This window comes from Borostomias antarcticus, assembly GCF_949987555.1.
Source record: "Borostomias antarcticus genome assembly, chromosome: 2".
Lineage (NCBI taxonomy): Eukaryota > Metazoa > Chordata > Actinopteri > Stomiiformes > Stomiidae > Borostomias > Borostomias antarcticus.
Window position 1 is genome coordinate 7,431,569 of NC_140235.1, and position 72,089 is coordinate 7,503,657.

A 72,089-nucleotide genomic window follows, 5' to 3' on the forward strand; every position below is an offset into this window, starting at 1 on the left:
ATAAAGATGGGTCTTGTCACCTGGACACATCAGTTCCAATGCTTCCAATGCTAATCCAGCACAATGAGAGCGGGATAACCAGTTAACTCATGGGCTCACAACAACTACCAGCAGCTTCCATAACATTAATGGTAGCGGTCAGTGGCTAAAGCAGTTACACTGATGATAACATAAAGTTATCCCCACCGGGAACCCCGGTCTCCTGGGTGGGAGTCCAATGCTCTCACCACTATTTTACTTGTGCAGTGGAGATCGGCGGGTGGGCTTTGGTGTCCTCCTTCCAGTCCCTAGTGTGGGTTCGGGTTAGAATATGAGTTGGGTTTGGGACAGGATCTGATCTATAAGGTAAGGGGTAAAGGTTGGAGTGAAAGGATGAACATGTGGAAGTTTGGGGTATAGTCCCATAAAGTCATCCCCACCTGGGCCCTGTACTACGAAACAGGATTACGGGGTTAGCATGATAACTTCAGGTTCAAGCCTGGTTTATACATACTAAGAAGGTGGTTCACTTTTCACCGTGATATATCGCCGTGGTAGCTTATGCAGCCGAGCTAACCTGCTCCGGGGCAGGTTAAGTTCCAGATTATGGATCAAAATGTATGAAGCACTGCCCGCTGACCGATCAATTCACTTGGAAAAAGGCATATGGACGTTAAGATTCTATATGGAACTTCAGTGTGTGAATAAAACAATAATCTGCTGTGCGCGAACAGCGAGAGGTTCTTAAGACTATTTTGCCTTGTGCATTTACAGTCGTAAACTGTAGGCTATGCACTGGCTTGCGTTTTATTAGTCTACCTTCAGTTTCGTGTAGGCTGTGGGTGATGCAGAGAACCATTTTTTATTCAATTGTCAAGTCTTTAATGTTGATTTAGCCTCCCGTTCCTAGGAACAAAGATAAGTAGGCTACATTTTAATTGAATTGTGATAGCACCAATGCCTGACAATCAATGACGTTATACGATATGACAATGAAATAGGCTACTTTTTCCCCGTAGGCTAGAGCCTACTTCTCCACCTCGAGCTTCACTTTTTACATTTTAATAGCCTGTTATCTCTAGTTCCTCTTGTATAGAGACTTCACATTGTCTACTACAACCTGAAACTATTAAAAACTATAGCTATTTGCTTTATTTAAGCGTCCCCTGCCAGTCTAGGGGTTGCAGCTGAAATAATAAGATGTATTGATATAGGCTACAATTGCTTTACATGCCATAAGAATAGCCATAGCCCAATGATCTAGCCTACTCATGTTCATGTGGAGGATAATGATAGGCAGTATTTTCCAGCTTTCCTTCCTGCCTTTGGCAGTAGCGACTGTGTTGCGCATATAGTTCATATTTCTATATTATTGCTCCTCTTGTGTAAAATAGGGTGGACGGAACTTGGTTATGCTTATTATTTGCCTTGTCCATGGCTGTGTCCGAATACCCATACTAAGGTATGCGATTGGTCATTTCGAGCAAATACCTCCCCTTTTACCGTGAACATGCTCATTGCTAGATTGGACCAGCTGGGTCGACTTAACGAGTTGATAGCCACCGTCGTGGTACCGTTTATCCGTGATTGCTGTTGTCCGGTTTACTCGAGCGAGCTAGCGAAAAGTTATCCTGGATATGTTGAACGAGCTTCGTAGTACGGGGCCTTGGTCTTCAACCCCAGTCTCCAGGGTGGGAGTCCAATGATTTTGGTGTGCTGGGACTACTGCCTCTTGTGGTGCCAACAGAGAAATGCAGGCCAACATTGTCCGCAGTAACGGAGGGAGGGAGGGAGTGATAACCGGACGAATATACTACGCTATACTAGGCGCGCTGGCTTTCAGCCACGCACAAAAAAGCATCAATACATTAAAGTCATTCCTCCATCACCACCTAAAGCTGTGCCAGTCAACAGTCAGTCTAATCGCCGAAAATATACCACATGTAGGCAAATAGCGATTGGTGCATCACATCCCATACAAAAATGAATTACTATAGGATTTGAAGTGTCCTACTCCTATTGTAATGAGGACTGTCTGTCTATAATGCAGTAGCGTACCGTGGGGTCTTGCACAGGGTCTTCTCCGACATTGTTATTACTCCCAATGCACAGCACTCAATAGCCTACTCCCCTACTTCACTAATCATTGTTTAGGCTACTAGCCTACTAGGCTACTAGGCGTATTAGCCCACTGCTCCAGAGCCCTGTACTACGAAGCTGGATTATGGGGTAAGCGCGATAACTTCAGGTTCAAGACTGGTTCATCCATATCACGAAGGTGGATCTCTTTTCACCGCGTTATATCGCCATGGTAACTTATGCTGGCGAGCTAACCTGCTCGGTGGCAGGTTAAGTTCCAGATTACGGCTCGACACTATAAAAACACCGGTAGTCAACCAGTCAATACATGCGGAAAATGGCTTGTCCTTTCTTAGAGGATCCCGTGGAGCTCGGTGTGCGAATAGTTAGAGGGTCTCTAAGGAAGGCAAGAGTATTTAAGGACCGACAAAACCCATTAGAGTTTTCGGATGACTATTTATATGAAAGATACCGATTTTCGGCAGAAGGGATCATTTATATCTGTCAGCTAATTTTTGTATTAAACATTACAACCATGTAGGCTGTTTATTGGAGAAATTCAAGTAGGCCTATGCCTAGGCTACCGGTTTGGATTATGTTTTTATGTTTGTTCTTCACTTGCTCCCATGCACGTTTTCCATTGCCAGGGTTTGCACTGAAGGTATATATAAGAATAGTCCTAACGTTACATCTATGCAACTTATTCATGTTAAGGCATGCAAACGTCACATCTAGGCCAGCATAGTGCGTTCATCATGGGGCATGTAGCAAGTTATATGGCTATTGACCAAACAGCTATATTAATTAAATTTAATATTGATAAGCCTATTAACTTACGCATTCAAACAGTCAGCAATTTTTTGCCAGCTGTCCTTCCTCGCTTTAGTTGCAGCAACCGTGTTACTCTTGGCCAGAATAATATGTTTGTAGTCTTCATATTTCAGAATGAGCGTCTGCTCTTCTTGTGTGAAGTAGGCGGCTCTAGATCGCTCCATGTTTGCGATTGGCCATACCGGCAAACACCGCCTCTTTATATGTGCACGCGCTCATAGCTAGATTAGATCAGCTGGGTCGAGTTAACGAGTTGATAACCACCTTCGTGGTACCGTTTATCCGTGATTGCGGTTGTCTCGTTTACTCGAGCGAGCTAGCGAGAAGTTTAACTGGATGTGTTGAACTACGTTCGTAGTACAGGCCTCAGGTCTTGATTTCGTCTTGATTTGGTTTGGTCTTGGCTTCCGTAAGCTAGAATCATTTTACCTGGCCTACAATGTTAAGTGAATAACAAGCTAGTAAGACCGGTGTCAACGGACCGTAACATGGACTGGATTTTCATGAGGACTGTGGGGGGCGACGGAGCACTACCAAAATGCTAAACACGGATGAAAATGATGCGATATGGTAGAATACAAAACGCATTTAAGTCAAAAACAGTCTGAAAGTTGATTTTCGTGCCTTCTTTCACTGAAAGAAGGCGCAAAAATCAAGTTTTATTTGGATTTTTATGGGTAAGCCAGGCTTACCCTGGCTTATAGGAGCAATCGCCACTGGTAGGGGTACCAATAATTTGCAACACTTGGGACAATTTAATTGTTCCTACCAAAACGTAAACAACTATAATTCCACACCAAAACGAAGTCCATCACAGGAGTACGACAACTCGTGCTCAAACACCACAACGCCTTTTATCAAACTGAAAATAGCCCTGCCAGTGCTAACCATCTGTGGGCTACTGTATAACATTGCAATCATAAGCCATTGTTCTGACACCATAATAAGGGGAAGCTTTTGTCAACGACATGCAACAACAGGTCCTTATCTCTCACATAGCAGCAAATTCACACACATTGCCTGCTTGTGTCAAGATTCATGATTTCTTTATGGTGACATCCTTTACTCAAGTATAAGGGAAAGGAATGCTTGGTTTCTGGCTCCTCAGCCAACAACAGAATAATAATACAAAATGACAATAATAAAAAAAAGAACAGTGCAATACAATAGAACAGCGCTAACATATACAATCTAACAAAAAGTATGTGTAAAGTATAGATGCGAAAAAGTGCGAAGGTGCATTGTTTGCATGTTAGTGTTTGTGTGTGCACAGTCTGAGTCTATACAGTTGTTGCATGTTGTTGGCTGCAGCCCTGTTGTCCAGCTGCTGGGCTTCCATGGCCATGGCTGCTGGGCTTCCATCGTTGCGTCGCTGTGGATGTTGTTTAAGGGGATGTCCAATATTTCCATGGTAGGGATGAGAAAATCGCAGGGGTTGATTCCCTTATGTCCCATAAGTTATGTCCCATAACCTTCCATGGGAATTAACGGGAATAAACTAGGAATTTAGGGGTTATTTATACCAACTTTATTTACCTTGTCATATAGAGACATAAATCTAAACAATTTGTTTTGTCATAAGCAGACATGCAGGCAAACATTTCTAATAAAAAATAAAAATAAAATACATTTTTGGCTTAATCTATTTGTGACAGTGGCTGGTGATTTGGTCCGCAACTCGGCAAACCCCGAAATGCGCTAGAGGGCAAAATAGCTAAAAAAACTTTTTTTTTCGTTTTTTGTTTTTTTGCGTATTACCAAAGTTGAAGTTGTGAAGAACCTACTTACTATAACAGACAACAGTTTTAGGTTCACGAAATACGTTTAATTAGTCTGCAAACTAAGCTCGTTTTTAGCTGATTTCGAGCCGGGCTTGGGGGCGGGCAGATCGATTAGCATGATTTGGTTTCATTGGCTGTTGCTTTCGGGTTCTCCGCCCCCCACCCTTCCCCAACAACACGCCAGCTTTGTTTACATTCAGTTCCAAGTTTAACCATGGATGCTACAGCTTTTGCTAAAGAGAAGACGGGGATGGCATCCAGGACATGGAAAGAGTTTTAAGAGCAGCTAAAACTCCAGCAGAGCGGGACTCGTTCGTACACGGAGTTTTATTCTTGATGACCTGTGATGCAGAGATGACTGTATCAGCAAAGCATGTTGCTACCAAGCGAACGCGAACGAGGTACCAGATTCACACCACCGCCAAGCATTCTGCTTTGCTTTGGGGTAAGCTGATCTTTATACTATCTGTGCTGTTTACATTACATTAACGTTAGTCGTTTAGCAGTAGCTCCTTTCTAAACAAGTGACTAAGTCTAGCTAGCATAACAAACTAACAAAGGCTAGCTAGCTAACGTTAGCTAACATGCTAGTTAGCTGAGCTAGCCCTTTGTTCCTAAACTAGCCAGCGTGGCAGCTAATATCGAGCTAGGTAGCTATATTATAGAGAGAAACAGAATGAGAGAGCATGAGAGCTATGGTAGTCTGACACCTTTGTTTTTTGTTTTGGTTACAGGATGAGCAAAAAGGTGAGGATTTGCAGCTCTCCCTGGGCCCCTCCATACCAGCCAGCAAGAAGATCACTATGCACTACAGCTTTGATTTTGCACAACAGGTGAGAATACGTTCATCCTATCATGCATTAGCTAGTCTATTTAATCAACACATTCTGGTACTATTTTATCTATATGGAGTGCCAGTACTGTGGGCAATAGTTTAATGTACTTTCTTCCTTCTATTCTATTGCAGTTTTGATACTGAGAGACCTGGCATGGTTGTGGCCAGAGAACACCGTGATGCACCGGCAGTCGAGTTTCAGCTGCTGCGCAAGCCTGATGTCCTGCCCCCCAGAGAAGGTCTTCTTGTGCAAGTCCCACCCGGACTGGACATGGCCAGACAGACGTATCTCTTTGACAAGATCAGAGAGTTCTGTTCTGATGAGGGACGAGACGTCACATGTCCCCCGCCAAACTCCACAGCAGCTCAGAACAAGACTGTCCGCTTGTAGATTCACTGCAGATCATCAGGACGGACAGCACTGCAGGAGAAAGGCCACAGCCTTTCCTGTTTTCCTGTTTGTATACTGAAGCGTTGCTTGTTCTCTTGCACAGACTTGCCCACACTTGCACAGACTGCATTGTTAGAATATTGAATACTGAGCTGAGTACTGTTGTTATTACCTTGAGTATTGAGCTGGGGACTGTTATTACTTTGTTGTACACCTGATCACAATGAACACTATGCACCTTGTCTATAAAACAGACAACTGACTGTACACTTTAACACTTAGACAGTTGCCTTTTTTTGTACACTTAACTACTTATGCTTGTACTTTATATCATGTATGTGACAATAAAGAACGTTAAATTTGAACTTCATCTTATATTGTTCTTAACTGCATTCACAACACAAGATTAATACTGACTCAGAGTGTGGGGTCATCAGTGAGAGAGCACCTCACTTGGCAGCCACTCTCAGGTAATACCCCAAGTTGACAGCCACTCTGACAGATAATGACAGATCGTCCAGTGGCTGGGGGAGGGGTTACCAGGCCATTGTTCACGCCCATTACCTGGCAGTCAGAGGTGTGAAAATGTTGGAGAACTTTGGAGGGAGATTTCTCAGCTAAGTTGATTTGGCAGTACTAGCATTCAAATAAGCATATCTTCTTCAAATATGTTCAGATTTCAATGTATGAGACCTCATTTGAAAGCTTACAATCTGCACTTTCATAATCTGTAAAAAACTGAAAAATGAAAATGCCTAGTTGAGGACCAAATTACCAGCGGCGGTCACATTTGTGAGTAGAACTTTTATGGATTCTACAGCCCTCTTACCCTTTGGCCGTCAAAAATCAAAAAATAAACCTCGGCAACTCTTTCACGTCGGACGCAGGCACCGAACGCAACGCAACAGCTGCAGTGGAGACGCTGTCATTAAATACAATGGATTAAAGCTACATGAAATAACTCGGTACTTTGGCGGCCCCACTGGTCATGATGAAATCGGCACTGCATTTTAAGAACCACACTTCCCACAGTCCCCCACTCACTCGCTGTAATGTTGGGGGAAAAAATATGATAACAAACATACATGGAGCAGACTGGATTGGAAGATTGTAGCTACGTCAATGGACTTTCTGGAAGGATGGCTTCAATGCAGGTAAGTACCGGTCTTCTATCTTTTATGTGCATGTAGATTTCGTTTTGCGGGGCGAAATGTTTGTTGCATTCCTGATATTGTGACACGCAGGTGCCCACCGGGGACCGGTGGTCTCACCAGGCCCGAGTATGGACAGATCCCAGAGGAAGGGAACTATTGGGCCACCGCTCCCCGAGGGTGGTTAGTTTAATCTCGGCTTGAGGCTTCGTCACACAACAACAACCCGTTTCCGGAAATTTTACCTGAAATTTTCCACCCCTTTGCAACCCTATTTATAAGTTCCTCTCTGGTGAAGGAACTGCCGGGTTTATCGCAAAACACCCTCCCTTTCTTTCTGTCTGACAGTGTCTGCCCTTCTTTTGCACACAGTTCAACACAGATGTCTAAACTAGGCAATGAGGTTAACTGTCATTTGTTTTTAGAAACATTTAAATGTCTACAATGTAGGTAGTGAAGTTGCACTGAAGGCATTGGCTGACCATTACAGAATCATTTTCTCAGATATACATTTAATATTGAAGCGAAAAAGATGAATGCTTTCCAAAGAATAAAGGTTAAATAAAAAATATAAAAATAAAATAATGGGTCAGAACTTGTTCTTGTGTATCATATGGAGAGAGGGAGACCAGTCCTGGTCTGATTTACATTAGTAGAGTGACCTTTGTGATTTTAGTTGTACAATGAAACAAACAAACAAAAAAAGTATTTTTTATAATAAATTTTTATTTGAACAGTAGTAATGTCCTGAGTCATACTGGTACAATAATGGTTATTCATTTGAATGTTGCTACTCAGATATTTAATTTTGTCTATAGCTTTCAGGTCTATGTTGTCTTATGCAACATGTGCACTTTTATATACGTTCATGAAATTGAGACATTGGTAAGAACATTTTTGTGGAGTTGGCAGTCGTGAACTTGTTGATCCTGTTTCTTGGCAAATATCCAAGAGCTTTGTATGGTACATTGCCTTCCAGAGAACATCTTATCCCCCTCACCACAAACCCTTTTACCAATTTACTTATATCACATGTGAACTTGTTAGTTATCATCTAAAGTGTTTGGACTGCACAATTTGACACTTTAGGTATGTGTTTACTCTGATAATGCTTTAGAAAATGTGTGTTTTCCCTCTATAAAACCAGACCGTGATCTACTACTGTACATGCTTATACTGTAAATGCAATGCATTACCAAGTGTGTGTAACCACTCATGTGGTTTGGTTAGGGTCACAGTTAGGTATTACACTTGTTTGGCTAGAGTTAGGACTAGGGTTAGCGTTGGGCTACTCACTACAATGAAATGGGCTGCACATTGTTGGGATGGAGTTCAGGACTCTTTAGTTAAAAGCACAGTTTTTCTACATCCTATTGACCACTGACCTACTATTGACTGACCATGTTTTAACTGTGTTTCTCGCAACACCTAAAGGTAACTTCTACAACTTAATAAGGCTGCTTCTACAACTTAATAAGGTTGTCGTCACACAAACATAGTTTGTAAGTCATCCCTCCTTGACCTTTGTGGACTGTGTGGTCTGTCCTTCGGTTGTGGTGGGCACATGAGAGCCATTGAGAGGGTGGACAAATTATTATTATTATTATATTATATATTATGAGTAATTAATTTATTGACACCAGCCATTTCAATATGTTGGATGGGTAACTAACTGATTGAAAATGAGGGCTCCTTTGCTAACATAACATTTATGAATCTCAGATAGTCGTCCTTATAGATGTTTTCATATGGCTAATGTTAGATTTCAAAGCCTGAATGTATTTGTATTTTACTCCAATACACTAAGATTCAGTTGGTAGTACACTACTTCAAGCAGTTTGAGACCACTTCTGTTTGTAGTAGATTACAGTGCCATGAGTTGGGCAGGATACAGCCCACGTTCCTGTCTCTGACAAAAAGGTTATATCCACCACACTAGTGTATGGCAGCCAGCCAAATCATGAAGACCTACTAGTGCAAGTGGGACTGTGCACATTCTGCAGAAGACAGGTTGACAGATCCGAAACACAAGGTGTGTCCATGAGCCGCCCAAACATGCCTGGGCCGGCCAATCACCTCCATTTATTTTTTGGACAAATTATTTTGGAATTGAAACGGCCATATCTCAACATGGGGAGGTCACAGAGACACATGGTTTGGACTGGGATAAAGTTCACAACCTATTGAATGCAGCGATACCAAACATGTCCTGCTCGGACGCACATACGCTGAGAACCCATTAAAGATGGGTTTTGTGAATTTTGAAGCCTTTAGTTGGTTCTGAGGTTGATGTTGCTAGTGCTATGCTAAATATTTTTGAAACTGGTCTAGATTAATCAAATGGTAAATGGACTGCATTTATATAGCGCTTTTCCACCTTAGCGGCACTCAAAGTGCTTTACAATGTCCTCTCATTCACCCATTCACCCACACATTCACACGCCAATGGCGGCAGCTGCCATGCAAGGCGCTAACCTGCTCATTGGGAACAATTTGGGGTTAGGTGTCTTGCTCAAGGACACTTCGACATGTGGACAGTCGGAGCTGGGATTCGAACCACTGACCCTTCAATCATTGAACGACCCGCTCTACCAACTGAGCTTCAGCCGCCCCCAAACGCTCCCTCAACAAAAGAGCACAGCAGAGGATGTACATCCTGAGACAGCTGAAGAAATTCAACATGTCAAAGGCAATGATGGTACTCTTCTACACCTCCATCATTGAGTCCATCTTCACCTCCTCCATCACCACCTGGTTCTCTGCCACAACAAAGACAAGGACAGACTGCAGTGCAGACTGCATCCGCTCCGCTGAGAGAGTGATCGGCTGTAGACTGCAATGCCTACAGGACCTACATGCCTCCTGGACCTCCCGGACCAGAGGCTCCAAGGTCAGAGCGATTGTGGCCAACCCCTCCCATCCCTGTCATGGTCTCTTTGAAACACTCCCCTCTGGCAGGAGACTGTGGTCCATCGGGACCAGGTCCATGCGCCGCAAACAACAGCTTCTTTCCCACTTCCATCACACTTATTAACAAGGCTCGTGTCCCCCCACTACGTCCTACGGATCTTGAATCTTGAAAAAAAAAAAACTTGACCTTAAAGGACAGGTTTGGAATTCAGCATTATAAGCCATGTTAAATAGGTTATTTACGATCATATACAACAGCCGATATCAAAGTTTCGTCAAATGGTGCACTCGTTAGATATACAGTAGCCTGTCGACTCTAACACACTCAATGGATATATAGGTACATAGACAAAATCCCTCAAAAACACCATAAACTCTTGTTTTCAAAGACAGGAAACTCACCGAGTGGTCACTGGTGTCTGTTGATGTTGTGGCAAAAAAAATCGCCACAAAGTATCGCTTGGAAGAGGCTTTTGAAAGGACTGTCAGGAGGCTGGATGGAGAGCGAGGTGTCTCCCAGTGGAGATCGGATGTAGGGGATTCACAGCCCATTCTCTAGCCAGAGCCTTCAATCAGTTGGGCATTGAGGGAGAAAGTAAGAGGAGAGCCATCTGCAGTACCACCGTTGCGGCAGAGCGCGAGCTTCAAGTTGGCTGTGGCTCTAGAGAGGAAAACAATGGAGTCAGGGTAGAGCTATCTGGACACAAGCTAGGGTCTGTTCAGCCCCGGCCGGGTCACCTGGATGAGGTTGTATGATGTTGAAAGACCCGAAACACCCAATGATTCCAGGAACATCACTGAAGATGTATCCAGTATGCCAGTTCGGGCACGGCAAAATTAGATGGGTTTTAAATTGGCCCATGCTACACTCCTCCTAAAAATGAGTGGAGGTGAATAGGTGGCTGTATTTGGCTGGCTCTGTGGTGCCCCCTCGGGTGACAGTCAGTGGCGGGCAGTGCGGTGCACTCCGGGCTCTCCCCCCCGAGTCCAAACCCTGTGTCTCTAGCACCCTCACACAAGTAGCTGGCTTCGTTTTAAGTTTTGTTTTCATTTGTGGATCCGGCCCATGATTCTGATCTGCTCCAAAATTTAATGGGTTCTAAGATGGCCCATGATACACCCCTCCACCAAGTTTCATAAAAATCGGTTTGATAGTTTTTGTGTAATCATAGTCCAAAAAAAGAATGGAAGTGAGTGGCCAGTTTGGCTGTATTTGGACGGCCTGTGGACCCAATCTGTGATTCGGATCCACTCCAAAATTGAAGAGGTTGTAAGTTGGCCCATTCTACACCCCTCCACAGTGTTTCATGAAAATCAGTCAAGTAGTATTTGTGTTAGTTAAGAAATGTTCATTTTGTCAAAAGTCATTTTGCATAGTTAACTAGCAATGTACTATATATTGATTGAATGGGCATGTCTTTTTTTGTTTTGTTTTGTTACAATGTTACAAAACCCTTCCAGTCAAGAGATAAGAAAGCCATAGACTGTCCAAAGTCATCTGTTTGATATTTGGTTACTTCTAAAAATGGCACAATATTCTGGTCAGGGTAGTTTTGAATAATCTGTGACATCTAATATTTTCATACACAATAGATCTCTTTTGGAGACATATGCTTTCAGTTGGATGTCCTGGCTTGAATTTATACTTTGATGAAAAAACGTCAACCGCAGAAAATGTGGTACAAAACCAGTCCTTCTGAGCAAAATGGACAGTAAAAAAAACAAAAACCTTGACAGTTAGCATGTTTCAAGCATCTGAGTCAAGCCTAAAACATCTTGTGTTTTTCTTTCACATTAAAGAAAGAAGCCATTGAATCTTGCCTGCATGCGCAGACAGCTATATATGGTACACACAGAGGGGCGCTTGTGATTTCTAAGTGGCCGAGAAAAAGTCCACATACCTGGGGTTGCTCATACAAAGCACCCCTCTTCTTGGTATGTGAAATGAACTCCTCAGTACTGCTTATATCCCCGCACACTAACCACCTCCCATCTCCTTTCACCCCTCTCAGTCCATTCAAAAATGTTACAATATGTTTACAGATGCTGGTGTTGTTACGGTGCAGCTGTTATAATTTTGGAATCCAAGAAGTACCAAAGGGCTGATTCTGGTGAAACAATTTTGACTATGCATGCCTAGCATGATATGGAGCAGACGTTGACCCACCAGTGTGATAGTTTAGCGGCTGGGGAAAGAGACGTGTGATTAGCTGCTTTAGGTCTATAGAAAAATAAAAAGCAATACTACAGTATGTACTGTAGGATAACAGGGTATTGGCTGCTCCCTATATGTGGATAAACCACATAATATTTTTAGAGGTATATTTTTTGGACATATTCAGTCTCATACTCTGAGTGAACGTTGTGCATCTAAATGTTTTAGTTACTCTGTAGTTCAGGAAAGAGCAACTGGGCCTTTGGAAAACACACAGTAGCACTGCCTCACCCACATCTCAACACTATGACTATTATGACTAAGGATTACGGTTTGAGACTGTACTGTGATACTCTATTCTTTCAGCACCATCCCAAGGCTTTTAGACTCATTATCAGCTTTCACAAACAACAGAATGTAAAAACAGTCTGTTCACCAACCTAAAATCTCAGGTGTCTGACCAGTAGCAATCCCTCCCATGTGCCTTTTAAACTAACTAGGTTACACATGTGTGTAATGGGAGAATCTGTATGAATACCTGGAAATCTATACAGGTAAATTGATATTCAAAACCTACAATGGTTTTCCCTGCGGAAAAGTAGAATAATAGAATTACCCTCAAGAGAGCAATAGGTACTCCAAAGCACAAGCTTTATATATATTATACCTATACCTATACTATACTATTTATTATAACTTTGTATTATAATTGTAAATAATTACATTGTATTATTTTTAAATATTCCTTGTTGGGTTTTTGTGTTTTGGCTACACTGTAATGAGTCATGGTCTCTGACCCATGTTGGTATCCTTATATTTGGTGGGTGAAAGGACACACACAGACTTCACTGTCCCTTTGTCTGTGAATCCTTATTCCCTTGTGTCTGTAACATTGCCTTGGGTACCATCTTTGATACCTTATTTTTCTAACGAAACCTACTGTAATCTGAATGCTCAGTTTCAGTGCCAAAACTCACTGGCACTATTGGACTTTCAGCAAACTATATCCCTGTACATCCCAGTCATCGTCAATAAAGACTAAAGTGCTACAAAGAGGTTTTTTGTACACATAATCATGATGTTGGGGGTGTTGGGCGGAGGCATTGGCCCAGTGGCCCAGTGGAAACAAACCAAAGGGTAAGAGACATGGTGAGGTTGGGCAGGGGGATGGCCCAGTTTAGGGTAAGGGATGTGGTTTTCATACACACATAGGCTACTGCTACACATGTACCAACAGTTGAAGTAGGATCAAGTACGTATCAGTAAGAGACCGTATAGGCGGGATAGTAAATTAGATTTAAAGAGGGGCCACTTAATTAAAATATCAACATGTGGCGGGGGACGGCTTTGATAGGAACAGAGTCTGGTCCTCACTCGTAAATTGTCATAGTCTATAACTGATATTACTTTGCAAATATTAGCTAATAGGGAGCAAGATATTGAGTGGTCTATTAACCAGTAAAAGGTAGGTATGTGAGCCTTTCATAAAAGAAATATGACCGTCTCACATGACAATCTTGTGTTCTGTCCTGTATCTTTGGGTGTTCTCATGAACTAACTCACTTGTAGGCTTGCATCACTTGCCAACACTCTCCTCTGTCCTGCAACTCTGAACGAAAAAAAAGGTCTTTCCCCATTGTCTCTTGTTTGTGATTCTGTTCTTACACATTGCAATTTGAAACATTCAGCAATGTGGGAAAAACTCAAGGAGGAACACGTTTAGCTAGTAAATGTCATGAACTCTAGTCTATCATGTTGAAAAGTTCGATCAGTGGCATATATGAACCCCACCTGCCTGGCAGCTTGCTTTTCTTTCTTTTGGACATTTTGTCAGGAAACTCTCTAACCTATTTAGCAAGATAATGCTCCACGAACAGAACTAAGATATCTAGCTAAGCTAACCTAATTCCCACATCATCTGGCCCGTGGGCTGCCTATCTCCCATCACTAACGTAGGGGATAGTTATGCAGTGGAGAGGTCAGTGGAAGAGTCTCTTCCAAAAGATGGGTAGATTTGAGACTCTGCCGTCCAGACAGTAGAGGGGCACAACTGAGGCATTTAAACAAGGATGATGTTCCAATTTTGACCAAGTAAAACAAATCTTGTAAAAGAGATTTTAATCTCAATGAGTTTCTATCTGGTTAAATAAAGGTTAAATTGAAATCTTCACCATCTCATTGTTTATGTGATACTTCTCAGTTGGCCTGTGGGTTATTGTGACTGAGCGGGCGGGGAATTCCACACACACTGTGATGTCATTCACCAGCTACTGTGAGGTAACATGCAATCCATCCATCCAGGGTCAGCTAGAACAACAGCAGCTCCGGCACCCCGGCCCTCACACCAGCAGGGGCTCAGACCCCTCCCACAGCTGCCCTCCCCACTGCGACACACTGAGTGGTTATACTGAGTAGTTATACTCATTTGCAGTGTCGCCGAGTACTATAATTGCATACCATTAATCAACATCAAGAAAAAAACAAAAAATATGACAAGACAAAACAAGAATAAACAAAATGACAAACAAGAATTCATTAACAATTCAAAAACAAATTTAAAACGGTTTCAGATTATTTATTTATTTATTTAAAAAAAAAAAAAAAAGGAAGAACAAGAGCAACTGTAATACACTTTAACCAATTAAAACAATTAAAACAAAGAAATTACAATTATTAAAAACAACTACAGATTGTGACAGAATTATTGGTGATCAAAGATCTCAACTGACCAATGGACACCGTGTGTTGAGTTTCAGGGTGGATTGTAGGATGCTCCATGTGTTGAGTTTCAGGGTGGATTGTAGGATGCTCTATGTGTTGAGTTTCAGGGTGGATTGTAGGATGCTCCATATGTTGAGTTTCAGGGTGGATTGTAGGATGCTCCATGTGTTGAGTTTCAGGGTGGATTGTAGGATGCTCCATGTGTTGAGTTTCAGGGTGGATTGTAGGATGCTCCATGTGTTGAGTTTCAGGGTGGATTGTAGGATGCCTCATGTGTTGAGTTTCAGGGTGAATTGTAGGATGCTCCATGTGTTGAGTTTCAGGGTGGATTGTAGGATGCTGCCTTGTTGAGGGCAGAGAACCTGAAAGCAGACTTCTCAATTTCACTGTGAATTCTAGGGACCTGAAGTACAAGCCAGTCACTGGAACGAGTGTGGTAAGATCCAAAGGACCAATTCAATAGTGAGGAGATATAAAATGGTTGATCACCAATAATGGCCTTGTATATGAACAGATGTCAGTGCAGATTATATCTCTCCACCAAGGAGGAGCACCCAGCCTTGTTGTAAAGGTGGTGAGAGCCGTAGCTTTCTCCAGTAATAAACCTGAGGGTGGAGTGGTATATATAATCTAAGGATTTAAGAACAGAAGAAGTAGTGTGCCTGTAGATTACATCTCTGTTATCCAAGACAGATAGAAAAACTGCTTCAATAACCCTATTTCTACTACCATTGGGAAGTTGGCTCTGTTCCTATACAAGAAACCAATTTTCTGCCACAACTTAATGACAAGGTTACTAAGGTTACTACAATAGCCTGTTGTTTTAGCCTTCATCATGAGTGGAATTGCATCAGCATGGGGTGGAGATATAATTTGTCTGTTGCCATCAATACCAAGATTACACTAAAATGACTCACAGCAGCTGTCTGTAAAACATTAGACTGTGGGTTAGTTTATCTCACTGGATAGTCCTTTTTGTATAGCCTAATATTTGTTATATATGATTAATTAATAAATTAATAATTATATAACCAACCCATGTGTAACCCATGATAACTTGAGTAACATCTACCCAAACGCGCAATGGGGTAAAAACTTCTTATAAAGGATCTATAGCATCAGAGCACTTCACAGACCCCCAACTTTCTTTTTATGAATAACAAAACATAATTTGCTAACATGAACCTCATACATGTGATTTGTAATCTCATAATAAAATATTATTATCTAATAATATTAATATATTATTATAATAAATCTCGTAATAAAAATTAGACTGCAGTCATTTTTGCTTTAGTGCACAGGCAGGCAAATCTGTGTTTAGATAAGTTTGGACAGTGCGGTCTTTTAGTGGAAGATAGATGGTGGCACTTTGAAGCATACTGAAGCATACCGGGGCTCGCTGGGGCCCCGGCGTCAGCCATTGAACCTCTGGAACTTGTCCAGAAAGCTACTGCTCGCCTGGTGTTCAACCACCTCAAGTTCTCCCACACAACTTCCCTTCTCCGTTCCCTACACTGGCTCCCTGTAGCGGCTCACATCCAGTTTAAAACTCTGGTGCTAACCTACAGGGCAATGAAAGGAACAGCCCCCTCTTACCTCCAGGCCATGGTCAAACCCTACACCCCCTCCCGACCGCTACGCTCTGCTACCTCGGGGCAACTGGTTGCCCCGTCACTCCGAGGCCCCTGCGGTCGATCGACACGGTCACAGCTCTTCTCCCTGGCCCCGCAGTGGTGGAATGAACTGCCCACTGATGTCAGGACAGCAGAGTCGCTGCCCATCTTTCGCCGCAGGCTCAATTCTCTTCTCTTCAAGAAATACTACAACAATCCTCCCTCCTAAGCACTTATTATATTGTATTGTATTGTATTGTATTGTATTGTATTGTATTGTATTGTATTGTATTGTATTGTATTGTACTTTAGATTGCTATTCTTGCACTTTGCCTTCAGCACTAGATTATGCTCTTAGTCACTTGTTTTAGAAAGAAGATGCACTTGTGAGTTCTGGCAAGTAGTAGTACATTGGCTTTTCCTACGTTAAATGCAATTATTGTTAGTCGCTTTGGATAAAAGCGTCTGCTAAATGACTGTAATGTAATGTAATGTACTTACAATGTACGTGAGTTGGCCAGTTCCAAGTATGCTTGGAAGCTCCCTCCTCAGATAAAATAAGAATGATAACCTTTTGCAAAACATGTGCTTGAAGTAATTATTACATAAATTGTTCTCTGGAATGATGTTAAGTTTTATACCTCTCAAAATGGACTGATTGCCTGAATAATGAAATCAACTAACATTTTGTGTATGTTTGATGCTGTGAGTGTGTGTGTGTGTGTGTGGGTGTGTGTGTGTGTGTGTGTGTGTGTGTGTGTGTGTGTGTGTGTGTGTGCGTGTATGTGTTCCACACTCGGTTGTGTAGCCATGAACATTTCCGAGTCCTTTCTAACTCAACCTTCAAGGTTTGTTGTCCTTCTTCCAGTCCTTTTTTAAACTTCATGTTGTGACGTCCGAGCCCCCCACTGCACATTCAGACCCTGAGCTCTCATAGTTCTGCACTTCTCATCCACACCCAAATCAGCTCTGTCAGTTGCAATGACATAATTTCCTGTCCCGCCTGTGCTGCAGAAACATTCAAAGTATTCCGAGCGAGGTTCTCTCCCAGCTCTCCCTGTAGGGACCAGCACGGACTGACCCTCACAGCTGCTTCCCTCCCTGCTGCCCACCCACATCACCTCTATGTCTGTTCTTATCATCACTGATGCTTGGACGTCTACCCCCCCACCTCTTCACTTAGCTTAGTCTCCTCTCTCACATCCATCTCCACAACCTTCACCAGTCCTGATCTTAAATCACACATAAGCCACACCCCTCTGAGATTCAGCCAAACACTTCCACATTTGCTGGACTCAGACTCTGATTTTATTATAGTCATCTATAGTGTTAGTCTACTTCCACTTTTAATTATTTTTTTGTACCTTTATTTAGACAGGCAAGTCATTAAGAACAAATTCTTATTTACAATAGCGACCTGGGAAAAGACATTTAGATGCAAGACCACATACAAATGTGTTGCAGGCTTCTTGGATGGATTCAAATAAATGTGACATGGTTGATGTAGCCTCCTTACACATAGTGTTCAATAGTCGAGTGGTCTACTTCCACTTACAAATCACAAGTAGCCATTATAAAAGGTACTGAGCATCCCACAGCTGTTTACACAGGGACGTAGTGGAAATAAGAGGAATTAGTCGATGAATGAATGCAAAAAAGTTGGCTATTTCAGAAGCAGAATCAGATTTATTTTAGCCAGGTAGGTTTTCACACTGTTGTTGCATGACACTAAATAGACAACAATAGACAAAGTGCAAGAACAAGACAGGATAGCGCAAATGACAGCACAGTTATGAGACTATCGCCGAACACTGATTAAAATGACAGAACAACACAAAACAGAACAAACCAACTTGCCGAGGCTGCCATCAGCGGCGCCATCTGATTCTGATTCTTGGACTGAAATTGATATTGTGAATGGCTACGTCTCTCACATCTCCCTCTGCCCATGATAATATGACCAGTTTAACATAGCCTATCAGGTGCCATTGCAAAGAGAAACACCTGAGCTAGAAGTTCCCTCGTGTTTAGACAGTATCCACCCTTGAGAAACGTGCTCTGCTGCTATAAGCCCTTAGGCTAAAGGTTAATTCCTCTGGTGCCAAAATACCAGACCCTCCCTCTGCAAATGCACAAGGCTTATGTAGGAGTGTCAAGGTGCACAGGGTTGGAGAAAATACTCTTTGTTTCCCCCTTCTCATTTATTTAAGCAAGTCTCTCGCAACACTCTTACCGAACCCATAAATACTTGTCATGTACACCTGTAACAATTTACAAGTTTGAATTTAAGCCCAATTGTCTGCCTTGAAAGGACGTGTCTTGCCCTGGTATTATAGTAGATGGTTAAGTGCTGAGTGTATGTGAAGCATCACATCAGGCAACCAGCCTTCGCCCACTTGGTGGGTTGTGTTTACCGTCTGTCCTCTTGTTAAGGCAAGCCCCGGAGATGACTGAGCATGCTCCAGGTAAACAAACTCCACCCCATCCAGGCTCAGATCTGGCATTCCTGACTGGACAACACAGTCATGATGAAGAGGTGCAGGTAGAGTGCAGTTGAGATTTGTTTTGTTTTGAGAAGCGATGGGTATTTGTAGGATATTAACAGGATGTTCTTATTAAGTATCTTCTGTTGTTGCCCAAGAATGTGAAACTATTTTGGCTAAGACATCCTGTTTGTGGAAATCCTCAGGAATCAGGCCTGGCTTAGCAGATATCCATCTGTTGGGGAGAGTTAGAGACATTACACATTCAGGCAGACTCAGATAAGTTGTGATGGTAACATGCACCTACTTGCTCCATGCCCCAGTGTAGGGCTTATCTTAATTCCTGACAAAAAACAGGAGTCGTCAAGCCCCAAGGAGAAAAACTGCCTGAATGTTGGAATTTGGAACTCTTGGCTCAGCAGGCATATGAAGAGGATTCTCTGTAAATTCTTCGAGACATGCCAGACAGATTAGGCAACTGGGCAAAAATATCTTCACTATGAAACACTGAGGTGTATAATCCTGCACCAGTTAGAGGACAGAAAAGTAACATTTTCCAAAAGTAACAACATAGTTCACATAATTATTACTTAACGATGACCAGCTGAACAATGTTCCACAGACACCTCCTTAGTGATAATGCATGAATAATTTAGCAGTAGCACGGCACTTCTCAGCTGAGTCAGACAATGATGATATGTTTACTTACCTCTTACCTAATGACAACTGTGAATCATAGGATGCGTGAGTCCCAGTTGAAATGGCCCAGCCCATCAGCTCCACCTGCACTGCCCATCTGTTCTAGTTAATTGTTTCCAGATTGAGCCTAGAACATTACAACGAGATGAGACTAGCAGGGATGAATGTGTTGACACCAGCGCAGCATCCTTCTAAAGAAAGTCATTAACCTTTGACAGGCCTTTCTCAATGTAAAAGTCACTCTCCTCGCTAGACATTGACATTCACTATAAAGTTGTTTATAGCTCAGGACAATTGAACTTCTTCTTACCACTACTAAGGACTTGAAGATCCTGTGCAGAAATATTGCTGACCCCCTGCAATCTGTCAGGATGGAGTCAATGGCAATGCCTTATGGTAATACTTTTATATTAGAAGATGAGATATGCCTTCAGTCAAGTTGTAGTGACAATCTTTTGAGTTCATGGTTATACTATTCCATTTCAGAACGTCATGTTGAAGAAATAATTGGAAACTATGAAAAACAACAAATATCAGATTAGATCAGATGTTTCACAAAACATCAACCATTTGAACGACAACCAAATTGTGCATTTATTTCTGTCTCTGTAAATTGTTTGTTGAGGCAGATTGGCGGGTATAGCTGTTTAGGGGGCTTGCGGGCCAGGGTGGTCATCCTATGGCAGGCTTGGTTCGGGGTCAAGCCATTAACCTGCCCCAAGGATTCAGGAACCCTGAATGTTCTTTAGTACTTTTGTTGAGGGTTCCTTCCGTCCTTTGTCATGCTAACGCAACGGGGTGTCAGGCCTACTGACATTATTTATGACTTTCTCATGTCCAAGTTCAGTTGAAGCCTTTTAGGTTTGATATGAAAACTCATTGACTCTTGGAGTCCCTGTTTGAGAGGGAGAGGCACTTCTTTGAAAGACGGAAGCCTGTAGGATTTGTTCCACCCTTGCTGCTGAAATAGTCAACAACAAATGGGCAGTTACTCTTTCAAATCACATTGTTGGTCCTTCTTAATCCTATAATACACACTTATAGTATCATGTGTACATATTATTGAAGCCTAAGTTTGAATTGCAGTTCATCTTAAAAAAAAATTCCGAGATGAACTTTCAAAAAACATTTTGAAAGGTGTTATTCATATCTATGTTCCAAAGAAACACACATAGCCTTCCAAAGACACTAACACGTGACCCGACCCATCCCGCACCAGATGGTAACAATCAACATTTCCACACCGGCACAGCCTGTCATTGTCTAATTCTCTTTGGCATTTAAGCATTCTGAGTAGCCTGGGAGTCAGACTTTTATCTGCACCATGCGGTGGAAAAAGAGGGTAAAACAAGGACTTGCCCTTAGCCTACTGGGCACGGAGTACAAGAATGCACAAGTTTCTGACCGTAATCCAGGCACATCTGAAAATCTGCACTAGCTCCGCCGGTTAGCATTAGTCATGGTGCTAGTGGAAAGTATGGGGATCAAGAACACATCCAAAACTCCAAGGACTTTAGCCTGGTAGTCTATCTGGACATTGTAGCCATTGTTGGAATCCTTAAACACCACCAATTTTTTCAAAATATGTATGGTAAAACTGCAGGTAGTTCCACCGTACTAACTAATTACACAGTTGTCAGCAGTTTATTTGACTGTAGATTACTGCATCCTTCTATTACACTTATATATAGGCTACTTATTATTAAATCTGTTGTTTGTGAATCCCTATTGATGAACAATGCACAATTCATTGCTTTGGGATGTCAGAATTGATCCACACAAAAACATCTGTACAAAGTATTTGGTGGGTTATTGTTTGGTCTGAGGGTAAACAATAACAGTGCTTTTGAGCTCTTTGGGCCAAAGTTTACCCGACCTTTGAACCACAACCTAACTGGAAGCTTCCTGAAAGCCTAGAGCCTCTAATTTTGACATTGGTTGTTGGTGACATCACTGTCTAGGCACAAGATAACCTGTGCAGATGGAATAGACACACTCTCCTACACACACACACACACACACACACACACACACACACACACACACAAACACACATTCTGACACACATGCACACACATGCCCTTTGCCCGACTCAGACTGTTTTGACACTTGATACTCTTGCATGCCTGCAATTACTCAGACATGGGGATGTCCAAATAGCGAGGGCTCAAAGTTCACAACTCACTCTCACTTTTGACCTCTATGTTCAACTAGAGTGATGGCAGTGAGTAATTGGAGTAGATATTAGTTGCACCTTACTACTTAATACATAATTTCTTCTATGGGAGCTTTTGAGACAAAACGGTATTTGAGACTGAAGAAATGTTTGTTTCCTGGGAACAGGGATGGAGCATGGAGTTGCGCAACCTTGGTTCCAGATGCAAACAGCTGTTGGGTTCAGTCACGTGTAAAAAAAAAAATCTTGTAGGATAGAACAGATATGTTTATGGGGGTTTTGAGTCATAGTCACATCCTCCCCCCCCATTTGAGGTGTGAGAAGGGTGAATGCTACACCAGGTCATTCTTGATGACCATAGTTTCCTCAACTTTTAAATGAACTAAGCCTTTTTCCTTTGCTCTTTTGTTCCTCACAATCGTTTAGGATTGTGGAAAAGCGGCTGGACCAGACTCTGTCTCCTCCTCCATGGTGAAGTACTGAGCTGATCAGCTGTCCCCGGTGTTCACTGACATCTTCAACACCTCACTAGAGACATGCCATGTTCCAGCCTACTTCAAGACCTCCACCATCATCCTTGTCCCCAAGAAAACAAGGATCACAGGCCTAAATGACTACGGACCTGTCGGCCTGACCTCTGTGGTAGTGAAGGTCTTTGAGCACCTTGTTCTGCTGCACCTTAAATACGGCACGGACCCACTCCTGGAAGACAGTAAACATGGCCCTTCACTATATTTTGCAGCACCTGGAACATGCAGCAGGCACCTACACCAGGATCCTGTTAGTGGAATTCAGCTCTGCCTTCAACACCATCCTCCCGCCCACACTGGAGTACGAGCTCTCCCAGCTGCACGCGCCTGACTCTACCTGCAGGTGGATCACAGACTTCCTGTCTGACAGGAAACAGCACATGAAACTGGGGAAAAACATGTCCAGGTCCATCAGCATGTACATGTATGGTGCATGTCTCCCTATAAGATGTTAAAAGCTGAGAGATCCAATCCAAGATGAAGGAGAAATTGGCTTTTGAAAAAATATCTACAAATTTGGATACAATTTTCAAGTGCTTATAACTTGTTACAACAATAATCTAGGAAACTGACTGTGCATTTGCAATATCTCAAAAAACAAGGAAATGGCAGGCATTTGAAACTTGACCATTTTGACAAACTGGAAAGCTAATGCAAATGCTAATATAGCGGTGCGAGCAGCTTTATAGCTCGCTTTAATCGGTTGGTTATCAGTTTGTTTGATCCACAAAAATTGGGTCTGGCACATGCATGTTCACAGATATTGCGAATTGCTTGTTTATCTTATCTTATTTTGCACTATTTTGTACTTGCTGTTTGAACTGTCCTGTCTTTGCACTGTCTTGTCTTGTCCCTGCACCCTGTCCAATGCTGTCTCCATGTAATGCACCATGCCCAAAAGCAAATTCCTAGTATGTTGAAAAACTACAATGGAATAAAAAAACTTGGATTCTGAAATGTAATTAATCCAGTTCATGTAATTTAGGTTTCTATCCTCCCCAAAACAGGACATTACCCTTCTTCTCTTGATGTGAATTTTGCACCATATCATGTTTTGATACTTATACCTCTTAATTAACTTATCACTCAGGAAATTACAGTTATGACATTGCCAATTACTATGCCTGTCTTCATGATAGGGCATTAATCCAGTTGACACACGAGCTTCCCTAATACGCGTCTGTGTCAAGAACTTCAGTTGGAGTTAACATCCGCACACAGAGCTGTTTACACTCTCTCTTAACCACAGTATTTAACTGGATACGAAGCTCCTGTTTAGGAGGAAGTGATAATTATCTCTGGGAGGTGCCACTCAACAACCCCCGACCACCCTCACCACCTCCAACCATCTGTTCTGGGGGATAGGCCTGTCTGGTTTCCTTGGAAACCCTTTGCACCTCCTCCTTTAACGGTTTCGGGGCTCCTTTGTCTTCCCCACGTGTGTGCTCTGTTCTGACTGCAACCTGACCACACCGGGCGGGAGTGTGACAGAGAGAGGAAGTCACACCAGGCAACAATCGCCTGAAACTGGAGGATCATGATCACCACCCCTCCCCCTCCCCCTCCCCCACCACCCCACCCAACAATACCCTCCTACTTGCCCCCTCCCCCTACCCCACATGTAACCCACCCATCCCCCTAAAACCCCCGTCTTGCCTGGCCAGCACTGATGCATACACACTGATCTGGTGTGGCTACGCGGGAATACACACTGATCTGGTGTGGCTACGCGGGAATACTAGTAGCGTGTTTTTAGAAAGAAAATATAAACCTTTGTCCTCAGTTGAACTCATCTCTGTGCTTGCCGTGACCCATAAGGCAGAATGTTTGACCTGAGGAGATTTCTCAGATACAATGTTTCAGCCACTGCAACAGGAACATCTCCAGTATTAACAATGAAGGTGGTTGGTTAAGTAAAGCACCATACATGATATAAAACATATTCTTCCCAGCAAAATAATGTTAGTGTAACATAACTTAAATAGCAGTTTGCTTTTATAAAACCCGTTGCATTCTGAATGTTTTGCTGTGGAGATGTGTAAAGTACTACAGAAGGACAATGGGATGGAATAAGAGCAGAGAACATTTAATCAGCAACAGTCTACTGCATGTGCGTGTGTGTGTGTGTATGTGTGTGTCATGTCGCCCATATCAGCCCATTACATGTGTGTGTTGTGTGACAAATAAAGCCTTCTTCTTCTTCTTCTCCTCCTCATCCTGTCGAGGCAGAACACAGGCAGGGCCGTGCTGGCCATCTGTAGGTTCTGGAGAATCACAGAACGGCCATCGGCGGTAACGGCCGTCGGCCACCCCCCCCGACATATCGCTAACACCCCCGTCGACAAATGGCTAGCACCCCCCCCCCCCACGTCGTCGACAAATCGCTAGCACCCCCCGCTCAACAACATGAAAACAGGCGGCTGGGTCACACTCCAGGGCTGTTTTTTCATCCCAGCACCTAGGGATATCACGTGGTATACCAAGCCATCTAGTCTTACTGTAGGAAAGAAGTCCTAATGTCCAGAGAGATAGGCCACTCCAATGTTCTCTTTTTGTTTTTGTTTCTGGTTTTAATGTGTTTTTGGATTGAATATTTTAATTTATTACTGTAAAGCACTCTGCATCCGTGCTGTGAAGAGCGCTATATAAATAAAGTTTACTTACTTACTTACTTTTAATAATATTTTTTAAGCAATTTTCCATGAGGCTGATCAAGCTGCCTGGGGATGATTCCATCGGTAGCTGTGGCTGGGCTGTAGGGCGAGCGTTTGGGTGATTGTTGTGATTGTTATGTTGTGATTGTTGTTATGTTGTGATTGTGATTGTTGTATGCCTGGTACCAAAAAAGGTGTGTAGGAGACAAGGGCAGAGCCGGTGATGCCACCTGCTCCAGATCAAATATGTCAGATTCACATTGTTGGTCTAAATATTACTTTTAAATAAAATAGCTTTTGTGGCCGTAAAGTGAAGCTCAAAAAAGGCAACTGTAATGTTCTATGCTGACAACGTGTTTACTGATGTGTTGCTGCAACAGAAGGGACCAACGATTAACAACATAAATCTCAAAATGTGCAGTGTATCTCAGAGGAACTGAATGGGAAAGAACGGCGGTCTAGCACACATGGTAAACATTAAGCCTCCTGGCACCTTGCTCAACTCCACAGTTGAACTGTGAATGAAAGTGTAACAATGTGGTTGAAGTTTACTGCTGAACTTAATTAGTACTGGTGTAATTGCCAAGAAACCTACAGGTGCAACTGATAATAGCTACTCGCTTTCCAGATATTGCAGCAGAATTTCATGGACCATATTTCCTAGATTGCGTGTGTTGGAGTTATTTTTCTCTTTATTCATCTCCCCATTATCAGCCCCTCATGTGATAAGTAGTCGTCCTGGGATCCACAAAATACATGTAAATACAAACAGTAAGGTTACATTAGAAAATCAAAATATAATTTCTGTTTTGAAGTTTGAGGGGGCAGTGGTGGCAATACGACTAATTTATTCAACACTGCAACGTCTAGGCTACTGGTTGAAGGTTGGACTGGCAGTTGGACATTATTTGACACGTGAATGGAAAGAATGTCTTGATTCAAACAGCAAGAGAGCTCAACATCTCTCCACCCGATAGGTGTGCCTAGGAACCTCTGTGTTAAATACAAAGGTTCAGGATCTGCATAACAGTGTGTTGGCATGGAGATCTCCAGAAGAGTGGGAGTGGAACATTAGTCAGTAGGAGAACATGCTGAGCTTCAACTGAACTGCCTTAAAGCACCCCATCATGACTGGTTTTGATGTGTGGAAATGTGTGTGTGTGTGTTAATTTGAGTGTTTGTATCATCATTTTCATAGTCAAACTATTGTTGAATCCTTTACTTTGTGGGGACCTTCGCGTTACCTACGAATGTAGTGCCGGTGTTTACATTCGTAGGTAACATAAAGCATTGCTCCGTTGCTGTACTTGGAGAAAGAGAGAGAGAGGGAGAGAGAGAGAGAGAGAGAGAGAGAGCGAGAGAGAGAGAGAGAGAGAGAGAGAGATAGATTAATGTGTGCATGTGTGTTTTAGGTCATAAAGGGAGTGTAGTGAGACAATGTATTTATTCCCGGATAAAGTTATCTACCTTATCTACATTATGATTTAGTTAAAAGAACAGACATGAATTTAAAGAATAAATTCTACCTGTGGGAGAAAGTTATCTCCCTTTGCTGTGATGTCGCAGGTATATATGTGGGTACTGTATGTCCCAGCCACGAAGTCTATAAATTATAGCCCTCTACTAGCATTCAGGTTTTGTAACATTCCTGGAATCAGCAAAAAAAGTTATAGAAAAGTTTTGAATTGTTTGCATAATGCCTAAGCCAAATGCTCTCTGCAATAACATCTGTGCTGTCATCATATTTCATGTGGAAGCCTGAGCACATTCTCCTTTTCCTTGCCACTCCTAATCTGACAAAAGAGCTGACTTAAGCTTCCAGTGGGGAAACGTGATGTCACTCAAAGCAGAACTTGCACAAGTGTTCAGGCTCAGTCCAGTTCTAAGACATTAGGTGACTGGCAGAGAGGAAGGCAAACATCACGAGGCGATGATTCACCTACTGTGGGTCAGACAGAGTTGCACACACATGGAGGCAACTTTTGGACAAAGCCCTTTAACATAGTTAAAAAGAAAAGGAAACAATGATAGCAAAAAAACAAATAGGAAAAGATAGATGTAGAGATAAAATGCATTGCTAACTAGAAATGGTGCTCAGAGATCACAAACATCCACCCCTGAATGCATTTTGTGGCTCTGTATTCACCAAAACTGAATTGGTTGTAAACTGGCTACACCCTTCCACCAAGTTTCATGAAAATCAGTCTGGTAGTTTTTGTGTAATCCTGCTAACAAACAAATAAACAAACAAACCAAAAACGGCTTGTGGACACGCCCCGTGATTTGCATCCTTTCCAAAATTGAATGGGTTCTAAGTTGGTCCGTGCTGCATCCCTGCACCAAATTTCATGAAAATCGGTCTAGTAATTTTTGTGTAATCCTGGTCCAAAAAATTAATGGCAATGAATGGCTGGCCGTATTTGGGCTCCTTGTGGACCCGCATCATAATTCAGATCCACTACGAAATTGAATGGAGGTGGCCCATGCTAAACCCTTCCACTGAGTTTTGTGAAAATTGGTGCAGTATTTTTTGCGTAATCCTGCTGAGAGATGTAGAGACGTACAAACGCCACTGAAAACATTACCTCTAGCCCAGCTGTCGCTGGGGTGGAGGTAACACCAATCTGGAAAAACAAACGACAAGGCAATCCACATTACAGCTTATATACCAAGGTACAAGAACCCCTTTCGAAAGGGGATGAACAGTATACAGTGGTGTTCATAGATGCCTGTTCTGTGCCACACACAGGAAAACCATCCATTCTGTTAACTTGAAGAACCATGATGTGCTGGTGTTTGTTCTGTCTGGAAATTCTGTCTCTACAATGCACTGGGGCTTGCAGTGTGGTTAACGAGGGCACCCCATATTAAAGTCTATGAATGAAGGCATGTAGCTGACAATGGAGGCTCCCCAAGAAGAGGGGGGAAGGGGAATGCATTCCTTGTCTGACCTCCTGTTTGAAGCAGATATTAAACAATGGAGACTAGTTATCTGAAGCTCTGAACAGCACACAGTCTTCGCCAAATATCAAAAGGTCCACTAATAAATGTTATACTTTTGCAAGCCATTCATGATATTGAAATACATCTACTGGCTTGGCATTTTCTACATAGCAATGTTTCACAGTGTTCTGCTGGGCAGGCTTGCAATTCAGTGAATCCGAGCAGCATGCTTATTCATTTTGTCTGGCTAAGAAGGAAATAAAATAAAAAAATCTATGCTCAGCAATGAGCTCAGTAACGCCTCATATCTGGGAAATGTGCACGGTAATCCTACTGGAATTCTAATCACTAAACGGGAATGTTCACCTTTAAATGAGATTGAAACTGTAAGGGAACACTAATTCAGCATCTCTTCACAATGTTGAACAGTTAAGGCCATTAAGTGCCTATGATTCACTTAAGTGATTGAAGCAAGTTGGCCTGGCCAGACCCCTTTTAGTCTCAGAGAGGCAGCATAAATCTTGCTCAATGGCTAACCTCTCTTTCTCCCTTGTACTACCCAGTACCAAACCTACACACAGCCTCACTGGATGGCCCTCCCTCATCATGCTACAGAAAGTGGATGGAGGAGGAAATGTCTCAAGTAACAACAACTTCCGAACGCCTGCTCCAACAGGAAAAGGGGACCTCTTGCCACACATCTTAACAAATGGATGGTGCAACAAAATGGCATGACAGGGCAAAATATTCAGGCTGATGCACAGTTATAGAATTTCTGTATTTATTGTCTTACATGTTTCTTACTTTGTACAACATTTTTAAAATAATATTATGTAGGCTATGTTGTCCTTTGGGAGGTTGCATATAGGCTCTATCTCATATGGTTTTTATACTATAATGCAACGTTTTATGGAAGTCTGACCATATCAGACACTAAAAGAATCAATTCTGATCTTGTAGTCTATTTGGGTTTTCTGCCTCTGTGCTAGGTTTATATACATGACTAATAGGTTTCAGTTGGCTATTGAACAGTTATTTTGATGGAGAACTGAGGCAGAGCAGATTGGCTGTAACAGAAGTATTTAAAACATGTATTTAACCAACATCAGCTGTCATAGAATGTATAGTCTAAACAATCTTCTGCAAATTGAGTAGCCTAGTGTAATATATTTTAATATAAAAACTTAACTCACCAGGAACAAGTTCACCTAATACATAAAACAATTTAACATGCATGCTTCAACTATTCTATTCTGGCAAGAGATGGTTTATGAGTGGTTAAAAATAAATTAGGGCCTTCATTTAACTGCATGTTTTACTTCGGTGCATATGATGCGACACATATAAATAATAATGAATCTTGAACCTAAGCAAGAGATGGCAGGTCCAGATCCATGAGTAGCCTATTGCATCAGTAGGCTAATGTTGAGGATCTTCCCTCTCGCAGACAGGGGGTGGGGTGCGAGAAGGGGAGGAGAAAGAGGGATTTGGGGATATTCTTTGTCTACACCCCTACATTTAGCTAGAACCCCTGCGTCAGACGAAGGAGATGGTTGAATGCCACTAGCTAAACATCGTCCTGGATGGGCTTGTAAATGGTGGTACTTTGTAGTGAAGAAGAGGGAAACGCGCTCAGAAAAAGCTTTTTGGACCGCTCTGAATCCAAGTGATTGAGGGACAAAGCTGCACTTCGAGGTAAGACTATTACCATTTTGCGGTAGCTACACAAACAAAGCAGTGAAGGGTGTCCTTTCTAGCTTCACGTGCTATTTGTTAGCCAGCCACGTATTTTTATTTGGCGAACATCATGATAAGCTAAGCGCACAAAGGGATAACAATGATACCGATAACTAACGTTACCCGAAGTAGCAGCGAGACAATTCAAGCCAAGCAAGGGGGGAAGGGGTAAATTAACGTAGCTAGTGAACTCGGTAACCAGCAAATGTTTTATATGAAAATACAGGCTACATTGCGGGATAAAGTTAAGCGACGGGACCTTTAATTTATGAAATTGCATAGCCTGATTGAATTCCTTAGTGTTGGTTGTAGTTAAGTTGGCTATCGCAAACTATTTTGATGAGCAAATCCCGGATCCGGACCGATCGTCTCGCGCTGAAAGATGATGGGAATGATGGAACGCACGAGGAGGGCACATTAGGCTCAAGGCAGCTTTTCTATCGAATTCCGCCTGATTTTTAGCTGTGGCCTGCACCCATTTAAGCATTGTGGTTTGAATGTCTTATTTAATAGTTAACTTACAAATGTGTTTCTCAGTTTAGAAAAGGCAAGTTGGCTACCAGGGCAGGCTACTCGTGTTAGCATAATGGGGCAGCGCGCGCACAATTGTGCCACAAACAAACAAAAAATATCCACGGTACATTTTCCATATTCGTTTTGAATCCTATTCGCTTTTCGCGTAGTGTATATTTCAGGCATCTTTAACGGAACACATTTTAAGGCTGCTTATTCATTTGGCACAGCCGTCCCTATGCTTGGCATCTAATACATCTCCGTTATTCGCTGCGACGTGTTCAACAGCTGGGCTCCATGCGCCTTCCAAATCGTAGGCTAATTGGTGGCATGTACGCTTGTTTTGCGGCTCTATCCAAATCCCTTTTCCTCATTCCAACATACATTATTTTGTAGTCCGTGTTTTATTTGATTATTAATTTTAGAAGACTATTAATCTCCAACTTTGTTTCAAGTCAAAGACGAGTCAAAAAGGTCCTGTCTATATCTTTACTAACAAGACATAGCCCAATGTTAAAATAAACCTTCTTTTGCATAGCTGCTGCCCACTCTAGTCTCAAGCCCTACAATATTGTAGCTTTAGTTTGGAGCCATTGGCAACTACAAAGCCTCTCTGTTCGTCAGGGTTTCATGTTGTGTGTCTGCCTGGCTTTCTTTTGCTCCCCCACCTCCCCGCCCCGACTACACTTTGAGGATCAGGGTTGTAAGTGTTGCCTCAGGGAGACTAGGGCCTTCCTCTCGTGCGATGGATTGGACACAGACGCCTACATGAAGTCTTGTGTTGGTATTTAATTTACGAGGCCACATAGCCTCATACTTAGAACGACATAAGTTCAAAGACCCCTTTGATAAATACCCCTACATTAGGTCAGTAGGTTCTATTAGAGAAAGGAGACAAACTACCTTTCACAACTAGTTACTGGGTATTAACGTTTAAGCAACTAACTGGTTTTAATCGATAATAAAAAAGACTGGTCAATCCTATCGGTTACACGGTTCATTTCAAGTCAACAACACATAAAATGTTTAATTTGAATTGGACACAGGAGGGCGCAATACAGGCTCTCCCCCTTCGGGTAAACCCTCGAGTGGAAAGCCAGCTGCACGCGATTCCGGAACCTGGCAGCTTTGGCGCGAGGCTAATTGTGCATACCTGGGACATTAGTGACTTAAGATGGTTAGTCTACTCTCCGCAGCCAGTCTGACGCATCAACATACTGCATAGGCCTACAAGACTCACTGACCCATGTCCATAAATCTTTCTCAACAAAAATGTATAGGCCTAGTGGCTCTAGGATTAGGCTATTGGGCCTCTATTTAGCTACACTTCAGTTTTGAATTAAATGCAGGCTACACGTTTTTGCCAACAGTGCACAAGCCATGATGCATTTGTTGGATTTACAGCCAACTCATTCTTAAAGTATTTTGGTACGCTAAGAAAAAAATTGTCAAGATTATTCAGTGAGAGACTGAAGCCAATGTGATCAGATATACAAGTCAGTCGACAATCCTATTTATTTTTTGTTTTATTGCACATTATTGTTTGAATAAGCCATGGTAATTAAGACAATTTAGAAACAAAAATGAATGTAACTAGCTACTTTTTTGGGGGAACTTGCACTCTACCAATTAAAATTGGGGTTGCAATGCCAAGAGAGAGGGTAGGAGAGGTTAACCTTTTGGTTGCAGTCTGGAACCCTGTATCTGTGCTCAATATTTAGAAAAACAGAAAAGTTCTTTGATTAGGGCATCCAGTATGTGACTCGCAAGTCATGCACAATTAACCTAAATTAGCCCCAGCTGGGAGGAGGGACAGTAGCACTTCAAAGGCACTCAAATGAAGGGCTCTGTATAAAGTGCAAACCGACGTGTCACTGAAGTACAAATTGGTCTTATTTGAAGCCTGGATAGGCTGCTGGGTGTTAAACGTGTGTGGAAGAGACGATTATGTGGTTTGAAACCAGTGTTTTCACACAGTATAGTAGGCCGCTGTGGCTCCTTGCCCTAGGCCATTCTTGACCGTTAACCTACATTGAGTGACAGAGCGGGCTATTGATTAGAATTTCTCCCCATTTCTCTGGCATTGTGAAAAGATATACCAGAGTCTCTGTAGAGTGAAATCAAGTGGATGTGTGTGGTGCCACGGAGTGCAAAACAAGGCACTGTATCTTTTTTTCTTTTGCCTCATGCCTCTGTGATGGCATCAGATTCCAGATGTCTTCATTGAGCATGGTTAAGTCCCATTGGTTTCAGGTGTTTGTCAAGTCAACACATTAAACAGCTGCACAAATGCAGTAAGCATCACTGAATGTTCTTTCAGGTAAAAGGCATGGGTTGGTGTGGCTACTGTCACACCCTGCCCTGGATTTGAGCAGTTTGGTGAAATTAGGTAAACACAATTTTCTTCTCCTGGCTGATTTGACCTCCATAACCTGCCTTACTTCTGGGCAAAACATAGGGAAGCCTAATACTATGGCTTGTAGGTGACCAAAAGTTTAAAATGGTCATGGAACCTTTTCCCATAACAAGTGTCCAAGTTTGACTGCATAAGCTACAAAACCGACTTAGATATGAGCTGTCTGAAAAGTTGCATAATGTCCTTAGTTAATATATATATATATTATATTTATATATATATATATATATAAATAATAATTTGATATTATATATCAAATAATAATCAAATATTTTCATGAACTGATGAGCAGTAAGCAAGTATGCTAGTAGTGGATGGATATTCTTTAAGGTACAAAAAAGTAGAATAAGTGGTAAAAGTATTAAGACATATAAAGACTCTCAGAGTTCAACATGACTAGCTGCAAGGTTCCCACCAGTCAAGTATCCTCGGGGGCATCTGACTCACATTAGGATGTCTGATGCCTCAAACATGACTTATTAGTTGTGACTCTACAGGGTTGAACCACCATTTTGACTGTATGCACAGCAATCTGGTTAGTTGTAACGACTTAAATGTGTTTGGTAAAGCCAGTATTAAATTACATATCACCCCGCTGACTGTGTACTAAACAGCAAATGCTAGGCAGCTTTAGATAAACAGTGCTTGTTTTCTCTCATAGAAAGTCAAAGGCAGCCACAGGTCAATATCATGTTGGAACATGGTTTGATTTTACAGCTGTTTAATCACACTAATCAAATTATGCCAAAGGTCCTTGCCTGAGCCTGCCGTTTCCACAGTAGTGAAGACTGACAGATCTGGGACAGAATCATTCTGCTCAAACTTTGAAAAGGGAGCTGAAATGACTATTGCACCATCTGGTGGGCATAAATTATATTTCCCAGCATGAATGACCAGGTTATGGTTCTTGATTTCTGAAGTGCATGTGAAAGGTAATTTATCGTGTCCATTTAAATTTATTTTCATTAAGCAATTTGCATAGGTTTACCTGTTGAGCTGATGTAGGCCTAATACTATGGTATAGCCTAGACTGACAACAGTTGTTGAATTGTATCATCTATTGTTGTGATGGCTGGCTGTGTGGGATGCTCTTAGATGGCTGGCATGCAACATGGATACATCTCAGCTGGGTAGTGAAAGTGTGGCTTACAAGATTGGCAAGTTTCAGCACTTGGTGAATATTTATTAGTTGCCGCTGGCGACAAGAATGATATAACAAAGGGTAACCTTCAAAATGTGCCTACTCAAACGAACCATTTTAGTTAAAGGAGTAGTAAAGGGAAAATGCATGTTTAGCCCTGTTTTAAGGTTACTTATGATCATATACAATGGTTCAGATCAAAACGTTGACAAAACTAGCACTTTTGAGAAAGTCTGATAATTGCTCTACCACCGTTTTGGTCATACAATGGATGTGGTTGGGCACCTTGAAAAATCATTCAAAAAACATGTTAAACTCTCGATTTCAAAGACAAGAAGCTCACCGAGGGGGTAATTGGTGTCCATTGGTGTTCTGACATCAAATTCGCCGCAAAGTATGAATCCTGTAAGGTTTTATTGATCATTTTATTAAATCCATTGACTTGTATTGAAGTGCCCGTTGTAGATGTGTAAATCAATCCGTAGAGGGGATTCAGGAACCGGAACTACTTAGGGTAGTTATTGTTTGTTGCTAGGCTACCTAGTTTGCGGAAGTTTACACACGTATGTGCTGCGACTAAATAGTTCTATGCTAAATATTTTAAAAAGCCTTTCCAGATGAACTAGAATCTTACTTTATGGCGAATTATATGTCAGAATGCCAACTAACACCTCAGTGAGTTTCTTGTCTTTGAAATTGAGAGTTTAACATGTTTTTTGAATGATTTTTCACAGTGCCCACCCACATCCAAAAGAGTGGTAGAGCAATTATCAGACTTTCTCAAAAGTGCTAGTTTTGTCAACGTTTTTATCTGAACCATTGTATATGATTATAAGTAACCTTAAAACAGGGCTAAACATGCATTTTTCCTTTACTAATTCTTTAAAGAAATATGTGGTTTTACATGGAAATTGTCAAACTTAAATCGTGAGGGGATCAGACCAACAATACAACAGGCTATGAAACCCGGTTGATAAATCAGACGAATGACTGATGAATTGTGATTGAAGTAAAATATCAATTTTTGTTATAGGTGTAAATAATGATAACTTGAATTTCAGCCTGTATGCTGCAGGTAGTGGGAAACTGATGTGGTAACAGTCTCATTCTGGAGCAAGTGTGCAGAATCCTGAGATTGTGTGATAACAGAACACACAGGGTCAGGGATGACTATCAATATCTAGAGCGCACACATCAAAAGGCTATGGTTTCTTGGGTTTTGCTTACTGGTACAACAACAGAAATGACTAATGTGCATCTACTTACCGGTAACTGCCTTGTGCAATAATCACCGCTCTCCCTTCTCGCTCTCCAGATCTAAGAGGCCTCTCACCAGTCCAGAGGCATCATGAGTTGGAGCTTCCTGACGCGTCTCCTCGACGAAATCTCCAACCACTCCACCTTCGTGGGCAAGATCTGGCTCACGCTCCTCATCGTCTTCCGCATCGTGCTGACGGCCGTCGGGGGCGAGTCCATCTACTACGATGAACAGAGCAAGTTCGTGTGCAACACGCAGCAGCCCGGTTGTGAGAACGTGTGCTACGACGCCTTCGCCCCTCTCTCGCACATCCGCTTCTGGGTCTTCCAGGTGATCATGATCACCACCCCCACCATCATGTACCTGGGCTTCGCCATGCACAAGATCGCCCGCATGGAGGATGACGAGTACCGGCCGCGCGGGAGGAAGAGGATGCCCATGGTGAGCCGCGGGGCCAACCGCGACTATGAGGAGGCGGAGGACAACGGGGAGGAGGACCCCATGATCTCCGAGGAGATCGAGGTGGAGAAGGAGGTGGCGGCCGACAAACCCAGCAAGAAGCACGACGGGCGCCGGCAAATCAAGCGCGACGGCCTGATGAAGGTGTACGTCTTCCAGCTGCTGTCGCGCGCAACCTTCGAGGCCTCCTTCCTGTTCGGGCAGTACATCCTGTACGGTCTGGAAGTGGCGCCGTCGTACGTGTGCACCCGCTCGCCGTGCCCCCACACGGTGGATTGCTTCATCTCCCGTCCCACCGAGAAGACCATCTTCCTGCTCATCATGTACGCCGTCAGCGCCCTCTGCCTGCTGTTCACGCTGCTGGAGATTCTCCACCTGGGCATCAGCGGCCTCAGAGACTGCTTCTGCGCACCTCGCTCTCGACCGCCCACCCCCCGCCACCCTGCCCTGGCCAGCCAGAGACCCTCGCTGTGTCGCCAGGTGCCCTCAGCCCCCCCGGGGTACAGCACGGCGCTGAAAAAAGACCCGTCGGGAAAAGCCGGCTTCCGGGACAACCTGGGCGACTCCGGGCGCGAGTCGTTCGGAGACGAGGCGTCATCGCGGGAGCTGGAGAGGCTGAGGAGACACCTGAAGCTGGCCCAGCAGCACCTGGACCTGGCCTATCAGAACGACGAGAGCAGCCCGTCCAGAAGCAGCAGCCCGGAGTCCAACGGGACCGCCGTGGAGCAGAACCGCCTCAACTTCGCCCAGGAGAAACAGAGCAGCACATGTGAAAAAGGTGAGCATCTGGTGGGCGTCTGGTGGGCACTATCATCGCTCATTTATGAGATCATAAATAGCCAAATACATCCTGAATGTGGTGCTTTAACGTTGCACACTTATTTTTCCTTTATATTTCCTTTATTTTTCTAATCTGTAATTACTTGCCATGCGTAAGAATTCAGAGTGAAGCTATGTACATAATCAAAAATGATTGACTGAATGCATTTCAGTGCATTGTTGCATTCACGATCAGGCCATGTGTGAGCTAGGGCTGGCCCGAGTCATTTAGAGAATTCCACTATTTGTTTGGTAGGTTGGTATTCAGGGATTCGTTTTTTTTTCTTTTTTGCAACAAAACTTTGCAATAGTAGCTCAAACTACAGTAGTATTGGTATCAGGGCCAAGTTTCAAACGGGCTTTGTAAACGTCACACAAGCGCGCTGCTGGGGCAAGAGTTCGAGCGAGCATTGGCTGGTTATGCTGGACTAGACTACGTTTGGTAGCAAACAGCCCCAAAACCCAAAACTTTTTTTAAACTATTTTGAGTTTTTGATTGATTTCGGTAGGCTACTATTAGCCTCTAGTGTATCATGGTATAAAATAGATTTTTATAAAACCGAACTGGAAGTGGTTTTCAAGAGTTAAGTGATGTAGCCGATGTTAGAATGCAAAAGTAAAACCTAAACCTGTCAACAGCTTGACACAAGCACATGATAAAATAAACCCACACATGAACAATTACTCAGCTCGCAAGCTAAACAATCTAGCAAGCTTACACTCTACAAGTAGCACAAGGCAAATGCTGCTGATTTGGACAACAAGGGGCACATTGCTCCACTTTGTCACTGGTAGGCTTAATAATATACACTATGCAATGCTGCCACCTAGGGGTTAAGAAAAAGTATTCAGGTATTTGTTTGGTAACACCAGAGTATTCAAAGTCTGTAAATGTTATTAAAGACAGACCTAGTGTGAGCTGGTTGTAAAGGAACATATACAACCAGAGCCTCCAATAAGATGGTCTGGTTATACTGTATGCATCATGTTGTTCTCTTAGCCAGACCTTCTTCCTCTCTCCGTCTGCAGGTCTCCGAGCCTAAATGGTTGATTTCCCAGCCCTCCTAAGGATAGCCTCTGACCTGGGACAGTGAGCAGACAGGAGAGCATCTCATGGGACTGATTGTGTATCCACGTGGGTATACTCAAGAAAGATCAATCCACATGCCTTTCAGTATTAAGGCCAAGGACAACTACTCCGATTCGTGGAGCAGTGTCTCCATCTGGCAATACTTGATCACTTGTCTGTCTGAAGATCAAAATGTGCCCACAAACTGTTTGCTGAACAAGACCTCTTGCCTATCCTTCTCCCTCAGGGCAGCTGGGCTGTTTTGTTTTCCGTTTATTTTTTGACAATCTAGGAATATTATTATTATTAGTTCTATGTTTGTTTCTTCCCCTCGTTGGAGTTATTCAGAGTGGGCTACATCTCAAGTTTGCCTTAGATCTAAAATGGAGTTTACAGCCATTCCAATAAGGTGAAAAGGCAGCACAAAAATGTCAATATTTTGTATTGTTTTTTTGTAGGTGATTGAACCACAGTGAGTCTGTACTTGTAGCTGTGAAATGGTAAACTAGTGGACACAAACTGTCTTAGAGTATAATGAATAGGTACTGGAATGATTTTGGTAAAGACTGAACCTCTTGGGGTGTTCAATTTGAAATGGAGTAATAAATGGTCCTCTTCCAGGTGAGTTGGGACTATATAGTATCTGCTTAATGAGATTTTGGCTCTTTTTTTTAACTTAAATCTGACAAACCAATTTACTGTGCAGAAATGGTTAAAGAAGCCCCCGAGGTCTGTTAAGTCTGGGAAATAGAACTCCAAATATCGGTTGCCTTTGACCAAAGGATAAAAAAAACCTGGGTAATGCTTGAATACATGTGAATTATCTTTATACTGTTGAATATTTTGATATTGCTGTTCTTGTTCCTGTTGATTTGTAGTTTTCCTGTTTCTATTTTCTGTTCTATGCTGGTATTCCTCTTGGTAGTGCAGGCTTTTGTGCCAGAGTGGCCAACTTCTGTTAAGTAAAAAATGTTTTTTTTTTCTGATGCTTGCGTTCTCTAGATTGAGAATTGTTTTTCTTTGTTTTTTATTTTTACAACTGGACCTGTGGTGCACTCGAACCTTGATGGCACATTGAGTTTTAGCTGTAGCTTTAATGTTTCGTTACTGGATTTTTTTTTTTTTACCTTTTGTATTATGGTATGTGCAAAAAATAGTGAGTTCCCCCTTAATTCATTTTAAAGGATATGCAATTCCACATGAGGAATATTGACCATTGTTAATATGACAGTAAAGAACGAAGCAGCAGTTTCATGGGTTGTAAGAATGTTTCTTTTAATAGCAGGGTGGAACAATTAATGCCTCAAAGTGCTTGAAATTATGCCATTAGTGTTCCGTCATATCAACAGTGCCAACGAGTGTAAACTGCCATCTTAAGTAAATTTTTTAAACTTGCTTTCATACATTTTATACTTTTCTATCAATAGTATTTTTGTGCCATTCTTTAAAAAAATACAAATAAAAGACAACAAATAAACATGTCTGCTGTATTTTAGTGATGAATGAATAGCAATTTCTGACAGACTGAATATTTTTCCCCTCATAAAGCAGGATTACTATTTGGATAGCCAATAGAAAGTCTACACCAGGTTTCAAAAGGGCCTGGGATAAAGTTGTAGAATAGAACAGATCCTCTGAAATAAATTTTCACAAATGTAATGATTTCTTGCTCACTTGGAAGCTGTAGGTTTTAATGTGTAAATATTTGATGAAATTATTGTAAAAAGTTACATTTAATCCATTTTAAATCTAGGCTGTAAAGGGTGACAAATGTATGCAATTGCTTTAAAATAAAGTAATGCACCCATATCAGAGTTTGAAGTCTAAAATCTCCCTAGAATCAACAGACCATTATCATCCCAACTACAATAAAACCCTGCTGTGATTGACACACCGTTATCTGCTAAGTTTATGTACTGTAAAGATATGAGTTCAAGAGGACAACTTTGCTCTTAAATATTGCTCTTAAAGCTGTGTGCTGTATTCACACTTCACCTTACATAGCCAGGATGCAGTGCCTATTGCAGGTTCTGTCTCTTTACCTGCTGTGTATCTATGGCTCCCGGTGTCAAGAGGAGGGTGAACAACAGAACGTTATGCTACTGGCAGGACCCCTGACCAAACAGTTAGGGAGGGATTTGGACAACAAACTGAATGATGCCTTCGACTGCAGTCATCCCCTACCAGCAGACACCAGAGACTACTTCCTGGACCTCCGGAGCAGAGGCATCACTCACTTCAAAGTGCCCCTCTCCTGGGCTCACCTCCTGCCCACGGGCCTTCCCAGCCAGCCCAACCAGGCTGTGGTGAACTGCTACCGGACGCTGCTGGAACAGCTGGTGGATTCAGGCCTCCAGTCCCTGGTGGTTTTGCATCGCTCTGCTGTACCAGAGGCTCTCAGATCCAAGTATGGAGGTTGGGAGAGTCCTGGACTAACAGAAGTCTTTGAGCAGTATGCTGAGTTTGTTTTCTTGACGTTTGGTGAACTAGCTCGAACATGGGTAACGTTGAGCCACCTTGAAGACCTAGAGAGTGCACGGCAGCCCTCAGACACTTCATCTCCACTACAAAATGCATTTGATGCCCATGTCAAAATCTACCATCTTTACCATCGCCTGTTTCCTGGTAAAGGTAAGGTCTGACTGATACTGTAACTGAGGAAGAGTTCACTTCTGTTTCATGCCAACTCTCAACAATGATGTTGCAGTTTTATTTCAGGTCTCATACAATTACTTTCATGAAATATCAGTATTTATGTCTTTATATCTACAGTCCATTCACCACTTTAAAGCTCGTTATCTATCAAACACCTGTGCAATTGAGAAATGTGCAGTAAAAATGCATTTATACACGTAATACAACCAATATATTTATCTCACAACCTTCACCTTCTACACAGTCATTCATGATTGCTACAATTGTACCATCATATTGTTGTGATTATCTAAAGAGATTATCTCTAGTCAAGTGTGGTCAACACCATGACATTGCTAAGGTCAGGAGCTGGGGGAAACATGTTTCGTAAACCACAGAATTGAATTATCATAAAGCATCTTTAAACTAATGCAGACACACATTCATGACATCACATCACATTTCTTACTACAGAGTTCTCAGTAAATAAGCCAAGCGCATTGTGTTGCCTCTGTGTATGAAATGCGCTCTATAAATAAAGTTTGATTTGATTTGATAGCTCAATAAAGGCAAACACTTTTTCCTTGTCCTTGGAACCCACAGGGCCCCACAAATCTATCATCATATTTTTGTATTGAATAATTGTTCAACCAACCACTGACCGTCAGTCTGGTTTTGCTTCCTAAGACAATTTCCTCTTAGATTACTAAAATCTCAAAATGACTGAAATCTCACTAAATATTGTCTGGCCATTAATTCCAAACTATCATGGCTCTCCTCTAGTTTTAGTTTATTAAGGGATCCCCATCAGAAGTAATAGTGTACATCTGATCTTCCTGGGGTCCTACACAAAACAAAAAATACAAAACATTAAAGTACAGACGAAAACAACAAGAGAAGTCTCCTACTAGTGGATGAAACATTGTGCAAATTATGATACAAGCATGAGATTTGGCTTGGTTGTTCTCTAGGGCTTCTTGGTCAAATCTGCCTGGGTTTCCCAAACTTTTTGTCTGGGTACCCACTTTTTTAAAATGACAAACCATTGCGACCCAATTCACGATATTCCTTATCTAGTCCTTATCGTGAGAAGAGCGAATTTGTGCCTAAATGAACGTTCCTGACAATTTTTACTGCCATTTCTCCACCACCTCGTTATTTTAAATAGGCCTAGGTAAACCAGCCATTTTGAAGAGCTATATGTTTGATAAATCACAACTTAGTTTTATGCACATATTGAAAACATTTTGGCCTCATATGTTAAATACTTTATAAATGAATAGGCTTTCTCATTGTTTGTATTTCCTCTCATCAATAAAACAATGTAGGCTACACTAGCCTTTCATACTTCAATGTTATACTATAATTATCAGAACAATATGAACAATCAGCACTATCAAGACATGCTTCTTATTTAAAATTTTGCCTACGCAAAGTGTAAATTCTCACGAGTAGGAGCCTGCATGTTCACACCAGAAGTGCATTTCTCCGCGCCGGTGTTCTATCAGTGCTAAGGTGACCAGCGGCTCACTGGGATATTCCAGAATTGGAGGACAATTAGGCATCTACACTTTTGAAAAACTGACCATTTATTTTTTACAATTTTCTGTTGTGTATTTAAGAAAAACAGGCAAAAAAACATTAAAAATGTGATTGGTCTAGCTCAGGCATCAAAGGTACACTTTTTATGAGAGGTTTTATGTGTGTGCTATACTTGGCGCAACCCTGTTACCAAAACTCAGGAACCTGAAAACAGTATATTTTAAAATATTTTTCAGTAAATCCTTATACCATTAAGTAAAGAAAGTCACATTCACCATGAATACTCACTCATTTCAAATAAAATGGGATTATATACATTTAATTTTATGCAACCCTGTTACCCAAATGATGCTAACAGGGTTGCAAATCCATGCTAATGTTAGCTTTTATCTCAGGAACAGATGCTAGCTGAGTTCAGGGATTGTTTGTTAGCAACAAGGTCGAGGTCAAACATAGTTATATGATTTTTTTTTTTTTTTTTTAAATAATATGAGTAACAGGGTTGCATTAGTTAGAGTGACAGTCAATCAAGGCTGAAAAGATTTGAAAAATATGAAAAGTTGAAGAGAGGACTTACCTTTGGTCTTGCCATTTCTTTACCTAATGTCTTGATGATGTAATTTCCTGTGTGACATGTAACTCACAGTTTTTTCTCTTCCTCTGCTAGGCTAGGATAGGTGTAAGTAACAGGGTTGCATGCATATTGTGGGACACAACTTAAGTTTATTATTACAACTATTAAAAATATGTTGAATAATAATAATAATAATAATAATAATAGAGATCAAGAAAATAATAGCAAGAAAATTAAATTTAAAACATTTTTTTAATGTTATATTTGACATGCAAGTTGATCAACAAGAAGGCGGGACAAGAGCAAAATGCTGTTTTGGAGGGTACATGAGGGTTATTAGGTATTTTAAAAAACATTTCGGAATAATTTTACTATATATATATAAATATATATATAATTTTACTATATTTATGTTTGGTCTCAGGACAAGTATAAATTACATAACAATGTCATGTTTTAATATTTTTTGTTTATATTATATGACATTTCATGGCTGGGACTCCAATTCTGGAATGGCCCATAAAGGGCTGCCCCCCTTCTGTGTCTGGAGTGTAGGCTATGCCAGCGTAAATAAAAATGTGACACGCAGTTGTGCCGTGTGCACTAAAACGATACAGATATATCTTTGATAGGCCAATAGCGGTCGAAGCCGACTGATAAATCGGTCAGGCTCTACATAAAATCTGGTAAATCCAAACCACCAGGCTTGACAACATAGGAATCAACACCAAGATCATTCAAATGAACCAACTACACACATTTCTATGAAAAACATCTACTTTTGGAGGCCAATTTCACGGCCATCTTGAAAAATGGCAGCCATCTTGGATTTTCTATCAGCCGATTTCATCAGAAACCTCTGGAGAACAAACACACCAAATGTCATGCTTGTATCATAATTTGCACAGTTCCTCTCACTGACGTTATCCGCTCCACTATACGCAACCATGCTGTGCTCCCCTCCCCTACAGCCCTCACCTCAACCCTCTTCATGCAGATGTGTTTACCTTGCCTGTGCTTTTCTCTCAGGGGGACGTGTATCAATGGAACTAAGAGCAAGCGATGTTCCCATTCTTTCCCAAAGTGAAGCAACCATTATGGTATGACTGAAACACAGATGACACCTGACAGATACTGTATATGTTGTTGCAAATAAAATATGGGTCAGTACACCAGCACCAGGTAAGGTCTTTCCATTTTTGCGCTGATGGGTGAAGCATGCCCTGGCGCGGTGGCTCGCTCGCTCAGATATGTCAGATATCTGTGCTAATAACCGTTATGACATCTCTGCAATAACCATATTGAATTGAATGCGTATATTATCCAGTGCAGTTGAATCTAAATACAGACTCAGATTGGTAACAGGTCATTTTATAGGCCATCCAATGATATGACTTGATTTTAATCTGCACCACGGCAAACTCTAACATCTTGGAGGGACCAGTACCACTTCCCATGATTAGGATGTGATCAGTCTGGTTAGTTGTAAGTCCAAACGGTGACCTCCAAGTGAGTTTGTGTATGGTCTTATGTGGGAAGATGGTACCACCAACTACGCAGTTTTTGTGTTTTTTCTGCTTTTCAAGGCAGAAGTCAACAAGGCGCTCACCGTTGTTTTTCCACACACCATGTCTCCCTATAGCTCTGTCGCAGCTGTCATTACCGGCTACAACCTTGGGATTTATGTCACCTATGATCAGTAACAATATCTCTCTCTCAGCTTCATTTGTTAGTGCATAACATTGTATGGTGGTCAGTTTACAATGTTTGGAATTGAAGAAAGCCCTGATCATTCTGTCACTCACAGGTTCCCACTCTACCAAGGTTTTTGCCTTTTCTTTGGAGACTATGAGAACCATGCCGTGTATGTGCTTATCTTCATGCCCTGAGTAGAGGACAACCGATCCTTCACTGGTTGTTTGGCGTCCAGAACCAGTCCATCTTCATTCACTGATTCTCAAAATATCCAGCCTGTACCTTTTCATCTCACTAGTGACCTGGGCAGGTTTGGACATCTCATACATGGTGCGCACGTTCCATGTTCCTAGACTGACCTTTGTTTTGGGCCCAAGTAGGCTATCGCACTCCTAGCTTCCCGTTGAGGGCTTTCTCTAGGAGTGGTCATACTGCCAAAGATGTGGCTCAAGTCTACTACGGGGCCCATGGTAATTGTAGCATTTGTCGTAGTTTCTGTAACATTTTGTGTCTTTTTCCACGGTGGAGTTGTTTGCATCACGCCCAATCCCCAATCTGGAGGGCCAGGTGTTGCTTTTCGTCTGGCCTCTACCCTGAAACCTGGCCAGCTTGGTTGAACCTGCTGGGGGGTGAACCCCCCGCCGGTATAGCCTTCATGGTCATGGAGGCACACAAGCCTTCTCACCATGACAAGGTAGCAACACGGGGGAAGGGGAACACAATCAAACGTGTAGATGTCCAGATAAATTGTGTCTTACTTACTTCTGTGTCTGTGCCATTGTGTCTTACTTACTTCACCACCTAAAGGGAAGTGAATAGTCCAGGCAATGGAATTTGTCCAGAACTATCAAAATAATCTGTGTTCGCCCATCAGCGATAAACCAAGCAGGACTGGTCTATACTACGAAACAGGATTATGGGGTTAGTGTGATAACTTCAGGTGAAGTAAGTTACGTGAACCGTGTTCTTTACTATGAAGCCCTGTCCTGGTTCTCTTGAGAGAGCAAACCTGATTAAGGCACAGGTCAAATACATTGGCTTGATTTTTTGGGGATTTTTTATTTATTTTTATTATTATTATTTTTTAAATCTGTGCCATTAAAAGAAAATAGCCTTAACATTTACATAGTATGTCTTCTTTCGTGGTGTGTGCGGTGTAACCCATATTTATTTTGTAACAATGACAAACTGGTAGGCTATCACTAACTCCTGAAAGTTATGCAGTTATGGTATATTTTGGCATTCGCATGTCAAGTCTGTGCTTACAGTTTGTTGTATTTCAATGTAGAATTCCCTAGATTTCCTTTCGGTGCAAATGGAATATGACTGCAACTCTGAATCACAGCTGGGTGAGGAGCTGGCGAGGCTACAGGTAACCATTTCTCTTCTATAGCCTCTCTAATCTATTAAAACCCTACAATAAAGCAATGAGTGTTTTACTGCCAGTATATTCCAGTGCATTCTATGCTTCACTTTGTGTCACCTCAGATAATATAGAGAGTACATCACATATTCAACACATGTTCACATACAAATGAAACTATAAATCCAATCCATTCTCGATTTTTGAGCTAGTAAATGCTGTAGGCTAACTACACATTTCTAGGCATTGTGTATTTAATGCATATCTAGGATACTGTATATGTTACGTAACACATTATATGTGGTTAAATAGTGCAGTGCTCGTTGGGGCCAGTGCCTATTCCACACAGTAGTTCATGATAATTGTGATTCCAATATTGTGTTCTAGAGGTCCAGTGGGCAGATGCCTATTCTGATTGACAATATGAATATCAGAGGTTGTTCCTTCGACCAACTTCAGCCTGTTCTACAAGGTAAATCTAATACATTTTTGAAATAATCCATGTGATGAGCAGTCAGATTCTGTAACAAATTCTAGGCAATGTTATGCAGACCTTTGAGTTACCAGGATTGTAGCTATACATGTTTTAAGTCCTCACCAGTCTGGATTTAGAGCTAATCATAGCACTATTTCAGCTGTCACGCTGGTCACTAATGACATAATCTCAGCATGAGACAACAGGAAACACTGTGCTGTCCTCTTTGTAGATCTCTCAAAAGCATTTGATACGGTCGATCACCAGTTGCTTTTAAACTGACTAGTATTGGTTTGGATAGAGATGCTTGTGACTGGTTTCAGGATTACCTGTCATCAAGGTGTCAGTGTGTGAAATCGGGTAACATTCAATCTGATTTCCTGCCTCTAGCTAAAGGTGTGCCCCAGGGATCGGTGTTGGGTCCTGTTCTTTTCACCATCTATATTAATATATTGTCTTTACACTAACTGGCTGTCATGTTCATTTATATGCTGATTATACTGTTGTCTACTGTATTGCGGATACTGTTCAGGAAGCCAAATCTAGCAAATCTAAGTTTATGTTGTTCTCTAGAGCCAGGACTATTGATTATGATCGACTCTACCTTTCAACTACTAATGGCCTACATATTGAGAGAGTCACAGAGTACAAATATCTTGGTTTGTGGTTGGATGGTAAACTCTCTTTCAAGTTTCATGAAGATAATCTAGCCTCTAAACTGCAGCAGAAAATTGGCTTCCTGTACAGAAACCATTCTAGCTTTCCTATGTTCAGTAGGAAGAGAATTGTTCAAGCTGTTCAGTATTAGACTATGGTGACACTATCTATAGACATGCATCTATGACAACCTTGAAACCCTTGGACCCTGTCTACCACTCTGCCCTAAGATTTATTACGGTTGATAGATATGACACTCACCACTGTGTTCTTTATCATAGCCATCTCTTTCTCTAAGGTGCAACTATCACTGGTATTTGTTTATTTCCAAAGCCATTATTGGTAAACTTCCACTTTACATCTTGTCTCTGTTGGACTGGAGCCTTGGCACCTGCCAGAACAGATCTAATGATAAGCTTGTTGTCAGGGTTCCTCGAGTGCATTCTGAACTTGGAAGGGCTGCTTTTTTCCATGATGCTCCTTATACTTTGAATATGTTACAACAGACTCTAAAGCTTGAGGTCCTTCCGTCAGTCACAGAGTTTAAGTCCATGGCTCTAGACCTATGTACTTCAACCTGTAACTGTTTTTGATTATTATTATTTATTATTATTATTGTACATTGCATTTGTTTTGTTGATTTGATTTGTGTGTCTGTGTAAACTCGTCATCACTAAATGAGGGAGACTTTAGTGCTTCACAAGTATAAATAAAGGTTTGAAATGAAAATGAAATACAATCCTGGTGACAAATCCTAATATAACAAACTTAGAAGTAAGGATTTGTTTCCATTGTTAAAATCACATCAAGATGGTGAACTCACTTGATCAGGTTCTATTCCGTAGCGCTACACCCCACATGGCTCTAATGGTTTACGCCCACTGAAAAAGAAAAACAGTGCGCACCTGCAGCCAATCAGAGTACAGATGCTACTATATAAGCACGCTGCAACCAGCGTTTCTCTTCTAAAAAACCTTCAGCTCAACACAAAGACTGAAGAGAAGAACAAGAGAAGATGAGCAAGTTCACCCAGAAGACGATGGCGCCGGTGGCTTCCTTGCCCCGGCTGACCGCTCAACTTCAAGATCTCTGCTGCTGCGTGACCTGGATGAAGGCAATGGCCAAGATCACTGCTTCGCCTGTCTGTGACTGCAGCATCTCGCACCCATTCCCGCCTGCCCAGTTTGCATGCAGCTGAGAGGATGCACTTGGCTCAATTCTTTGCCAAACATCCTCCACCACTCGAAGACGCCCTGTCGGTGCACGCTTCTGAGAATCCTGGAGAGATCTGCACTGTGCCTGGAGGTTCCAGTCACACCGTTGGGACCTACCATCGCAGCTGTCTGGGTTCCCGGTGCGGTCACCTGGGCTTCGGCTCGAAAAACACTGACACGGGCGACCGAGGACAAGACCATGATGGCTCTTGCTGAGAAGAGCTACATGCTGGGAGCACAAGCGGCAGCCATAGCCCCTTCAATCGCAATGCTAAGCTCAGCTATAGTGCCAATCTCGGCAGGGCAGCGGCCTCTCTCCCAAGATTAAGTTATGGCAGGATCTAGTAGTTCGGTGCTGTCCTGACTGGTCCCATTATGAGGTTTCGTGTTTTGGTACCTTGCGTGAGAGCAGTAGCTTCTACTTCCTCGAAGGCGAGAGAAATTACCAACTGCAACATCGTGTAAACTGGGAATTTTGTCAGTGAATTAGGCTGAGGCTTGGGTTACAAGCAAGGTTTAGAAGGCTTATCTTTGCATCCCAAAACCGGCGCTCGCCTGCCAGCCCCTCACACAGTGGCTTCGCCCATCCGCCTTTTCGGAGAGTACGGTGCATAGCTGTTCTAGTACGGGCGTGTGAAGACTGGGACTACAAGGTTTTTTGAGAGAACCGTCGCTCCAGATATTTCACCGCTCCCGTGATCTCGCCTTCAGCAGCGGTCTTGCCTATTCCCTTGAAAGCGGGGAATGCAAGACCCTGCTGCTCGGTTGTATGGAATGTAGCTAGGGCTCTGGCGGTTTTACTGTCACTCTGGCTACCTCAGCACAACCGGGAATGATTGTCACAGACGCTCAGACAGCAGCTCCACTTTTACCTTACCCCCTAACGTGTAGCCTAGCTGGAGGGTTGCACAGCACATGAGGGCTAGGACGGTGGCGGTAAGACTACCGCTCTAGCTACCTCTCCACCCCCAGAAATTAGTGCTACAACTCGCCACCCTTTAGCCTCTAGCTTTGCTAGCTGGCCCAGCCGAGACTTAGCCAGCTCGCATGTGTTGAAGGCGCAGGGGGTGCTTGAGTGTACGGCAGTGATGCAATTTCAACCTCCTGGAGCTTGAGACGGTATTGCTTGTTCTACGCCACGTCGCCCACCTTTTACGAGATTGCGATGTGCTAGTGCGGTCGCAGACTGCGGTGTCCTGCATCATCTGACATGGATGGGTTCGCTCACCGGCCCTACACAGCTTGGAGGTGGAGCTATGGTGCTGGGTGCGCATCTATTGACCTGGCTCATCCCGCATTGGCCAGATGCGCTGTCCCAGGAGGGGACGGTCAATTTGTGCACCCCCGGTGCTGGGCCAGCCTCTGATGGCTTGGTTACTGAACGGTGGAGAATTGTCTCGCAGAGGCCTCTATCTCTATTCATACCCTCTGGATAGACGCTTTCTGTGAGTAGTACAGTGCATCCGCCCTGTACGTAAGGCCACTGCTCCCCAGTGGCTGCTTTGCTCCTCACTTTGATGTTGGGCAAGCAGGTCAGTGATCTTTGCGCACTGTCGACACAGCCTGGGTGCCTTGTCATCACTGGTGATACGAGCAAGGCTGTATTGCAGCCTAACCCTTCCTTCGTTCCGAAGGTGGTTAAGAGCACTTATGCTTAGTACACTACACACTTACACTTAGGCTTTCAGGCTGCAAGCTTTCTTTCCCCCACCCCACGGAATTGTGGAGGATGCTTACCCTGGTAAGGTGGGACCGCCGCTATCGACAGCAACTCTCCCATTGGCCTTGCGAGGGCATCACCATGGGTTGGCGGGATGTTCCCTGCCTGGGAATGTCACTGGGTGCACTCCATGAGAGCCGTCAACCTTGGTTGCCCTCTTTAGTGGAGTACCGGTGGCAGACATTTGTGCAGCTGTGGCTTGGGCGTCGCCTTTTGTCAGCTACTCCCTCTCGGATGTGCTGTCCACTCCCTTGGCCACATCTATGCTGGGCACATAGAGGAATGGAGATGTTCTGTTCATTGTTATGCAGCAGTCCATTCTCTTGCGATAAGTGGCTTATGAGGTGAGGTACTGGTAGGTTAGAGTTACAGTGCGTAACCGCCGCTTAGTCCTCCCTCAGCTCACCTCTTATCCTAGCCCTCAGCTGGCGGAGTGTGGTGGGGTGGGCCAGAGCCTTCTGGGGATTCTTTGGGGATATGCTTATGTTACTTTGGAGTTCTTGGCCCTTGCCATGCTGGCCTGTGTCTTTGGAAATGGGTTCAGCAGCGGAGTACATCTGGCGAATGTTTGCTCCACCTATACCATTAGGAGCGGAGTCCTGTGGGGCAGAGCTTCACGAAATAGAACGATGGTTACGCACCGTGACCCAGTTCTATGAGTGGAGCCACACAGGGCTTGGTCCTTGCTGACCTAGTAAGTCGCTGAAAGTTGTACCTTTTGGGACAAAAGACTGCAAACAGACAAACACTGGTTGCAGTGTGCTTGTATAGTAGCACCAGTACTCTGATTGGCTGCAGTTGTGCACATTGTTTTTCTTTTTCAGTGGGCATAGCCAGCTACGATAGGGTAAACCATTACTGTGGGTCTCCGCTCCACTTATAGAACTGGGGTTATGGTGAGCACTTTTTGACGTTAAGTGATGACCTAAAGTTAACATTTAATTATGCATGGTACCTGTATCATGTACATATGACAAACAAAACATCAGTGATCAGTGAATCCCTGAATCCAATGATAATTAAATTGCTTATCTGTTTAGATAATGTAAGTACACAGAGATCAGGGGAAGTTGATGCATCGGATGAATATTGTCAAATTTACTGGGCGCCATCAATACACCTGACCTCTAATCGTTCTTTACACAAAAAAAAGAGAAGGTGTCTCAGGGTTTGGAAAGTTGTCAGTCAGCACTGATAGTATATATATCTATATATATATATATCAGACAAATAGTGTATCTTTATGTATTTTTGACACAATCTTGTATAGCATTTTAACATAGTCCACATGGGTGTTCTAAAATGATTTCAGCTCTGAGAAACCAGAATCTCCCTATTTTGGGATGTACCATGGTGGACTTGTTCGGAGAACTAGACATGGTGGATATCACCAACAGGTAACAGTTTCACTGTTTGACTGTTTCTCTACTACTCATACCTCTTTAAAAATATTCCTTAAACACATCTTATGCATTTCTTCCACAAATAGTCTTTCAGGTGGTGTTGAAGATGCAGCCCCAAGGAAAAGCTACCAGAGTGTGTGGGATAAATTTGGAACGCAAAGCCCAACAGAGCGAGACAGTTTCCTGAATGAGTCCTTTCCTACGGGCTTCCAGTGGGCCACTTCCAGTGAGTCCTTCAAGGTTGAGGGTGGCTGGTTAGAAGATAAAAAAGGCCAGACAATTTGGGACCGTTTTGGCCATGAGAACGAAGTCTTTGAGAATCAGACCGCTGACCTGGCCTGTGACAGTTACCATAAGGTGGAGTATGACGTCTACCTACTCAGAGGTCTCCTCGTAAACACCTACCAGTTCTCCATCTCCTGGGCCCGCATTTCCCCCTCTGGCCACTGGGGGAGCCATTCTGAGAAAGGGGCTCTTTATTATGACAGGCTCATCGATGCTCTACTTGAGTCTGGCATAGAACCAGCTGTCACCTTACACCACTGGGATCTTCCCCAGGCACTCCAAGACTATGGAGGATGGACCAATGCCTCTATTATAAAAGCCTTCAAAAACTATGCTGACTTCTGCTTCTCCAGGTTTGGAGATAGAGTTAAGACCTGGAACACTTTCAGCAGCCCCTGGGTGGTGAGCCATGCTGGGTATGGAACTGGTGAGCATCCACCTGGAATGAAGGACTACGTGGTTGCTTCTTACCAGGTGAGGGAGCAGCAACTGTACACACTCTCCCAATGATCGTCAAGATCCTCAAGATTTCATTGAGATGAACTATTTATGCATACATAAATAAAAACTGAAAGTGCATTCTCATATTATTATAATTATTATAATTAATAGTGTACATCACTTTATGCTAAATAGATGTAGTAGTAGTAAATAATTATAGGACTCGAGGGGGGGTTGGGGGCGGTCTTTAATCAGCCACACGGTGACACACATGTAACACACTGTAAACGGCAACATAGCACACAACACACACATGCAACCTTCGGGCATCGAACCGAGAACCTTGCGATCCCCAGCCGGCCGCTCTACCTCCTGAGCTGCGTGCCGCCCAAACACACAGTCTTGGTTAACACCATAAACAAACATTGATAGAATAAGCAGCTTATTCCTCATCTGGTAGTGCAGAATGTTTTCAACATGTTCAATTCAAATAAAACCTCTTCTAAGCATGCGGGAGGCAACTGGATGTGTAAGAGGTTATGTACAATCAAAATCAGAGCAGAGGCTGTCGGAAAAAACAAGGATATTTCAGACCATTGGCTATACATTATTTTTCTTTCATGAGAAATTTATCAGAAAAGAACTAGAAGTAGATGCCAGGGCTCCAGAATAAACTAGTCACTGTCGAAACTGATACCAGAAACCTTTTCACCTAGCGGCAGGAGTAGCCTATATGATTTGCAGTGATGATGGCACTACACAATACTGTTAATCATGCTGTGAATTAAAGATTTTAACACATTTTATATGGTTCCCAAACAGGTGACTCACAACATGCTGAAGTCCCATGCTGAAGCCTGGCATATTTACAATGATAAGTACCGGAAGCAGCAGGGTGGAAAAGTAGGCATTGCCCTGAACTCTGATTGGGCTGAACCTCTGAACTCGACCCAACGTGAAGATATTGCAGCTGCTGATCGTTACTTGCAGTTCATGCTGGGTTGGTTTGCCCATCCCATATTTGTGAATGGGGACTATCCTGCATTGCTTAAGAATCAGATTGAGCAGAAAAGGCAAGAATGTCCATTTCTTGAACCTGCCAGACTGCCTGTCTTCACTGCTACAGAAAGCCAGCGGATCCGTGGAACGGCTGATTTCTTGGGGCTGAACCATTATACCTCCAGACTAGTCAACAACAGTGCTGGTGGCTGCTTCCCTGGACCACAAGCAGTGGGAGACTTCCAGGCTCATATGGATCCCTCGTGGTCTGCTACAGTTTCTGACTGGATCCGTCCCGTACCATGGGGTCTACGTCGGTTACTTAATTATGTCTCAGAAGAGTATCTGAAAGTAACAAAGGTTCCTGTTTATATAACAGGAAACGGGATGCCCACAGGGTACAGTGGAGACACTCTCAATGACACCCACCGAATAGAATACTTGAAGAACTACATCAACGAGGCACTGAAAGGTTAAAATAATTAACCCCATACTGCACAACACCCAGTAATCTTCCACACCATGTTGCTGTACTGTATAAAGAGAATCTAGAGGCTCTAAAATGCAATTTGCTTCTGTGTTTTAGCCATTCATGTGGACGGAATCAACGTGCAGCGGTTCACAGTGCAGTCGCTCTTGGATGGTTTTGAGGGGCCACAGGGATACAGTGAAAGATTTGGATTGCACCTTGTTGATTTCGAAGACCCTAACAGACCTAGAACCCCAAAGCAGTCTGCCTATTTCTACTTTCAGGTTATCAAGAGAAATGGGTTTGGTGCTATAAGAGACAGTAATCCTTCACAAGGGTCAATGTTTCACATCACTTTGCAGGGGCCCTCTTTGCCGCCATCGGAAGTTCCATCAAAATCTAAGGTCGTTTGGGAAAAGTTCTCACGCCAGTCCAACTTTGAGAGGAAACTCTATCACTATGGTACCTTCCCAGAGGGATTCCATTGGGGAGTAGCATCCTCAGCCTACCAGATTGAAGGTGGCTGGAATGCGGATGGGAAGGGTCCAAGTATTTGGGATACTTTCACCCAGAAGCCTGGTAAAATTCCTGGGAATGCTACAGGTGATGTGACCTGTGACAGCTACCACCGGTTAGAGGAGGACCTGTACATGCTTCGGGCTCTGAAAGTAAAGTCCTACAGATTCTCTCTATCCTGGTCCAGAATCTTTCCTAATGGGCAGCACACTTCCCTGAACCAGAAAGGAATCGACTACTATAACAAGCTAATCAATGGTCTCTTAGCTTTTAACATCACCCCAATGGTAACGCTCTACCACTGGGACCTCCCTCAAGCCTTGCAAACATTTTATGGCTGGGAAGACATGCGGATGATTGACATCTTCAATGACTTCTGTGACTTCTGCTTTGCCACCTTTGGGGACCGAGTGAAGTTTTGGTTGACCTTCAACCAGCCCTATACAATTGCATGGTCAGGATATGGACTTGGTCAGTTCCCACCAAATGAAAAAAGTCCTGGTTTCACACCATACAGAATTGCTCATAACCTTCTTAAAGCACATGCCAAGGTCTACCACACATATGTTGAGAAATACCGCAAATCACAAGGAGGCCTGGTGTCCATTGCCCTTAATGCTGACTGGGCAGAGCCCAAAGATATCAATGCGCCACGAGAAGTAGTCGCTGCTGACCGAGCCCTTCAGTTCCAGCTGGGATGGTTTGCACATCCCATCTTCAAGAATGGTGACTATCCTGACGCAATGAAGTGGCAGGTGGGTAACAAGAGTGAGCTTCAGGGTCTGACAGCATCCAGGCTTCCTTCCTTTACCGCAGAGGAGAAGGTCTCCATCCAGGGTACTGCTGATGTCTTCTGTATCAACACATACACAACAAAGATAATGCACCATGCAACTGCTAGGCTCTCCCCTCCATCCTACGACTATGATAGGGACTTAAGAGAGGAGGAGGAGGGAGAAGGCCCCACAACTGCCATCGCTAACCAGGGGGCGGCAGCATGGGGCTTACGAAGGCTTCTCAACTGGATCAAAGAAGAGTATGGAGATCCAGAGATTTACATAACTGAGAATGGAGTTGCTACAGAAACTAAGACCACTGTGGATGACACTGCCAGAATATTTTACATTAAAACCTATATTGACGAGGCTCTCAAAGGTAAGCTTGAGATGGCATAACAGTGTATTGCAATATAATGTACATATAATACAGTTAGTTCCAAAAATACCTTGTTACTTAGGCCCTGTACTGCTCCAGTTAAAAATTATAGCGTATGAATGGCGTTTAGGTGCAGACTGTCAGCTTTAATTTGAGGGTTGAGTGAAACATTTGAAACATTTAGAAATGGCAACCTTTTTGTAAATCGTGTTAATAGTTCTCATTATTTGTATGCAGAAAACTACTGTACCACAGAACTTCATAGGGTAGCCTACACAGCACATTTCATCTTCCTAAGTGAAAGTATGCATGCTCTTGTGTCTCAATAGCTTATGACCTGGATAGTGTGAAGGTGAAAGGATACATTGCTGCATCTTTGATGGATTCTTTCGAGTGGCTCAGTGGGTACACTGTAGGTTTTGGGCTCCACCATGTGGACTTCACCCAACCAAGCCGTCCTAGGACGCCCAAACGGTCAGCGCACTACTATTATCAAGTCATGAAGGATAATGGCTTCCCCCGACCTGAGGATGAGAAACCAATGTATGGACACTTTCGCAAGGACTTCATCTGGAGTACAGCAACAGCCTCTTACCAGGTTACTATACCTTCAGATCCTGTTGGGATAGACCTGATTCACGGCTCAGTGATATACCTACTCTGCCCTGTAATGATCGACTGTAGAGGAGCTTATAATGGCTGTAGTGATTGTTAATGATATTATTGTATGTTGAGTTTTCCTGGCCTGATCGCTTACAAAAGGAGTGCTGTGTCAAAGGTTCTTCATGCGAGATAATCTAAAGAGATAAACTTTGCAAATTGGAACATGCCATAAAGCATGAAATAGTGCCAGTGTAGATTATATTGCATATGTTGTAAACAGTTTGATGAGAACTGAACATGCAATATCTCCAATCTTACCTACCGTAAGGTAATACTTTGATGTGTATTCACTTCAACCCTGAACCTGGTTAATTTGCTAATATAGATATACTGTATGTGTGTGTGTGTGTGTGTGTGTGTGTGTGGGGGGGGGGGGGTGTACCACCTTTAAGTGTGTAACATTTTCCTTCTGATTGTCATAGCCCATGAAAATGTTCCCTTTCAACAATATTCAATATATCAATGAATTCATCTCTATTCCCTTTCTAGATTGAGGGGGGATGGAGAGAGGATGGAAAAGGCCTTAGTATCTGGGACAAGTTTGCCCACACTCCTCTGAGAGTCTTCAATGATGACACAGGGGACATTGCCTGTGATAGTTACAACAAAATTGAAGAGGACATCACTATACTAAAGATGCTGAAGGTGACCCACTACCGCTTTTCCATATCCTGGTCCAGGGTGATGCCAGATGGCACCAACAAACACATCAATGAGGCCGGCCTCAACTACTACCACAGACTGGTGGACGCTCTGCTGAATGCCAACATTCAACCTCATGTGAGTTATACAAATGTGATTATGCACATATTTAAAATTAAAATCAGATCTATCAAATTATGTATCGGTTGGTGTATGACTTCAAGACAAACCAAAATTCTAAGATCCCCTCACCTCACTCCCCCTTCACAAACTCTATTCAGGTAACTCTCTACCACTGGGACCTTCCTCAAGCGCTGCAGGACCTCGGAGGCTGGGAGAATGACACCATCGTCGACAGGTTTAAAGAATATGCCGACTTCATGTTCAGTCGCCTGGGACCCAAAGTGAAGTTCTGGATCACCATCAATGAACCCTACAATGTAGCCAATGTTGGCCACGGCTACGGAGCTGCTGCCCCTGGTAGCCTACTTGACAGTTTCAATATTTGTGATTCGTTTTCAACTTGGCACCTTTTTATTGATTGACATGGAGATACTTTCTTTGACATACTGCAATGACCTTGATAAGCTATAAGCTAATGACATTCACATGCAGGTTCCAAGAGCTTAAAGGGACATGCCAAGATTTTTTAACATTTAGCTTTTTGTTAGTTTTTGCACTTACTGGGAGTGTATGGGCAGAGGGATGCAGACTATTCTAACTCTTTTCCAGACACTTTGGAGAATCTCAATTGGCTCCGGTTAGCAAAAAGATGAAGATAGCCTACTTTAACTAGCAAGGCGGCTAATGCTAACCGGGGTACAGTGTCTGGAATAGAGTCCGAATATTTTGCATCCTTCTGCTACACTCCCAGGAGCTGCAAAACAAGCAAAATGTTAAAATCCACAGCGTGTCCCATTAAGCATATTAGCAACACGTTGTAAAAATTAATTTGTGTGAAAAGTTAGTTTCCTATCATTTATAAGAAACAGTACAAGTATCAGATTTATAATTCTATCTATGAACAGGCATAAGTTTCAGACCGGGCACACTGCCCTACATTGTGGGCCACAACCTCATCAAGGCCCACGCTGAGGCCTGGCACCTGTACAACGACACGTACCGAGACAAGCAGAGCGGAGTTATCTCCATCACCATCAACTCTGATTGGTCAGAGCCTCGAAACCCACACAAGCAAGAAGATGTGGACGCAGCACGGCGTGTTGTACAGGTACTGGTATACAGTAATGTAGGAGTTTTAATATTAATTCAGTACATAACAATTTGCAACATATTCCAACAACACAATAATGGCAGCAGAAATGGTGTCAAGTGACAAGCACATTATTTCACTGAAGTTCTCTTGTTCTAAAACTTTTGTTGTTAATTAGAATTGCTGTCACTTCATGTTTTTCTTCTGTTGCAGTTCTACATTGGCTGGTTTGCCCACCCTATATTCAATGGAGATTATAGTGACACAATGAAGACAATCATTCGAGACAGAAGCCTCGCCGCTGGTTTAGCTACATCTCGGTAGGCAAAATCCTTTTCAGTACATGTGTAGCCATTGATGATTATCATCATCATACCTCATAGGCTCTGTTTTGCTGGGGCAAAATGAGTAAAATCAGAGCACATTCTACCATAATACTTTGAATACTCTTCTGTAGTTATCATATTGATCTCCTAAGAATATTATCTCATGATTTATCTAAAATGGATATCCACCTTTTTTTGATGAACAATGAAAAAATGTGCTGCAAGACATGCTACTACTAATATTTCAGACTTGTGAGTCTAAAATTAAGCAATAAACCATGAGAGGCCGTGTGTGATTTTATAACAGCTAGGGGGCGTTATTAGGCACGACGCGAAGCGGAATGCCTAAAACCCCCCTAGCTGTTATAAAATCACTTCTGCTATAGTAGATTTTCTGCTATTCTGGATTTTTGAGAGTTTGCTCTGTGCCAGCAAAGTTATTATCACCTTTATTTAAACTCAAGGATCAACTCGAGATCAACTTTGAATGACAATATCATTCAAAACCAAAGTGACAGTAGAAACAGTGACAGTAGAAACAAGACAATTTAGAAATCGGTGTATAATTATTTGGGTCACTACTATCAGCACCCTTATGCAGAGGGACAACATGAGCCATTTTCCAGACAGCAGGGATAACACCTGACAGTAGGTAGAGATTAAAGATATGTGTTATCTGCTCAGCAATCAGGGGAGCAGAGAGATGGAGAAAAAAGGCTGTAGTTTATTTTCACCAGTTGATTTCTTAGGATCAATTGCGTGAAGAGATTCCAGGACTGTGTTTAATAGGACAGGATCTAAATGAAATTGGGAATTATAAGAATAATTCGAAAAAGATGGGTCTATAGAGTTTAGATTGGCTAGGGGCTGAGTATTTTCATAACGGGAAAAATGACAGGCTTCAGATTCAAAAAGGTGTCCAGCAGCAGCAAAGTGTCTGTTGAAAGCAGAAACAACATTCAAAACATTGACAAAGTTAGCATTTTTGAGAAATTTGATAATTGCTCTACCACCGTTTTGGTCATACAATGGATGTGGATGGGCATCTTGAAAAATTATTCAAAAACATGTTAAACTCTCGATTTCACGTGAAATTACTGAGAAAGATATTTCAACCCTGTGGTTGAAATGGTTAATGTAAAATGCCTTTTTTTTTTTTTTTACAGGCTTCCTGTGTTTACCCCTGAACAGATCAAGAGGATCAAAGGCACATATGATTACTTTGGGTTCAACCATTACACCACTGTCCTTGCATTTCCTGTGGACTATGGCACTCTGCAGCATTATGATGCTGATAGGTGAGAATGGAAGTCTAAGATGTTAAACATGTAAACATGTTTTTCACACTGTCATTACACCCAAACTCATAGTAATGTATGGGTGCATGGTTAATCTGTCATCTTCTTCTGTATCACTGTGCCTTGAGATTTGTCACTGCATGTATTCTCTTGTCACATCTTACTCATCATTGCACATTGCATGTAAAAGTGGACTGGCCATCCTTGTATGTATGCAGGTGTACCCACTGGTTGAGCTTTATATACAAAACTCACCTTTGTCTGGTCCCTACCTATCTGTGTATTTACCTCCTCAGAAAACAGGAACATTATATACAAAACTCTCCTTGGTCTGGCCCCTACCTATCTGTGTATTTACCTCCTCAGAAAACAGGAACATTATAGCCTCCACTCATAGGACACTTTGCAATTGAATGTTCCGCGTGTTCGTACTGAGCTGGGCAAAAAAGCGTTTAAGTACGCTGCCCCCTCTGGCTGGAATACTCTCCAGAAAGACTTACAATTACAAGAAGTGATCAGTTATGATGCTTTCATATCGATATTAAAGGACTTAGAATGTGAAAGTATTGGAAATTGCCATTGCTTTTAATTCAGTATCTGTACCCGCCCAAACTTGCTTTTAATGTCTTGTTATTATATATTATGTCTGTCTTTGTGTATTGAGCGTCTGCCTGTGTCCTTGTGCTGCCCTCTTGGCCTGGTCCCTCTTGGAAAAGAGATTCAATATCTCAATGAGGTCATCTGGTTAAATAAAGGTTTCATAAAAATAAAAATAAAAATCTTCTCATACAGGGGCGCAGGAACTATTGCTGACCGCACCTGGTTGGATTCAGGCTCGTCCTGGCTGAAAGTCTCTCCGTTTGGATTCCGTAAAATCCTTAACTTCATTAAGGAAGAGTATGGAGACCCTCCCATCATTATCACAGAGAACGGCATCTCGGAGCGAGGCCCTGTGGACCTCAACGACATCCATAGAGTCCACTACTACGAAAGCTACATCAATCAAGTCCTCAAAGGTACGAAACACATCATGACCTTATCCATTCACTGATAACATACTGTAGGTTATCTACTACAGTCTAACACACCAACCAAGACACTTAGTGATTAGTTTAAAGAAATGTGTTTTTTCCCTCATCTCAGAATGATAATCGGGTACCCAGACATTTCTCCAGCACTGGAATAGCACAAAACAAAGTGTAGAGAAAGGTCTGGCTATGTGAGATGTCTTTTCCCTCACAGGAAAATATTCCTTAAGCTGTAATGCCCAAAATTTACCCCTGGGGATTAATAAAGTTTATTTTATCTTTATATCATCTTAAGCTACAATTCAACAATTAAACAAATGAATTTATTTCAGCATATCTGCTGGATGCTGTTGATATCCGAGGATATACTGCCTGGTCTTTGATGGACAATCTAGAGTGGGCTACAGGATTTTCAGAAAGATTTGGACTGTTCCACGTGAATCGCTCCGACCCCAACCTTCCCCGCATAGCAAAGAGCTCTGTTGCTCGCTATGCCACCATCATCACCTGCAACGGCTTCCCTGACCCAGCAGAGGGCCCTCACGAGTGTTTGAACCCTGACCCCGAAGGTAATGTTTTTCATTTCATTGTCTTCATTATGAAAAATGTTATTTATGAAAGGTGTAATTATTACATGCTACCTGTACAGTTTGTCACACTAGCATCATGTTGCCTGAAAAGCTGCTGCTTTGCTTTTATTGTATATTTCTCCTGACCAGTCAATTCATGTTCTCCTCTTTTTCATTCTCATGTTCATGTACCTACCACACCATACCTTCTCTTGCTACAGGTACGAGTGTACCCACCACACCCCCTACAGAGAGCGATGTTAATTTCCTGGGTATGCAACTCTCACCTGAAGACGCTGAAGCCGGTCTCTATACCATCTTCTCCCTTCTCATAGTGACTGTCATCTCAGCCATCGTCATGTCTTATTGCTTCCTCAAGACCAAAAAAAAGTTTTCTCAAACCTACATGTAGACCAAGTAGTGTCCTATTGCTTCCTGAAGACCAAAAAGAAGTTCATAATCATGATCAAGTAGAACTATCTCCAATTGAATGACTTGAGCAACTCATTTTAGCTTTTGCTTAATATGTACATTCAATCCAACAGGTATGTTAGTATCCATATAAATATATTGGTGCTTGCCGCACCTGACAAAAATTACCATATTTGCAAATGCTTTTATTTGAAAGTTCTTTAATTGTCTTTATGTTGTATGCTACGCATTACAATTAAGAAGCAACACACTCCCATGAAACCACCACCTTAGCAGACGAATCTTAGCTTTAAACATTTGAATTGATATGTTACTGGTCCTATAGGAACAAATCTGTAGCTATACCTGAAATGTGCTTGCCTTTACAATATGCACTCAAAAATGCTTTGTTGATGATGAATCCCACTAGCAGTATGTGTCTGTAATAAACAAGGACTATTGCTTTTCATTTGAGGAAAATTCAGTGAGCTTTGTTGCAGTCTTTGTCCATTTAACTGCATTTAAAGGGGATAACATACAGTATGTCTCCATTGTATGTCCTCCAGTATGTCTCCTATTCGTCTAATGAGAATACAAACACGGTGGCAAGGTCACAATCATACATTTCCCATTTAAACTCTTCCCAAGACAATTATATCTGGCTTGGGACGCATCACAAATAAAGTGACCATTACTTACACCTTCATTGTAAACTTTATTCAGTAGGGCCTCCTGGATGAAGAGTGTGTGGAGGAAGGGCTGTATGTCACTGATTCAATGCCAATGTACTGTACACTTCATTCTTCTCCTTCCAACCAATTGCTGTTGAAGATGACCTTGAGGTCTTGTTATTCAAGCTCAAATTGTTTTGAGTTTACACAGGATGACATTTAAAAGGAGGAGTATTCACATTATGCATTTTCATTAAGCAGTCTGTTCAGATGGTAGAGTTCCTACAGTATAGTGCTTGGTTCTTGTTTTCAATGGCTGGAGCTGACTCGCCTGCCTGGTGGTTTAATTATAGAAAAATACAACGTATTTTGCCCCAGAAACTGCGATTCCATTTCTAGTTACATCAATCAATCAATCAATCAATCAAAGCTTTATTTGTATAGCGCATTTCATACCCAGAGGCAACACAATGCGCTATACATGGCTGTTTGCACCCTGAATTGTACCAATATTGAAAGAGTTACAGTATGTAAATATTACCTTATATAGATGATGATCTTTCCTTTCTTTTCCTTTATGATTACTTCTCAAAGAAGATCTGACCCAAAATTAGGTATTTGTAAGCGTCGTCTGTCTTAAAATAATAGGAAAGGTAGTTCAAGCTCTTTTACCTGTGCTAGATAACAGTGATTATACTGTACTTATGAATTCTTCTGCCAACACCTCTGACTCATTATCATAGTGTGCTTTGTTTTATTACAGGGGACAAATACACAACATATCACTGTTTTATTACAGGGGACAAAAACACAACATATCACTGTTTTATTACAGGGGACAAATACACAACATATCACTGCACCTGATGTGATGATCGTCCCACACACCAGTAGTTAATCTGGATTGACCAAGCGTGTTCCGGAGGCTAACCTCCTACCTCCCTCTGAAACACCAGTAGTTAATCTGGATTGACCAAGCGTGTTCCGGAGGCTAACCTCCTACCTCCCTCTGAAACACCAGTAGTTAATCTGGATTGACCAAGCGTGTTCCGGAGGCTAACCCCCTACCTCCCTCTGAAACACCAGTAGTTAATCTGGATTGACCAAGCGTGTTCCGGAGGCTAACCCCCTACCTCCCTCTGAAACACCAGTAGTTAATCTGGATTGACCAAGCGTGTTCCGGAGGCTAACCCCCTACCTCCCTCTGAAACACCAGTAGTTAATCTGGATTGACCAAGCGTGTTCCGGAGGCTAACCCCCTACCTCCCTCTGAAACACCAGATAGGCCACTAGACATGGTCTACCAGCAAGTCTGAACAACTTTCTGAAGAAGCTTTTGACCTCTGCAATATTGTGTAGACCTATTTTGTTGTTTTCTATTCTCTTTTTCCGTTTCATAGATATAGGACAAATAAAATGCATGACCCCTTTTATCTTCTTGACCACAATATTACAACTTCACTGCTAAATTAGAGCTGACTGAGGATAAACAAGTCTAAGGACGTTCTAGCTGGCTAATCATTATACTATATGCATGTCCTCAGATGAGATAAGCAACTATTTATTGTGCTTTGACATGAATGTTTACTAGACCGTCCACCTATTGTTTTGGGTCACATTTATCATGAAGAATTCGTTTTCTCAGAGTACCGTTGCTTAGCCTCCTTCACTGCCTTTCTAAACCTGTAGGCTACTTGGCCTCTTTGAAACAGACCTTATCCCCACTCCTATGTGCTTCCTCTTTCTCCAGCCCTAACCTCCTGTCAGTCTGGCTGTGAACCAGGGCTTGTCGTTGTTGTATTTGATCTGGGTGCGGGTTGGAACACATTCGCTCTCGACAAAGCTGATGTGTGATGACACAGTGTCTGTGTACTCACCAGCTTCAGTGCCTGCCCAGTCAAGACAGCCCTGATCATGGCCGGGCTGTTCCTAGCCACGCACATGATTTCTCCTTGGCTTCATTTGTCCACCTCTTGTATGTCCTGACGACAGGCTTGGAGAGTTCCAGCTTCTGCCTGTATTCAGGGATCAAGTGGACGATGAGGCGGTCAGAGTGGCCCAGTGCAGCATGGGAGATGGTGTGGTAGGCGTTGGTTAGTGTGGTGCAAAGACATTTTACCGAAGGGGCCTTCCGGGCCCAGGGTCCCAAGACCTCAGGGGGCCCTTTGTATTTCTTGTAACAGGGACACCGATAGAAATTTAGGCTGAGATTCCTTACACAAACATAAACAAATATTAATATTTGGAACAGTTTATAGGGGCCCACGTCTTTTAAAAAAAGAGAGAAGCTTGTGTGGGCTACATATTTTCTATAGCCTACTCGTTAATCTAATGGGTGGGAATGTAGGCTACCTTTCCATAGATAAATGAGTAGGCTATAAAACTAGTCTATAGAGGGCACTGTTAAAGTTTGTGAACTCGATACAGATCACACAGGGGCAGGTCACAAGGTCAATTGGTTCAATCTGTTTGATCTTGACAAAGAACCGTACATGACATACATACAGGAGTCTCGCCACCACGCCACTATCCATGCTATGAACTCCACAACTCAGCCCCTGAGCAGGCTAGAGACACACGGTTTTCACCAGTGTGTCTGGAGATTGCGCGGAAGTAACTGCACTACACCTGAACCGCTCTGACGCGAGGGGGCGGAGTCTCGCCATCACGCCACGGATCCCACGGCCAATGGGCCTAGGATATAAACAATTAACTACCGGTGGAATGGTGGTGGAGCATCCATCGGGGACCCGCTGTAGGTCCGCTAGCCTTGTGTTATATTAGAAAACATATATAGAAACAGAAGTTGAACCAATTGCAGCAAAATAGCTAACGTTACAGTAATCATCAGTGTAACTGCTTTAGCCACTGACCGCTACCATTAATGTTATGGAAGCTGCTTCTAGTTGTTGTGAGCTCATGAGCTAACTGGCTATCCCGCTCTTATTGTGCTGGATTAGCATTGGAAGCATTGGAACTGATTGTCCAGGCGACAATACCTTTATAGGCTACAATACCTAATATCTTAATTTATCAGACATAATTTCATGTCATTTCAATTCACAATTCTTTCAGTGGCATGACTAGCTTCTGTCCTACCAGTCCTGAACAGAAACAAGCCAGCCACACACATAAGCCAGGCTGGACCTGGCCTGGTTTGGGTCTGTCTTTCTGTGATGTTCCTCTTTGGTCTTTTCACCATGATGTGTATAATACTGTGATTTGAGAATTTCTACTATTATTTTAGCAATAGCCAGCGGAGGTTGGTGTGAAGTAATGCCGTAAAGCGTTACAGATTTTCCATGAAAATAGCGGCCCGCTACAACAAACTTATTATTTCAAGAAGAAGAATTTTGGGGGAGGGGTGGGAACAAAAGAGGCGACTTTCTGCCTATTACAAGACAGTGTACCATCAAAATGATTTTGAAGCTGTTATTTTAAGGTTAAGAAACTACATTGAGCCGCTTTAATGCAGCTACTCCCAACATGATCAATCCAGATCAACACTGAGTGTGGTGCTGTGACGTCATCGGTCACACCAAAATGGCGGCCGCCCGACTCGGCGCATGGGCGACAATGTTGTATAGGCAGAATGCATTGAGCGTCCGGTCTTTTTGATATATAGTCTTTGGTGTGGTGTAACAGTGGTCCAGAGTGTTCTCCTCCCTGGTTGGGCATTTTATCTGCTGGCGGTATTTGGGGAGTTCATGACTGAGATGAGCTCTCTTGTAGACGAGATCAAGTCAGGGTGGAGAGAAAAACGATGTAGTCAGACGCAGTGTTTCCTAAGAATGAGTGAACTTTTCTTGGATTTGTTAGTGGTGGTGATTTAGATGTGTCTTTACGGTCTAAAGGAGAAGCCAAAGAAAGGTCAAATGCACTGCTGATGGGCGTTCAGACCAGTCAATACAAATTACCACTAGGTGGAGACAAAGCCACATGCCTTTTTATGCGGGCTATGTGTATTCACCTGAAGTTTGACTGGGCAACCAGTAAACCCATTATCGCTGGCAATCTGTTGCTCTATTCCAAAATGTGATACTGCTTCACTTATTACTAATATTTGAGTTATACCTCTTAGCTTTTTATTTTAACTCGACTATAATTATGATTTGATTCGGTTGAGTTCTCTCGTGTCTTACTGGAGAACGGGTTATCACGTGACCAGAAAGCATACCAGTTTGTAACGTTCTAAACTGATGCTTTTAGATGATTGGTAAACCCATAAGCTACGCCATTTGTGTTTTAAAACGCTGTCTTGTTCTATTTACCGGATTTCACATTTTGGAACAAATTGGTTTTACTCTGACCTTGCGTTACATGGCTGAGAATGCCCACCGCATTATTTATTGGTATCGCTAATCCCCCGCTTTTCCCCTTCTACTCCACGCATCATCTGGTATTGCAGTACCTTCAGGAATGATACATTTCCCTGGGGGAAACAATTGTGTGAAAAGGAATATCTAATGTTTTGTTTTTGCTTGAGGTATTCATACTCACAACGTAGCCTACTTTGCCAGGAGTCAAGACGCTGTTATTAACACACAGATCATCCCAAATTTGTTAAAGTTATTGTGACCCCCCCAGGGTTATGCAGTAGAATGACATTCCCACGCATACCATATATAACTCTTTCTTAAAGGTATAACATAGCAATTTTCACTTTTCTTGAGTTTGTAAGTACAATTTGCATAAAAGGACACTGAGGAAACACAATAAAAACATAAAATATAACCGTTATGCAGTTTTGGAGAAACTGGAAGCCTGGGTTGAAAATGCTGGTTCGTGACGTTTTTCCCTTTCTTGACGTCACACTAAAGTGTGAAAAACACGCCCCTACTCCCCTACACCCCTCACCTGCTGTCTTTGCACCATTTTACCAACTATCAAACACGGTAAGCCAGCTGTGAACCTTTTCGCCTAATCTTGAGAAGAATTTATTAAATGCAGTCTCAATGATGACCACCTCTAATTTTTATATATTTTGTACATAGCCTACGTTTTATAACTGTATTTGTGGTCGTCATACAAATTGGGAAGTTTTTACCATGATCCCCGTCTCTGGTTAGTATTGAAAGTAGCTAATGTTAGATACATGAACCACAGGGGTGCAGAGGGTGCAGGCTCAGCTGAGTGGTTCACCAGCATGGAAAACGAGTACTCCCAAATAGTGACCTTTGTGCTGACCTGTGAGGAGTCCACTGAGAAACTGAAACCGATGTGCCGTGAAGTCATGGAAAGGTTCCAGCTGGCCAATCAACCTGTCCCCAAAATCCTGTACGTGGACTGTGGGTATTGCCATGACCACGGTCCAACAGCGTTGGAGACTTTGTTCCAGCTTTGGGTGGTTAATGGGACGGCAGTACTATACGTCTGGACATCTTCTACTGGATCCACCAGTTTGACACAGGCATATGCACAGTCTCACTCTGCAGGCAGTGCTGGGCTACAACCGCGGCGCCCAGACCTGGAGCTTCTCATCAAGGCCGTCAGAGCCAAGGATGAAATCTGTGTTGAGAATGAGAATGTTGTACGCCTCCACATTTCCAGGGATCAGCTCAAACATCACATGCGAAGGGTCACACTCAGTACCACAACCATCAACAAATTGGACGTTGCCCTACTACAAATGCCTGCGTGGAAGCACCAGCATAGAAGGATTCCACATAACTCTGCCGAACATGATTCCAAGTACACACGTGTAGTCTGTATACTTGAAACAAATTAAACATGTGACTGTCATTATTCTAATACCTATTATTGTGATGTTCAGGTCCCCAGTGCTCAGCACGGCCCTATCAGGTTTACCCGATAAGTGGCCTTGCACGGTGGAACTCGGACAGGAGCTCGGGTGCTGTGTTTGGTGGCAAAGGACGACACCACAGGATGTACTCGGCGCCACTGATTGACCGCCTCAACACCCGCTGTGGACAGTTGTTCGGAGAAACTGTGGAGGAGAATATCCAGGCCCCTGCTGATGTCCCTTCCAGCAAGCTCCCCGGCCTGGGCTACCTGTTCAGCCAGAGAAAGCCAGGTGAAAGTAATTAGGTAAGTAAAACTTTATTTATATAGCACTTTTCACAGCACAGTCGCAAAGTGCTTCACAGGTCCAAAAAAGACAGTTAGAAAACAATGAGTAAAAACTACACAAAAAAAGACTGTGTAATACAAACGGAATAAAAACAAACAACAACAACAACATAGTCAACAGTCGGTTACGGCTGTCCAAAAGCCTGCTGGAACAGGTGGGTCTGAAGCAGTCGGGTACGGCCGTCCAAAAGCTTTCTGGAACAGGTGGGTCTTAAGCAGTCCTTTAAAAATGTCCACAGAGGGAGAGACTCTTAAGTCCTGGGGGAGCGCATTCCAGAGATTGGGGGCTACAGATTCAAAGGCTCTGTCCCCCTTGGTTTTCAGCCTGGTCCGGGGCACAACCAGTAGGCCCTGGTCAGAGAACCTCAGAGACCGGCTGCTGGTATATTTGTGGAGAAGGTCACTTCTGGGCCCTTCTCTCTTCAGGACATTGTAAACGATGGGCCTGGTCCAGAGGAGGAGGTGGTTCGACCTGGTTCAGCCTGATCCTGATGAAGCAGACGAGGCATAACAGAGCGAGGTGGAGGCATATGACCATGTGCTGGATGCCAGCCTGCCCCACATCACGTTCACAAGTGACGAAACCTCCACTGTTCACCCTCCGGCCTCTGTGAGTAGCTGTGTGTCTTGAATGAACTACAATGCACTGGTTGCTGAAAAAAAAGAAAATGTACACATTTGAACTTACTCAGGTACTCATACTCAAGTATTCATATGTCATTTTTTTAACAGGGAGATGCTTGCTGTCCAAAACCTCTTCCTGGCTTTCAAAAGTTGGAAATGTTCGGCTCTGTGCTGGTGGAGATTGGCCAGACAGAGGACAAGCTGTCACCACTGAGCAGAGGAACAAGGTCCTCCAAGTCTGGAATACAGTGGAGGTTCAACCAGCTGTACAGAACCCACTGGGGCAACACCCTCTATTGCCGTATAAAACGAGAGGATCTTGTTGAGGCTGCTGTGATACAGAAGGTAAAGATGGCCAAGCACTACGCACCAGCACAGCAGGACATCAGTACTCAGCACAATAGGCCGAAGTACACACTGGTGAAGCTTTTGTGGTTGCGCTCACCTCAAGGGTCTCGCCACAGTCCTGAGAAGAGCTCCATCTTGAAAGCCTACGAACAAATCCAGCACCGGATTTTGGTGGAGGATCCAGTCTTGTGCCAAGCAGGCATTCCTCTACCAAAGATAAACATCAAGACTGTGCGGGACTTCGTCCACCCCCAAGAATGGCTCCCCAACCTGCATGCCACAAAACAGCCACACGCCATCACAAAGACCACCTCCATCTCATCTGCAGACCTACCTCCAGCACTACATTGGCCAGCAGTCCTCCCTTCACCAGACTACCCCCTGATGAAGTGTGTACCCACTCCCAGGCACGGCAGGAACACACGCCAAAATCTTGTAGACAGCCTTCTCAGAAGAGTGGAAGCTGTTATAGCTGCAAAGGGGGGACCAACTCGATATTAACACCTATGAATTTAGAATGAGATGTCATAAAATCTCCTGTAGGTGTAATGTGTAGATGTCCCAATACCTTTGTCCATTTTGTGTGTGTGTGTGTGTGTGTATATATATATATATAGAGAGAGAGATAGAGAGAGAGAGAGAGAGGGGGGGGGGGGGCTTTTGAGGTTAATAGCAATTAAATGCCTGTCGTTATAGTCAACACTCTGTGTACAGCTTCTCTCACATTCAGCCAAAGACATCAGTTTGCCTGGGTCCCGTTTCTGACTGAGGCCCATGTTCAGTATCTGGGAGGGGAGTGTCTGTCTTAGCCCAGCAGGGATCCAGTGTTGGGGCCAGCTCAAACATTCCCCTTTTTGAGTCAAACCCTTAAATCATGTCTGGTTGACTCTGAACATTTGAATATAGCTATAATCTATATAGCACAGTGTATCTTTAGAAATAAAGTCTTAGCCCTAAAGCTGCAGTCATGTGGCCATTGTCACATTTTGTCCACTAAGGGGTGCTGCTACATCAACATTTGTGTGTTGTTGATAAGCTTTGCTAAGGTACAACTTTCACTGCTACTACACTGATGAAGGGGGATGTGAATGAATGAATTAAAATATGGATATTGATAAAGCAACTTAAACTCTATGTGAAGAGCTGATTCAGTGAATCTGTCCAATAAGTGCACTTGGTCAATCCGCATCATGGATTTCATTGATTTGTTGATTTACATTTTCTATATAAGTTACAGTATATACATAAATATAAAAATCATTCACTCATGCATGGCAAAGACAGAACGTTATGGAGCAACCGGTTTTATTCAATAAGTGCAAGTTATTGCATGCCAATCCTAAAGACAAAGTTTTGAAAGAAAATATGGACTCTATTAGGACCCCTACTAGGATCTCCAACCTCTGTGCCTAAGACAACCCTCCATCTCCACAGGATGTGCACGTTAGCACTCCACATGTGGGTCTTCTGCATGGTCTCCTCTCCTCTCCTCACAACTCCACCCCCCAGGAGTCCGGTCGATATCCACAGCTCTCCATGTTAGCATAGCACTGATGTGACCCAAGCAATGCTACAAAACAAAACATGTTCTCAGTCTACTGCATGTAGTCTACAGTCCAATAAATGGTAAATAAACGTTTTTACTCTTTATCTTCTACTGTAACTCATATACTGTATGTTGACTATGATCCTATGATCCTATATCTATTAGTGAAAGGTGTCAAGTCAGATTTACCAAGATATTTATGCTTACGAATGACAAATTTCATTTGTAAATCTTATGCTGACCTATGTCGGAAATTGATTGTGTATTCACTATCCACGGATCCAGCAATGTGTGTGTGTACCACTCTGACTACGAGGGTCCTTTATAAGCTATGTGCGCTGTGTGAGTGTGTGTTAGACCAATCGTCATTATAAGGGTCTCTGACCATGACCGGTTATCGTTAGGGATGTAACGATAACCGGTATAATGATAAACCGTGATTAAATTTGATTAAATTTATCGTGATAATTTTGTTATTAAAACTGTGCTTGACTTTAAAAAAAAACTCACTGTAAATACTGTCCAGCATCAACCAGAGCTAGCAACAGTCTCAAAGACGCATTATTTTAATGTAAATGAAAAAAATAAAGTGCATAATGCTGCTAATTTTATTTGTGATTTTCAATGTGAAACTTGGTGAAATTATTTCAGCGTGTGTATCGATAGTTGTACAAAATTTTCAGCACATTTTACAATACCGCGATAATACTGATAACCGTAATAATTTTGGTCACTATAATCGTGATATGAAATTTTCACACCGTTACATCTCTAACTGTAGTACCTTTGAAAGGATCATGAATCTGCACATGTATCCTTGCATGGACTCAACATCCTCAACGAACCCTTCCATCCATGTTTCTGTCACAATACTAATGACGTCATCCTAGTAACCCTATGGGACCAGTCCATCTGTGGCATTCATGACACCATCATCTCAAAACAACCCAGGCAGCTGTGCAGAGACTGCACACAAAAGCCTGAGTCACTATCCTCCTGCTCCTTGGGTGTCACGACAAGGAGAGATGACTTAAACTTGCTATTTTTTCACTTTAATCAAATACTCACTGGGTTTAAGTACCCTCTTTGACGCAGAGGCAGAATGACAGTGATAACAAAACCGCCACATGCCAGGTTTTTTCCTGGTTGGCCATTTGGCTCCTTATGTAATAATGAAATAATCCATCTACAGGGATCAGGGGGATTTCTATCAGACACAGGGTGGCCTGCAGGAAATAGGGATGGAAGAGGCAGAGGAGGAGAGAGGAAGACAGGTAGTGGCATGCAGAGCCACATTTAACAACAGACATCTTAATACACAATGCACCATAGGATACACACAGCATCATACTCATGCAGCATCATCTAGTTCCTCATCAACCAATCCAGGCCGGTCCCTAAACAACACACATCTTAATAATATACTGTACACAATGAACCATAGCATTGGCGATTTTATAGGGGGGGCAGGGGGGGCAAGTCCCCCCCCTGATTGGACAGCCCAACTCTGCTCAGATTCTTAAAAAAAAACTTCTTTTTTTTTAATTTTTTAATTTTTACTAATTAACACAATTATTAAATACATAATTGTGGTTTGTACCAGTTTGTGTTAGATCATCATTAATTTTAAAAGTGTATTTATTACTTAAACTAGGCTACCTTTAAAAATATATATATATTCATAATCCACTAATGGCACAACTCGTCCGTCGAAAAAAATGAGATCTGACTGTACTGCTCAGTGCTCAACAAGCTACAACTAGCCAACCTGCTCATAATGGCAAAAAGAGCTATAAAAACAATTTACCACTTCTTCATAAAATAAAATAAAATCTGGCAATGTTAATGAAGAAGCTACCACTCGAAATGACAGCGCAGCAGGTGCAATCGAATGCAGAAGTGCTCCAGAGGCTATCGGAGCTAGCACTAGCACTAGCAACATCACCATTGGCACCAGCAGGCAGTTGCAGTTTGATGTTGTGATGTTGGGTATGGCCTAAAGGCATAAAGTCATATTGACATGCTCGTGGTGTCTAGATGAAGTTTGATGCGTTGTACATATTGAATTGTCATACGGATTTCTTATTAGCATACTGTTCACAACTGGTATTCTTTGTAAATAGATGGGACGAGATGGCAGAACTGTTTTGTTTTTTTTCTCACGTCAAAATG

At 42.6% G+C, this 72,089-nt stretch overlaps 2 protein-coding genes across 2 annotated transcripts; both read left to right on the plus strand.

The window, feature by feature from the left end:
- The first annotated feature begins 29,555 nt into the window (after positions 1–29,555).
- Positions 29,556–37,586, plus strand: gjc4b (gap junction protein gamma 4b). Its single transcript, XM_084450222.1, has 3 exons — positions 29,556–29,629; positions 35,057–36,236; positions 37,307–37,586. The coding sequence occupies exons 2-3, from the start codon at positions 35,090–35,092 to the stop codon at positions 37,318–37,320; spliced, it is 1,161 nt and encodes a 386-aa protein (XP_084306348.1). The 5' UTR covers positions 29,556–29,629; positions 35,057–35,089; the 3' UTR covers positions 37,321–37,586.
- Positions 37,587–39,442: 1,856 nt separating this feature from the next.
- On the plus strand, positions 39,443–60,639 carry LOC311329570 (lactase/phlorizin hydrolase-like; the record flags this gene model as incomplete). Its single annotated transcript, XM_084461445.1, has 20 exons — positions 39,443–39,977; positions 44,212–44,261; positions 45,080–45,163; positions 45,542–45,626; positions 47,442–47,640; positions 49,639–49,771; positions 50,104–50,116; positions 50,533–50,617; positions 50,710–51,382; positions 52,172–52,820; positions 52,935–54,488; positions 54,818–55,086; positions 55,641–55,931; positions 56,075–56,273; positions 56,822–57,024; positions 57,220–57,326; positions 58,499–58,630; positions 59,423–59,646; positions 59,991–60,227; positions 60,449–60,639. The coding sequence occupies 20 exons, from the start codon at positions 39,443–39,445 to the stop codon at positions 60,637–60,639; spliced, it is 5,913 nt and encodes a 1,970-aa protein (XP_084317571.1).
- Positions 60,640–72,089: the final 11,450 nt, after the last annotated feature.

Excerpts from the sequence above, each read along its gene's own strand:
- gjc4b (XM_084450222.1), top strand. The coding sequence starts at position 35,090 with ATGAGTTGGAGCTTCCTGACGCGTCTCCTCGACGAAATCTCCAACCAC.